Genomic DNA, 65,097 nt, shown 5'->3' on the forward strand with positions numbered 1-65,097 from the left:
CTCCCTCATATTTGCTTATCTGTGTGCATGCCATTGAATATAAGCTTCTTCTTCTTCTTTTAAATCCTTACTTTCCATCTTAGAATCAATACTATGTATTGGCTCTAAAGCAGAAGAGAGGTAAGGGCTAGGCAATGAGGGTTAAGTGACTCACCCAGGATCACACAGCTAGGAAGTGTCTGAAGCCACATTTGAACCCAGGACCTCCCGTCTCTAGGCCTGGCTCTCAATCCACTGAGCCACCCAGCTGCCCACTAAATGTAAACTTCTTGAGGTTAAATGCCATCCTTTGAGCACAATAGTATTCCATCACCAACAGATACCACAATTTGTGCAGCCATTCCCCAATCGAAGGGCATCCCCTCTTTTTCCAATTTTTTGCTACCACAAAGAGCACAGCTATAAATATTTTTGTACAATGATCTTTGACAGAGCACAGAAGTGTCTTCTCTGAGATTTATTCATGGTTCCTTTTCTCTCTTTTTCTTTTTTTTAAACCCTTAACTTCTGTGTATTGGCTCATAGGTGGAAGAGTGGTAAGGGTGGGCAATGGGGGTCAAGTGACTTGCCCAGGGTCACACAGCTGGGAAGTATCTGAGGCCAGATTTGAACCTAGGACCTCCCGTCTCTAGGCCTGACTTTTCTCACTAGGTCAGACTGACCCCAACATACTTCCACATAATAAACGAGTGGATGATTCAGTGGGGCAGAAGGGAGCTCCCGTTTGCCCCCTGTCCTTGCAAAGACCCCTGGAACAGGCCATGGAGCAAATTCTGTCCACAACTCCTTCTCTGACTCTGAAAAGAAGGAAACTGGAGAGGCTTTCAGCCATGAGATAACCTGGGAATCCCTTTATCCTTTTCTGCCCTTCCCATAGGTAATCCCCCTATCTTGGAACCTCCATGGACTCTGCCTTGCCTGAGAACTCAAGAGCCATGAATGAGAAGAACCTGGAGTTGGTAAGCTTGGTGGCTAGTCAGTCCTGGACATGTGGCCCAGCTGCCTGGCTCTCCCACTTCCCCACCCAATCCACCCCCATCAGCAAGGCTCACCCCCTCTGGCGTGGCAACCCTGGGAGAAGCATCGTGGCATAGGAGAGAGAGCTCTGGCCAGAGCCAGGGGACCTGGGCTCAAAATCCTGGCTCCATGGGGGCAGCTGGGTGGCTCAGTGGATTGAGAGCCAGGCCTAGAGATGGTGGCTTCAGACACTTCAAATGTGGCTTCAGACACTTCCCAGCTGTGTGACCCTGGGCAAGTCACTTGACCCCCATTGCCTACCCTTTTCACTCTTCTGCCTTGGAGCCAATACACAGTATTGACTCCAAGACAGAAGGTAAGGGTTTAAAAAAAAAACAAACAAAAACCCTGGCTCCTGTGCTTCCTGGCTATGTTACCCTGGGCAAGCCATTTCTCTGAGCCTTAGTTTCTTTCTCTATAAAAATAGAGATGACTTTCATCCTCCCTGAGTCCTGGTGAAGAAAGTGCTTTGTGAACAGCTTAAATAACTCTAGAAATGAGAGCTGTTACCGTTATTATTCTGTCAAGAACGAGGCTCCCTCTTCCTGAGAGAGGTTGGCACTGCCTGGGCATCTGTCCTAGACTGCCAGCAATTTGGCATCATGGAATGGTGGGAAGACTACCTATGTGACCTGGGGCAAATCACTTATCCCCTGGAGGCCTCAGTTTTCTTATCTGTCTCATGAGATGGGTGGGTTCAGATCAGCAACAGGGCCTTGATGGCCATCCCTAAATCTTTGCTCCAGTGACTGGCTGGGCTATCTATCATTGCCCTCTTCCTTCCCTGAGGTGTTCAGGAGACCAGAAATAGACTGGAGGATGGACAGGATGATTTGGGGGGGCTTTTTAGCTCTGGCAATTCACAATTATGAAGTTTTATTAACTATGCAAACTCATCAACTCAAAGGCCTTTGGTAATCAGTTAGTCCAACCACCCTCACTGTGCAGAAAGAAATTGAGCCCCAGAGAAGGGAAAAAGCCCACTGAGTCATGGGGAAGAGCCAGCACTAGACCCCAGGGGCTCCTCACAGCCCCTTTGTCTACACCACCCTCCCATCCTCTTTATGTCACTGAGTCAGGGCTATGTGATAACTACATTTTGGGGTCCCTTGAGGGGCTGCAAAGGCTTTTCCTCATCGTGGCAAGCAGTTCAAGCGTTATAACTCCCATTTTAGAGATGAGGAGCCTGAGGCCCAGAGAGGTGGACTGTTTTGGCCAAGGTCACACAGGAAACTTTCTAAGGGAAGCCGAGGAGCTGGGATCCCAATCCTTGTGTCCTGGCTCGGAGCTCTGCCCTCCTGGGGGATCCCCCAGCTGCAGACCTTCACGTTACATCCTGAGTGAAGCTGTGAGTAAAGGACCTACAGGATGAGATGAGTGTCATGAGCCGAATTTAAAGCAGCAAAGTATTAGCATTTGCTTTGGTTTGGTGGGAAATGAGCCTGTGGCCTCCCAAAGGTTTCTTGTCCCACCGTTTTCCTCTGCCACCCCGGCACCTGCCGACTCTGTGGCAGAGGCAGGTAATTACAATATTAGACGCGCAAAGAACTTTGAAGTTTACAAAGCTCTTTTATGTATTACCATATCAAATGAGATTAAATCTACACTGACCCTGTTAGGTGGGTCCTTTAGGTATTATTGGCAGTTAGGTGGCATCAGGGTCAGGAAAGCTCGTTTTCCTGAGTTCAAATCTGGCCTCAAATACTTCCTAGCGGTGTGACCTTGGGCAAGTCACCATTTGTCTCAGTTTCCTCAACTGTAAAATAATCTAGAGAAGGAAATGGCAGACCTCGTTAGTATCTTTGCCAAAAAAACCCAAATGGGGTCACAAAAAGAGTCAGACATGACCGAAATGACTGAACAACAACATAGGTATTATTATTCTCATTTTATGGATGAGGAAATGGAATACTTATGATCACACGATGATTAAACTCTCGAGATAGGATTTGAACCCAGGTCTCACCTGACTTTAGGTTTTGTACTTTCCACTATACCATACAACCTCTGCTGATTCCTGGCTTCAAGGAATTTCCTACAATCCAGTATCAGGAAGAGAGCCATTGTTATCATTTAGAATATATGGGAACTGAGGACTGGGGGAAATTTATTAAGTCCAGGCCTTTGACAGTGAAAACCCACACCGTCGTCCCCTTGATTCGTTCTTCCTGACCTACTCATTCATTTGATATTTCCTGGACCCTATTTTCTCACACTTTTTGAGATGTCTGCACACCTGTCAGAATCTTGTGCTATTTGTTGTTGTTCAATGGGTTCAGTCTTATTGAAGATAATAAAATGATATAAAAATATAAATAAAATAATAAAAAGAATATAAAAATATAAATAAAAGGATATAAATAATAACAGAATATAAATAATATTAAAATATAAATTAAAGAATATAAATAAAAGAATATAAAAATATAAATAAAATAATATAAATAATACAATAATATAAAAATATAAATAAAAAATAACTCTTTATAACTCCATTTGGGGTTTTCTTGGCAAAGAGATTAGTTTGCCATTTCCTTCTCCAGTTCATCTTGCAGATAAGGAAAATGAGGCAAACAGATTGAAGTAACTTACCCAGAGTCACCCAGCTTATTAGTGTTTGAGGCCAGATTTGAACTCAGGAAGATGAGTCCTCCTGACTCCAGACCAAGCGCTCTCTCCACTGTGCCACCTGGCTATGGGCAATATCCTTCTCCGTGAAAACAGCTGATATGTAGATTTGGTAGTAGTTTACCTAACTGAACCCATGAGAGCCGGTGATGTAGAGAGAGCAGAGGTCCAGGACTGCATCCCGCCTCTCTCCATTTTGGAAGATGGATGATGAGATGGATGAAGAAGCAGGGGAACCAGGAGTGATTCACACGATGAAAGCTGGGGGAGGAGGCAGTATAGAGCGTACGGTAGAGGGAGGTGATGAAGGATGTCAAAAGGAGGAGGGAGGCCAAGAATGATGAAGATGAGGGAATGCCTCTGGGTTTACCGGTTGAGATGAGCGGCATAACCATAACTATGGCTGGATTGTTAGGGCTTTTCCTCAATCTCTATCTACTTTATTCCCTCTTAGCAAATTTCCTGGCCTCCTACTTTCCTGAGGAAATAGTGGTCCTGACTTTGTGAGGAGCGGGGCAGAACCATATGAACTTCCACCCCTTTGTGGTCTCCAGATTGCCATTGACCTAATGGGTCGGCAGGTCCCTGCAGAGCTTAAGAAGGCAGGGATGTTCATCCATGTGGCTTGGGATGGGGGTGGGAAGAAACTTCATCAATGGGTGGATTGTCTTTCCAAGTGCTTGCCTCACCTGAATTTACTCTGGAATCCCTAATAATGGCTCTGACCATTGATACTCATAGAGAGAGGAGTTTCAGTAAAGCAGCAGGTCTGAAAGCCAGATTAAAATAAGGGGAAAGGAGATGGAGAAACAGAGGCAGTGAGAGAAGATGGCTTTTTCTAGAAGTTTGCTTATGAAAGGAGGTGATAGCTCAAGGGGATGGCAGAGTTAAGGGAAGGATTTTTATTTTTTAAGGATAGGGAAACCTTGAGCTTATTTGAAAATAGGAAGGGAAGGAGCCAGAAATTGGGAGAGGCTGAAAATGACACAAAGAAGAGATTATCAGAGGAGTTCATTTCCAGAGGAGATGGGACAGTCTGGGGTCAGGGGCACAGTTGGCCTTGGCAGGAACGAGGGTCACTTCTTCCTAAGAGATAGGGCAAAGAAAATAATATAGAAGAGTTTTGAGATATAGAAAAGAGAAGAGAAAGCTGCTGATGGAGGACCACTATTTTCTCAGGGAAATAGGAGGTCAGGAAATTTATTAAGAGGAAGTATGGAGACTGAGGAAAGCAGAGTTTCCAACAGCCACTGTGGGGAACAAGATAGAAAGTAAATTAGTAAAGTGAAAAGAGGTCAGTCTCTTGTAGTTGGGGGCAAGGGGCCAGAAGAAGCCTCTCTTTCTCTCTGAGGGTTTGCAGCCCTGCATGTGTGTGGAAGCCTGATGTCATGTAAAGAGAACTAGATTTGGTGGGAGAAAGCCATTCAAATCCTGGTTCTGCTAAAGCTTTGGGCTAACCAGTTCCCTCCTCTGGGTTTCAATGCTCTCATTTGTAAAATGAAAAGGGTTAGATGATCCCTTCAGCCCTTTCCAGTTCTAAATTTCTTTTTTAAAAATTATTATTATTAAAACCCTTACCTTCCATCTTAGAATCAATACTATGTATTGGTTCCAAAGCAGAAGAGCAGTAAAGGCTAGGCAATGGCGGTTAAGTGACTTGCCCAGGGTCACACAGCTAGGAAGTATCTGAGGCCAGATTTAAACCCAGGACCTCCCATCTCTGGGCCTGGCTCTCAATCCACTGAGTCATCCAGCTGCCCCTTCAGTTCTAAATTTCTGATCCCGATTGTGTGCTCTTGGGCAAATCACTTCATCAAGACTCATTTTCCACTTCTATAAGAAGGGAACAATAATGGGGCTAGAGATAGAGGGAGACCTACAGGAGGAGGGCTTTGTTGGGGAGTGTAGGAGCTAGAAATAATAGCTATTGTACCTACCTCACAGATTTCTTTGGAAGGAAAGAAACATTTATTAAGAACCAACTGTGTACCAGGCTCTGTGCTAAGCACTTTATAAATATTATCTCATTGGATCCTCCCAATAATCTTGGGAGGTAAGTGCTATCATTATCCTCATTTTTTTTTTCAATTGAGGAAATATGAGGCAAGCAAAAGTTAAGCAACTTGCCCAGAGTCACATAGCTAAATGTCAGATGTAGGATTTGAACTCTGATCGCCCTGTACCCAGTCAGTCCCATCTCTTTCTAGGAAGTGCTTTGTAAACCTCCACAGACTCCAGGCATGGGCTATGGCAGATGTAATTCAAGTTGGAGGGGACAGGGACATTCCCTGGAGCTGGAAGCCACTCATCCTAAAAGATGCCATTCCTTGGCTTTTGCCACATGTATGACTCCTGTGTGCCCATCATCCCGTCCAGGTGCAGCAGTGCCTGAAACAATTCCATGTGACAGAGGAGCAGTTGCGGCAGATCCAGGCTGGCATCCTGGGGGACATGGAGAAGGCCCTGAGCAGGCAGACGGACCCCTCTCCCACTGTCCGGATGCTGCCTACCTATGTTCGATCCACTCCACATGGCACTGGTGGGTTTCAGGGCTTTGGGCTTGGGTAGGGTCAGGCCCCAGAAACAGATGCCTCCCAAAGGGGAAGTCACCCCTGACCTCCCCTCTTTAAGCCAGGGTTCAGGGCCTCAGGTCCTGCTTACCTCCACGAAGGGTCAGAGGCTAGCCTCTATCTCTCTCATCTTTCTTCTCTAGCAACCGTGCCTCTGGCTTGCTATTCCATACTCGTATTGGGGGAAGCGGAGGTTCAGTGGACGTGGCAGGGAGGTGAGGGGCTGGAGATAGGGGGAAGGCCAAGTTGGGGATTGTAGGAGCTGGAAACAATCTTCCGGTCCCTATTCCTCTTGCATTCTCCTGTCCCTAACCCCAGAGCAGGGCAATTTCCTGGTGCTGGAGCTAGGAGCCTCAGGAGCCACTTTGCGGGTACTGTGGGTGACGCTCACGGGCACCAATGGTCCAAGAAAAGAACCAATAAGCCGGGAGTTCACTATCCCCACAGAAATCATGCTTGGCACTGGTCAACAGGTAAGCTATTGGGTCTGGAGCGGCAGGAACCAACATGTCTAAGAGATACACTCCTTGGGGTCAAGAACCTGATGTCCAGCAGCCCTCAGAGGCCTGGTTTCTGGCTGTGGGCCCAAGTGGTTTGGGAAGAATGGATTAGTATACAGAATTCATATTCCTAGAACCTAGACCTTGTCCAGTGGTATGGGATCACCACCATGGCAGGCTGAGCCTCCCACTGCAGTTTGGCCTGCCTTCTCCTCTTCCTTGCTCTACCCGTCCATCAGCAGCCTCACTTTCTGCTCCTACAGCTCTTTGACTTTGCTGCTAGCTGCTTGGTGGAATTCTTGAACCAGCTGAAGGTGGGATCTCAGCACATCCAGCTGGGGTTCAACTTCTCCTTCCCCTGTCACCAGACGGGCCTTGACCGGGTAAGATGGGGGAGCATTGGGAGCCTTCAGCCTATGGTGAGTTAGGAACTGGCTGCCAGCTTCCTCAACGAGCATCTCCTCGGGGAAGGAGGGAGTGTGTGTGTGTGGGAAACTGAGGAAGGATGGATTGAATTATTGTCATTTTTTTTCTCCCTCCCCAGAGCACACTTATTTCCTGGACCAAAGGCTTCCAGTGCAGTGGCGTGGAAGGCCAGGATGTGGTACAGCTGCTGAGAGAGGCCATCCAGAGGCAGGGGGTAAGAAGTGTGGGAGGGGAATTTGGATAAAGAAGATACACTGGAGCTGGGGGGACGATGAATTCTAGAGCCTCAGCGGGACAGCAAGGTTACTTGTGGGTGTGAATGCATGTAGGGTTCAAGTTCTGGTCTTGCTAATCTGTTAATGATGACCTGTGTGAACTTTTGGGCAAGTTAATTCTCTCTGAGTCATGGTTTCTTCCTCTGAAAAATGAGGGAGTCAGATGAGATCATCTTGAAGGTCCCTTTTAGCTCTAAACCCTTTGAACTCTTATGAATGTGTAGCTAATTGGTCAGGAGAGGTCTATTCAATGGAAAGAATCATGGATTTGGAGTCGTGAGATTTGTGATGCGCAGGGGAAGTAGGGAAAAGTGGGAAGTATCTTTGAGCTTGACTCTGGTTTAGTTAGGTCGTGATGGCATGAGATGAAGGTGGGACTGGACTGTGTGGGTAGCTTCACATGTCAGACTGAATAGTTTGGATGCTATTCTATAGGAAGTGGTGAGCCATGGAAGGTACGTGTCGAACATAGCGTCTTGGGAGGAGGAGGAGGAGGAGGAGGAGGACCAGAGGAAGGAAGAACAATTAAGAGACAATCATAGTCATTTGGGCAAAAAACAATGTGGGCTTGGCCCAAGGAAGTGGCTGTGGGAATAAGGGTTGGGCAGACAGAAGAGAAAAGATAAAGGAAGATTTGACAAGACATAGCAACTGCCAAGATGTGTGTATGGATCGGGGTGTAGGAGAGCAAAGTCAGAGATGCTCGAGATTTTTAGCCCAAGTGACTGGGAGAATGGGGGTGCCCTTAACAGAAGTAAGGAAGTTAAAGAGAAGGATGGGAGGCTCCCTTTTGGATATGCTGAATCTGAGGTGCCAGTGGGACATCCAAGCTGAGATTTTCTGTAGGCTGGAGTCCAGACAAAGGTTGAAGAGTATTAAGGAAGTTGGCTGGAGATAAGAGAGATAAGGAAGAAGCCATTTGAGATGGATGAGTTAGCAAAGGATGGGATGAGAAGGGAGAAGGAGCTTGACTTTATGGTACCATAAGCTACTATATGGTAGCTATTTACAGAGGAAGTTAGTTTAATGATTTAAGAAGCTGGTGTGTTTGCCAGATAATATAGCTAAAGAAAGGATGGGAGAGGCCACAGTAAAGGGAGTGAGAAGAGTGTTGAGAGAGATGGGAGGAAAACCAAGAGAGAATAATATCATGGAAAACAAGGCAGGGGGCACAATAGCTAGAGGGCCAGGTCTGGAATCAGGAGGGCCTGGATTCAAATCCGGGATCAGACATTTCCTAGTTGTGTCACTGTGGGCAAGTCACTTAACCCCAATTGCCTAGCCCTTATTGCTCTTCTGTCTTAGAGTTGTTATTAAGACAAGAAAATAAGGGTTTAAAAAAGAAAAAAGAAAGCCAGGCAGAAGAGGATCGTCAGCAGGGTCAACTGATACTGAAAGGGCAAGCAGAATGCAGAATATGGAACTGGAAACAATGGGTGAAAATGACAAAAAGATAAAATTTAGGCTTAATGTCAAGAAAGGCATCCTCACAACAAAGGCTGCCCCAAAGCAGAATGGGCTGCCTCAGGTGTTGACTAGGTCACTTCTCCACCATGAGTGGAGAGAAGGGAACAAATTAGAGAGATGCTGTTGAGACATGACCTAGGAGATTTGGCAGCTAATTGGAGATGGGAAGAAAGGGGGGAGAGGGCCAGGTGCTATATGTATGTGTGTGTGTGTGTGTTCCCAAATCCTTACCTTCCTGTCTTCCAGTTCACAAGACTGTGTATTGTTCCACGGCAGAAGATCAGGAGAACTGAGGATTAGGGGGTCACTAGTGACCATGGAGAGAAAGAAGGGTTTCTGTGGCCAGATGGAGACTAAAGCCAAGTAGCAGGAGGGATGCCTCCCTCGTGGGAAGTCAGACTCACAGGATGGAAAAGACCTCAGGGTGTATTTAAGGAGACAGAGAGGTAACCACTCCATGGAAAAGTGTGACAGTGCAAGAAAGGACAGAAATAGTGTTGCTCAAGGGGGATGGAGCAACATTTAGGGAAAAAAAACACTTTTTTTCAAAACAAGCAAGATCTCAGCATGTTTGAAGGCAAAGGAGATGGATCTGGTGCATCTCCTCCTTGGGGGTAGGGACGGTTGCCATAGCTTCCAGGGTGTATGAGAGATTAATCTGAGAATTGATAAAACTGATGTTTTGTCTATTGAGACAGCTAGCTAGAGAGGGTCTACTTAGCTTCCACAGATGTCCTAAATTTAGGAACGATGATGAGACTTGGGTGACTCAGAATCTCTTCTACTCTTACCCATCATATCCATTCCATTTAATTCAACAAACACATATTAAGGGCCTACGTATGCCGGCACTGGGTGGCCCTGTGGAGGTAAAGACCCAGATAATAACAAAGACCCCATCCCTTCAGGGATTTACAATCTGCAGGGGGAACAGAACACACACACACACACACACACACACACACACACACACACACATACAAATCAAAAGAAAGTAACGGAAGGATCCAGAACAAGAGAGATCAAGTGAATACCTTCCAGGCATGGGAGCTAGACCTGCGCAGAGGCTTGGAGACGGGAAATGGTCACCAATGGCACGACAATTTAGTTTGTTTCGTTTGGCTAGAATGTGGAATTTATAAAGAAGAGTGTTAGGAAATAGTACTTGAAAATTAAGTCCAAGCTGCATTCGAAATGCTTTAAATGCCAGACCAAGGTCTCCATATTTTATCTTACAGACCAATGGGGAACCACGGGAGGAACGTTTCTGAGCAGGTAGTCATTTGGCCAGTCCTGCATCTCAGGAATATTAATTTGGCTGTTATGTGGAGGATGGGTGGGAGAGCAAAGGAGCTGGAGACCAATTAGGAGGCTTGTGAAATAGTCCAGGTGAAAGGTGATAAGAGCCTGAAAGCCAGGAGCGCTGTGGGAGTGCTGTGGGAGAGGGGAATGGACAAGAAAGATGCTGAGGGAAGGAGGAAGAGCCCACAAGACTCTGTGCGTGATTAGGTATGAGTTTGAGGGAAAGTGCATTTTATTCCAGAGTATGGATCTGGAAACCATGGATGGAAATTACAAAAAGACAAAATTTAGGCTTAATGTCAAGAAAGGCATCCTCACAACAAAGGCTGCCCCAAAGCAGAATGGGCTGCCTCAGGTGTTGACTAGGTCACTTCTCCACTATGAGTGGAGAGAAGGGGACGAATTCAAGAGTTGCTATTGAGACATGACCCAGGAGATTTAGCAGCTGATTGGATATGGGAAGCAAGGGGGGAGAGGGCCAGGTGCTCTGTGTGTGTGTGTGTGTGTGTGTGTGTGTGTGTGTGTGTGTTTTCCCAAACTCTTACCTTCCTGTCTTCCAAAACACAATACTATGTATTGGATCCATGACAGAAGAGTGGTAAGGGCTAGGCAATGGAGGTTAAGTGACTTGCCCAGGGTCACACAGCTGGGAAGTGTCTGAGGTCAGATTTGAAACCAGTGTTAGGGATAAAATTAGATTTTGGGTAGGTTAAGTGACCTCTGGTTTCTAAGCCTGGCTCTCAATCTGCTGAGACAGACACTGTTAAGCACTTTATAAATATCTCATTTGATCCTTAACACAATGCTGGAAGGTAGATGCTTTTAAAAAATTCCCATTTTACAGTTAAGGAAACTGAGGCACACAGGAGTTAAATGACTTGTCTAGGGTTACACTGATGGGATGTGGGAGAGAAAAGATTAGAGGATGATACTGAATTTCTGAAACTGGATATCTGGAGGAAGAATGATGCCCTCACCAGGACAGGGGGAGGATGCTAAGGGTTGGGTTTTGAGTCAATATAATGAGTTCCAAATTGGATATGTTGACTTTTATTCCAGCATGCATTTGTCAATGTTGGACTGGAGTTCGGGAGAGATGTTAGAGCTGGACATTTAGATCCGAGGGTCATCTACATGGGGATAATGAGTGAATTCATGGGAGCTGATTGGATCACCAAGAGGACTTAGGCTAGATCTTTGGAGGACCCACACTTAATGAGCAGGGCACAGATGTTAACCCAGCCAAAGAGACTGGGAAAGTATGGCGAGCTAGGCACAGCAAACATCAAGGGAAGAAGGTGTCATGGAAGCAAAGGGATTTCTACCTGGCTCCTGTCAGAACTGGCTTCACCCAGCCATCTCTTTGTCTCAGCACCTAATTTTGTAAGGAGCTCCCTGCCCCCAGTCTCCTCCTCCAATCCATCCTTCCTGTTGCTGCCAGGATGATCCCTGCTTTTTAAACCCGTCACTCAATAGACATTTATTAAATGCCTGCCATTGCCTGGCACTGTGAGCGAAATGCAGGGGATACAAAGAGGAAAATGCCCTCATTCCAGCCTTTTATAATTTGGCGCTGGTCTGTCCACATGTCCAAGTTTATTCCATCACACACTTGACATTCCAATCACATTAGCTTATTATTCTCCGACCAGTGAAGTGGGGCACTTCATAAAGCGAGTCCGGACACCCAGAAGTTCAAATGAATGGAACGAATATTTATTTATTAATCTACTGATTAATAAATGTACCTCCTGGCCCGGACAGACTTTCCTAGTAAAAGCTGCCCCGAACTGAAGTTACAGACAGTTTTTATAGGGTTGATTACGTGCAAGAGGTTAAACAAGCTTATACAATGAAGAAACTGATATATTGCTTTAAATCATACCATGAGAGAGATAGAGTCTTAGCAACGGGGGCAGCATGACCAGGGCAAACAAGCCTTATTGTACAGAAGCCGGATGTGCCATTAGCAGGGGAGGACAGGACATTCCATGGTCTATCTTATCCTATACTGGATTTATCTCTTCCTTAAGGAGTCATCCTCTGGGGTGCATTAATCATATGATACTTCTGACTTTCCCCTGAGAAAGCACATTCCCAAAGCCTGCTTGCTACGAGGAAAAGTAGGCTTATTGATTTAGCCAACTGATCAGGGATCTAATTTTATTTCACTTCACCAGAACCTTCATCTCCCGTCTCCATGCCTTTGTGCAAGCTGTTGTCCGAGCCTGGGTTACAATCCTGCCTCACCTTTTGCTCTGAGAATTCTTAGCTTCTTTCCAAACAAAGGTCAAAGGCTATCTGAAGCTTACCTCAGTTCCTCCAGGGGCTAATCCCTCTCCCCATCCCCCCAAACTGCTTTTTATTTACTTTGTAAATATTTCAATTACTCTTCTGGGTATAGTTGGTTCACCCCAATAAAATGAAAGTTCTTAGAGGTCAGGGACTGTTTCATTTTTGCTTTGTATCCTCACACCTAGTATAGTGCCTGGCACATAAAAGGCCATAAATAATGATGGAATGTTGAATGAACTGATAGGAAGGGGCATGTCATTTACTGGAAAGAACCTTAGAGAAAATCTTGTCCAACCCCTTTATTTTACAGAGGAGGAAATGGGCCCAGAGAAGTTACTCAGGGTAACATAAGTCATAAACATCAGTCAGAATCTGAAAACAGGTTTCACTTCTACTGCCCAGAAATAGTCACATTGCTTTGCCTAGCATTCAAGGCCTTCCACAATCTGGCACCACTTCCTTTTTCCAGAAATCTCTTTCTCTCCTCCACAAACTCTTATTCTAGTCATATTGATTGACTCTTTGTTTCCCAATGGTGTCCCTCTGTCTTCTTCCTTTTGGCTTGTCAAATTAGAGCCCATCTTTTATTTATTTATATATTCATTCATTCATGTATTTATTTGTTTGTTTATTAGGGAAGGGTGTAGATTTTTTTCTTTTTCTTTTTCATTTCTTTATCATCATGCAAAATATACTTCTATATTGGCCATTGATGTAAGAGCAAATTCATACATAACCAAAACCCCCAAATAAAACCAAAGATACACTGATGGGAAAGACGACTCCCACAGTTCTTTTTCTGGAGGTGGATGGTATTCCCCATCATAAGTCCTTCAGGATTGTCCCAGATCATTGCATTGCTGAGAGGAGCCAAGATTTCACAGATAATCATCGTCCAATATTGCAGTTACTGTGTATGATCTGGTTCTGCTTGTTTTGCTCTGCATCAGTTCCTGAAGATCTTTCCAGCTTTTTCTAAAATCATCTTGCTTATTATTCCTTATACTATAATAGTATTCCATTACCAACATGTACTACAATTTTTGTTCAGCCATTCCCTAGGTGATGGGCATCCCTTCAGCTTCCAATTCTTTGCCACCACAAAAAGAGCTGCTATAAATATTTTTGTACAAGTAGGTCCTTTCTCCTTTTTTTTTTTTTTTTTTATTACAACTGAAAAGCTACCTCTTCCAGGAAACTCTTCTCAATCCTCTGGTCAGGAACAATCTTTTGCCAAAGGGCACACGGTTCTTTGTTTATGAATTTAGATTGTAATAGAGTGTTATTTGAGTTTGTGTGTGCTTCAAAGGCAGAACTAGGAGCGATGGCTAGAAGGTGTAGAGACAAGCTTCAGTCTGATGCTAGAAAAAGCTTCTGAATAATTTTTTGTGATTGTTTTAGTTGATTTTCAGTCCTGTCAGATTCTTTTTGTTTTTACATTTTTTTTAAACCCTTAACTTCTGTGTATTGGCTCCTAGGTGGAAGAGTGGTAAGGGTGGGCAATGGGGGTCAATTGACTTGCCCAGGGTCACACAGCTGGGAAGTGTCTGAGGCCAGATTGGAACCTAGGACCTCCTGTCTCCCTGTCTGATTCTTTGTGACCCATTTGGGGTTTTCTTGGCAAAGATCCTGGAGTGGTTTGCCATTTCCTTCTCCAGCACATTTTAAAGATGAGGAAATTGAGGCAATCAGGGTTAAATGACTTGCCCAGGGTCACACAACCATTAAGTGTCTGAGGCTGGATTTGAACACAGCTTTTCCTGACTCCAGGTCTGGTGCTTGCCAGAACTTGGGACTGAGTGGGTTTCTCATTCTTAGTAGCTTTTCAGGCCTCTGCTAGAGGGCAGTATTGTTAAAGGGACAGCTGTTCAGGTAAGCGCTGGACTGGGTCTTTTCTGATTCAGACTCTGAAAGATGCCCTACTGGACGTCATCATCTCATCTAAACATTGTGCCTCTCCTGATGCTTAGCCCAGGCCTTCGCGAACGGCAGGTGCTAAATAAAATGCTGAATTGATGGCGTGCTGAATTTCATTGACTCCAATAATGTGCATCAAAAGTGGATTCCAGCCACGATGTGGTGCCCAGAAATGAAAGCGAGGGGCAGCGGTGTTGGCCTCCTGCCTCCTCACTCCCCCTAATCAGGCTCTGGCCTCCCTGTCCCAGCCTCTCCTTCCCCAGGGCTACAGCATCGATGTGGTGGCTGTCGTGAACGACACGGTGGGCACCATGATGAGCTGTGATCCCAGGCCCCAGGCTTGCGAGATTGGGCTCGTTGTAGGTGAGGACGCTTCTGCTTGGGGGCGCTGGGGCCTGGGCACCGTGGGGGTGGCTCACCCGCAGAGCCCGTAACCAGTCCCTTCTGGCCACAGACACGGGCACCAACGCGTGCTACATGGAGGAGGCCAGGCACGTAGGAGAGCTGGGGGAAGACCAGGGCCGGGTCTGCGTCAACGTGCAGTGGGGTTCCTTTGGAGACAGCGGGGCCTTGGAACCTGTGCAGACGCCCTTTGACCTCCTGCTGGACCGCGAATCCTTGAACCCTGGGACTCAAAGGTGATGCTGGAGAAGATGCTCGAATTTGTGTGTGTGTGTTGAGACGCTGCTTTTCCGTCTCCTCGCCCACCCGCCTCTTCCTAATGCCCACACGCTCTTTTGAAGATGAGTACATGGATGTTAGTGCCAGGTCTCTTTGGGGCAGGGGCTGGGCTTGTGGGATCTCTTCTGTGCCCCCTCCCCAATCTCGGGGCTCGGTCCACTGTGCCCCTTCTGCTTCCCTGCCTGGGGAACAAGACTTGTCCTGCCGACGGCCCCTTTTCTGCTCTGGACCCCCAGGTTTGAGAAGATGGTTGGGGGTCTGTACCTGGGGGAACTCGTCCGCTTGGTGCTGACACACTTGGCCGGTCAGAGGGCCCTCTTCGATGGCGCCACGTCCCCCGCCCTGCTCACCCGTGGCTCTGTGCCCATAGAGCGTGTGATGGAGATGGAGGAGTGAGTTGGGGGACCAGTGGGAACTCCCCTGATTTGGGAAGGAGAAAGATTTGGATCTACCCGCCTGGGAAGGGGGACATAGGGGGAGCCCTTGGCCTGGAGGGATAGGTAGATGTTATTGGGGTGGGGGACAGGAATGAGGGATAGAAGGCAGCTTATCTATGGGGAATCCCATCTGATACTAACTCCTGGCCCCTCGGCAGCCCCCAGACCCTCGGCCACAGCTCAGTCCTCTCCCCCTTTAGTCCCTCCCAGGGCAGGGCTCGGGCCCAAGCTGTGCTACAGGGGCTGGGCCTGAACCCCAGCAGCCAGGACTGCCAGTGGGTACAGCAGGTGTGTGGGGCTGTGTGTGCCCGGGCTGCCCGCCTCTGTGCCGCTGCCCTCGTCGCCATCCTTGCCCGAGTGGAGCACAACCAGGAGAGATCCCAGCCGGGCATAGCCGTGGCGACAGGGGGCCACATTTATGAGCAGCATCCCAGGTATGTGGGCAATGGGGCATGGGGAGGCTTTATGGGCCCTAGAGCTGGGAGTGCCTTAGAAATGGCCTTATTTTACAGAGGAGAAAACTGAGCCCTAAAGAGGGGAAGGGATTTGTTCGAGGTCACATAGCTAGTAAGAATCAGGGCCAAGAATCGACCCCAGGGCTGTCGTGTGTTCCTCAGTTTCCCCACCCCTGAAATCTTAGTGAAAGCTTTGATTTGGGTGGGGGGGAGGGGGAGGGAAGAAGAGGTTTGCATTTATTAAGCACCAATTGCATGCTAGGCAATGAGCTAGTCTCTGGGAGTACAAAGACAAAAGCAGTCCTTGCCCTCAAAGAGCTTATAATTTAATCAGAGGAAACAACAAGTACACATGTAAGTAAAGACCAAAAATATGCAGTCGGTGCATGGCCACCTGGGGGTGACAAGTTTAACCACACTTGGCAACTGACTGGTTGCAGAGGGGGAGAGGGAAGAGTTGAGGATGACTTGGGTTGAAAACTTGGGTTTCTAGAATGATGGTGAGGGAGGGGGGAAGGAAGAAAGGAGAAGACAATGTGGATCATATAACTTTGGAAAACTTACATGGAAATGTGTTATTAAAGTAAAAAAGTAATAAAAAATAAAAGTACAATTCTGAAGGATGATGATACAGTGGACAGAAATAAAGCAGGTAGGAAGAGGTTTTAGGGGAAGGAGAAGAGAGTTCTATTTTTTGTTATAAGTATGATGCTTCCTGTGGAGCTCCCAGACAGAGGGGATGATCTCAAGATGAAGGATGGGGAAACTGAGGCAAACAGAAGATAAGTGTCTTGCCCAGGGTCACACAACTAGTGTCTGAAGCCATCCCCACAGTTTTTGTGGCAATTTGTCCTGCTTGATTGTGCCTATGTGTTCCAAGGGTTTCTTTTTGTTTTTATTTTTCCTTGGGGCGAGATGGGTCAGAAGAAAATGAATAGTTGGTCACTGAGAAAAACATTTTTAAAAAGAGATTTCCTGTGGAAAATGCCAGTAACTGGTTGGTGATGCAGGACTGGGGCTCAGGAGAGAGACTATATGTAGGGATGGAAATGGAGATTTGGGACTCTTTGGTGTAGAGATGATCGTTCAACCCAGGCAAGCTGATGAGGTCACCAAGTGAAGGTAAAGAAAAAGAGGCACAAGACAGAGCACTGGGGAGATCCACAGGAGATGTGGGGCATGACAAGGATAATGTCATCAAAGGAGACTGAGAAGGAGCCCACAGATATGTAGGAGAAGAACAAGAAGACAGAAGAGAGTGTCTGGGAGGAGATGGTAGTCAGCAGAGCCGAAAGGTGAAAGAAATGAGGTAGAAAGTCAAGAAGCCTAAGGAACAATTAGGGACTCTGGTGCAAGGGGGTTAGGAAATTGGGAGGTTGGAAGAATTTACCAAGCACCCACTGTGCTAATTGCTTTACAAATGGGATCTTATTTAATCCTCAGAACATCCCTAGGAGATGAGTCCTATGTCTTATTCCAGTTTTACAGTAGAGGAAACTGAGGCAGACAGGAGTTAGGTGGCTTGCTTAGGGTCACACAGCTAGTAACTGTCTGAGGTCAAATTTGCCCCCAGACAATTAGGTGGCTCAGTGGATAGAGAGCCAAGTTAGGAGACAGGAGGACCTGGGTTCAAATAAAGCCTTAGACTATTTCTAATGGCTTCTCCCTTACTGCTTGTCTGCCTTGGAATTAATACTTAGTATTGATTCTAAGACAGAAAGTAAAGATAAATAAAAAATTTAGAACCCAGGTGACCCAGTACTCTGTCCTTTGTGCTTAAATAGGGAAAGCAGGGCCATATGTGCTGAGGCCACAGTGAGTATGGGCCCAGCTGGCTCCTCTGCTCTGTGTTCCAAGGAAAGAACTCCCCAGCCCAAGGGGCTGCCGCATAGAGTAGACACGGTACAGAATTTAGATGCAGTGGACCAAGGCTCAGATATAGACAGTTGGTGGCAGTGGATAGTACACTGGAACTGGAGACAGGAAGATTTGGGTTCAAATTCAGCCTCAGACCCTAGTTGTGTGACCCTAGGGAAGGCACGTACCTGTTTGCCTCGGTTTCCCCATCTGTAAAATGGGGATAATAATTGCACCTGCTTCTGAGGGCAGTTATGAGACTCAAATGAGATAAAATTTATAAAAATGCTTAGCCTAATGCTGGACACACAGCTTCCCTTTCTCTCCCTGTGTTTCCTTGGACAAGTCACTTAACCATCTCCTTGGCTTTTAAATGAACAGGCGGGATTTACAAGGTCTCTATGTTTTCCTTTCCATCTGTAAGAAAGCAGAAATTCTTGGAGGGGGAGGGGAGGTGACGCCAAGCTGAGATCTTCCTCATCTTCTTGGCCAGGTTCAGCACCATCCTGCAGCAGACGGTGAAGCTCCTGGCTCCGGATTCTGACGTCACCTTTGTCCCCTCAGAGGATGGGAGGGGCTGGGGGGTGGCTGTGGTGACAGCCGTGGCCTCTCGCCTGGCATTACATCGGCGTCGGCTGGAGGAGACCCTGGCACCCTTCCGCCTCAACATTCAGCAGCTGAAGGCCGTGCAGGTCCAAATGCGAGAGGCCATGGTGCGGGGGCTCCGGGGAGAGGCCTCCTCCCTCCCCATGCTGCCCACCTATGTCTGCTCTACGCCCGATGGCACCGGTGAGTGTGCCCGTTGGCCCCCCACGATACAGGAGCCCAGGAAGGAGAAGCGGGCATTTCACATCTGGCCCCTACCCCCGAGACCCCTGAAATCCTATGGGGATGACAGGAGATGGTGAGATTTTTTTCATGGGGGGCCTACTTCTGGTTGGGGATCCAGTTTCTTTTAGACCCCAGTGCTTAGGTGTTTGACAAGTTTATACCAGGAGAAGGTTGGCAAAATTCCCCCTGATACCTTAAGGCCATGTTGGTGAAGCTATGGTACGTGTGCTGGAGGGGGCTGCTCCCCTCCCCCTCTCCCTGTGCATCTGAGGACATTTCTCACATGCCCCACCCCTCTGCCTAGCAGCCAATGGGAGCGCTTCCTCTCTCCCCTGTCTGGGGCAAGGGGGCGGCTCACATGTGGCATGAAGATGCAGTTTGGGCACTCAGTCTCTAAAAGGTTTGCCAGCGCTGCTAAGGCTTCCTAAATATATAACTCTTCTCTGTCCAGAATAAGAATAAAAAGTTGTCATCTTAAAAAAAAAGACTTCTAGACTTCTGCTGTGGGGGGGGGGGTGTCTAGTTTCTTTTGGACCCCAACACTTAGGCAGAGCTTAAAGTTCTCCTCCCCCAGGTAAGAAGGCAGGCTCCAGAAGCTGTGGCTTGATTTGCTTTGCAGAAAGGGGAGACTTCCTGGCTCTGGACCTTGGGGGCACTAACTTCCGGGTACTCTTGGTGAAGGTGGGCAGTAAAAGCGAAGGAGGCGTCAAGATCACCAACCAGGTCTTCTCCATCCCCGAGAGTGTGACCCAGGGGACTGGGCAGCAGGTACCTACCAGCTCTGCCCCCCAGCCATCTCCTTTACTAATGGTTTGGGGCATTCTTTCCCCTGGGCTGGAGGCTTGGGTAGAGCTGGAGGAGTGATGAAGGGGGAGGGAAGGGAGAGAAAGACTGTGGCTCAGTCCCCTGAATCTTCCCTTTTTTCTCTTATTCCTGAAGCTCTTTGACCACATTGTAGATTGCATAGTGGACTTCCAGAAGGAGCATGGCCTGAGTGGGCGGATTCTGCCCCTGGGTTTCACCTTCTCCTTCCCCTGCAAACAGCTTGGCTTGGATCAGGTGAAGAGACTTGGGAACGTGGAGCGAGGTGGTTAGGGAAGACCAGCAGGAACAGGAATAAGGACAGACTGGGAAAGGCTGGGGAGGGGGACCTAGTGGGGAGAGGAGATTAGACTTGTGGGTGGGTTATAGGCCTCCTACTTACTTCTTTGTTACTAATTAAGCCATTTAAACTTAGTTTCTTGCATTGTTCTGCCACCTATGTGACTCAGTTTCTTTTTCTGTAAAATTAAGAGTCTGGACTTGAATGGCCTTGTGAGGTTTCTTCTAGTTATAAACTCGATATCACTGATTTCTCCTTCCTCTTCCCTGTTTCCCTCTAATAGTTTTGAACAACTTTTGGGGAAAAAAAGAGGCTTGGTTCTGTGTCTACCCTAGTTTGTTCCCAATTCATTCATTCTGGACTGCATGGACTAGGCCTGGCTACTAAAAGGGCCAAGTTGTTATCTTTTCTAACTTTTTAAAAACCTTTCAGCTAATGAAAATCAAGGGGTGTTCCCCCAACTGTATAGTGAAGTGGGAGAAGGCTGTAAATTAGTGATTCCCAAAGTGGGCGCTACCGCCCCCTGGTGGGTGCTGCAGCGATACAGGGAAGCAGTGATGGCCACACTTTTTTTGTATTACATTCTATTCTGAGTTCAATAAATAGTTTCATAATTTCCAGGGGGCGCTAAGTAATATTTTTTTCTGGAAAGGGGGCGGTAGGCCAAAAAAGTTTGGGAACCACTGCTGTAAATGTAATTTAGAGGAGAGAGATCTTGGAGGGTTGGAGGGTGGCTAGGTCACTCTTCAAGGAGGGTCTTGGGACAGTAGAAGGGAGGAGTCTTTGAGAGATCTGCTCCAGGATCCACCCTGAGCACCCCTTTCTTATATGTCGGGCTTTCAGGGTATCCTCTTGAACTGGACCAAGGGCTTTAAGGCATCAGACTGTGAGGGCCAGGATGTCGTGGCCCTGCTTCGAGCTGCCATCAGACGCAGAAAAGTAGAGCCTCTTTGGGAAGGGGGGGTTTGGGTGAGGGCCCCAGGAATCCTTCTGTGGAGGAAGATAAGGGTGGGGGGCCCTCGCTGTGGGGATTGTAGGGGAAATCTACCTCAGGCTAATGAAGGATCTGCTCTGGCTGGATAGAAAACCTTAGCTGGGGGGTGATTCAGGGCTTCCCAAGGGACTGTGGAAGGGTGGGTTTGGGGAAGGGGTAGGGTGTAATCTACCATCCCGAGAGCCCTTGTTCCCCTTAGCGGGGACCCAGGTTTCCCTGAAGGAGAAGACATTACTCCTTGCTTCTGGGGAGGGTCCTCTTTGCCAGAGGCTGAGGGCCCAGCCTGGGTTGCCATGATGATTGTTGCCTGGCAACTGGTGGCCTTTTGTGCACAGGGAGTGGAGCTGAATGTGGTGGCCATTGTCAACGACACAGTGGGGACCATGATGTCCTGTGGGTACGAGGACCCCCGCTGCGAGGTCGGCCTCATTGTAGGTACGTAAGTGAGCATCCTTTCCTCATCCCATCTGCCCCTGGTAGGCGGCTTGTGGTCCTGATGATGCCAGTCATTCATTCATACTGCCAGCCTCTTCCTAACACCTTCTTGGTGCTCCCTGGAGGAGTATAAAACACCTGCCCCTGAGAACACTCTCACATACCTGCAAGAATAGTGGAAGAGCTGGCTGGAAAGCTTCATGGTCCTTGGTTCTTAAAAAAAAAAAGTACAGAGAAAGGAAGGCTTCATGGAGGAGGAAGGCTTTTGCTCAAACATAAAATCTTAGAATCTGAGAGCTGGAAAGGGAGCCCAGGAGTTATTTAGTTAGCTCAGTCTCTCATCCAGGGCAGAAATCTTGAGACAGAGAGAGACAGATTCAGGCCCTGCCCAAGCACTTCTGGTGATGGAGTAAGCAGCCTATTCCATTTTGGACAGCTCACATCCTTGGAAAGTTCTTCTTTATGTTGAGCTGAACAAAGAAGTCATGATTGCTTTTGTCTTCTCTGCTTGCAGCTGTCCATCCTACTTCTGCCCCCTCTAGCCTCACAGAAGCAGCCTCCTCTGGCTGGATGACCTTTGGGCTCTTTGGAAACAGTGGCCTAAATCTATCCTTTTCTTGGCAAAACAGCACCAAACTTTAGCCAATTCTCCTGGGATGGGTTTTCCACTCCCTGCTGGCCTTTCTCCCTATGTACTCCAGCTTGTTAATCTTTTCCCCCAAAATGTGGTGTCCAGAACTGAACAAACGAATCGCTCTTTCTCTCAGTTCTGGGCATTCTTTCTGGCTTGCCTTCCTCATCTCTGCCTCCTGGCTTCCTTCAAGTCCCAGCTAAAATCCTACCTTCTGTAAGGAAGCCTTTTCCAATCCTTCTTAATTCTGGTGCCTTCTGTCTCGCTCTCTTTTTAATCTTTACCTTCCATCTTAGAATTGATACTAAGTATTGGTTGCAAGGCAGAAGAGCAGTAAGGGCTAGAAAATGGGGGTTAAGTGACTTGCCCAGGGGTCACACAGTCTGAATCCAGCTTTGAATCCAGGACTTCCTTTTTCCAGGATTGCCTATCTATTGAGCCACTCAGGTGTTTGATGCCTTCTACTAATGATTTACTTTTTATCTTGTACATAGTTTGCTTATACATATTTTTTTGTTTCCCATTAGATTGTAAACTCCTTGAGGGCAGGGACTGTCTTTTGCCTCTTTTTGTATCTTTAGCACTTAGCATGGTGCCTGGCACATGGTAGATGATTAGTAAGTGTTCATATACTGGCTGCCAGAACTGAATCCAGTACTCTAGGTATGCTCTGACACAAGGCAGAGGACAACAGGACTAATGCTTTTCTTTTTCTTTTATCAGAGCTTTCTTAAAAATATATCTTAAAGTAACATTCCCTTTTTTTTTTTACTTTCATGTTATACAGCTGACTCATCCTGCATCTAAGTAGTCCACTAAGACTCCCTAAAAAGGTCTTTTTAACACAAACTTATCTAGCCACATCCTATTTTTGGGCAGGAGATAAAAAAAACCATTTGGCCCATCATTCCATCTTAATATAAACACACATACACACACACACACACACACACTCACACTCACACTCACACTCACACTCACACAAACATCTTTATCTTTTGTCTTAGAATTGATGTTAAGTATTGGGTCCAAAGCAGAAGGGTGTTAAGGGCTAAGCAATGGGTGTCAAGTGACTTGCCCAGGATCACACAGCAAAGAAGTATCTGAGGCCAGATTTAAACCCAGGACCTCCTGACTCCAGACCTGGCTCTCTATTCATTGAGCCACCAGCTGTCCCTCAGCTTATAAATAAAAAAAAATTCTGATTCAGTCATTAAACATGGTAACTATTCTTTGCTTCTGCAGATTCGATAAGCATGCCATCCTTACCTTCAACCAAGTGTTTGGACAGAATGAAAATGCTAGTCAAGATAAGGCCAAGGACAGAGAGTCCCATGGCACCCTACAAAGGACTTGCCCCCTTAGAGAGGTTGCCATCAATCTCCTAATTAACTCTTGAGTCCTGTTGTCCAACCAGCTGTGAGTTCCCCTAATTGTACTATCAGTTAGCTCTTATCTTTTCTCATCCAGAGATATCTTGCTGAAGCATAGATTCACTAGGTCTGAAGAGGCCTTCTCCTGATCTCCCGAAGTCAAGTAACTGTTCAAAAGGCAAATGAAATGATTCTGGCATCATTTGTTTTCAATGAGCCCAACCTGGCTCCTGGTGACATTTTGGAGTGCTGACCTACCTATCATCCACTGAGTGACTAATCCATTCTAGAATTCTGCTAGGATGTTGACTTTCAAGGTCAATGGCCTGTAGTTTCTAGAACCCGCCTTTTTGAGAGAAAAAAAAAAGCTACATTATTTATCCATCTTCAGGCCTGTGGACCCTCCTGTTTTTTCATTATTCCTAAAAGATAACTGGCAACGGTTCAGCACTTACATTTTCAAGCTCTTTCAGTACTCTGGGGTGTAATTTTTTCAGTCTAGGAGACAAACCCATTTAGAGCAACTAGGTGTTCCCTTACATTTATTTCACCAAGATCTTAGCCATTTTTTATTTTATATTTCCCAGTCTGAAGGTCATTCTCCTTGACAGAGAAAACAGATACCAAATGGTAGTTAATTAGTTTTGCTTCCTCTCTGTTATCTGCTATCATCTGCCTGTCTACTAGTTCCATCCCATCCCATTCCATCCTAGTTCTTCTTGCCCCCGACAAAGCTCTTAAAATGACCTTTTGTCATTGCCATCATTCATGGAAAGTATGAGCTTGCCCTAGTCCAGGACACATGTTCCTGTATCACAGACCTCCGTGGCAGTCTGGTGAAGCTCATGTATCTTTTCTCGGAATGATGTTTTTAGGTAATTGAAGGGAATGCTAAAATTCAATTAGAGATTAGTGAAAATAAAGGTATAATTTTTTTCCCATCCAAGGACATAAACCTCCTTCAATCTATCCATGGATCCCTAGCCTGGTTCATGGTCCCAAGGTTAAGAATCCCCTTTTCAGCCTTTGACCTTTTTGATACTATTTCTATGAGCCCCTGCTGCACTTCTGTATCTGTCCTCAGTTATATACCTTTGCACCATCTTCTTTTTTTATTTAAGAACACATTTGAGCTTATAAGATAACCTCCCCATGTAGTCATAAAGAAACCTCCAAAGCCTTTATAGAAGCTTCCTTCCCTCTTTTCTCTTTGGGATAAAAGAAAGTTGCACTGTCAGAATTTCATCCTTGAACCTCTCATTTCTCTTGAACTAGCTTCTCTTTAGGATCTAAGGCCAAGGAATCATGCTTTTCCATTTTTTGAACTCTTTAAAATTCATTCATCTAAAGTCTAAATCATAGATTTAGAACTAGAAAGTATCTCAGAAATCATCTATGCTCGAAGTGTCAAACACACACTGCAAGATTCCCCAGTGAGGTCCAAAGCAGATTAGAATATCATTGGTAAATATTTAGCGAAATAAAAAAAAATACAATAGGATGTAGATAATGTTAATATGTGGTCTTCTAAGCCAACACGTGGCCCACAGGGATCCTTATGTGCCATTTATTGCCCCCCATTCTATTTTAGTTTGACACCACTGATCCGAGCAACCTTCTCATTTTGTAGAAGAGGAAACAGGCCCAGAGAGGATTTTGCCTAATGTCATATAGCACAGTCAGAAGTAGAACTAAAAGTGTGGTGAAGTAGATGGAGTCCTGGACCTGAAGTTAAGAAGATACAGGCTCAAGTCTTCCCCCAAGCCTTACTAGCTGGGTGACCCATGGCTGTGGCTGGCCAGTCCCTGTTCTAGGTGTTGGCATATAGATCAGTGTTAATTGTTTTATGGGACCTGTCTTTAGCCTTCTTTGCTGGGGGATCCAAACTAATAGATTTGCTGTCTGCTTGGCAGAAGAGACAAAACCTCCCTTAACTGTACAAAGCAATAAAGGACTTCTCTTTGGGGGATGGTGATTTTGTGGGGCTAAAGAAACATAGCCATGGAGTGTCCCAGGGAATTCTGGCATGGGAGAAAGCCACCTTTCTTTCAAACTACCTTTAAGATGATTCTCTAAGCCAGATTCTTGAGCTCCACTCAAGAACATAGCAGTGGGGCATATTACAAAATAGGACAATTACAGAGTAGAGTTAATTCTGAAATGATAAGGAATCACTCTAATTTCTTCACCTCTAGAAAATCATGGGATGCCTCCTCCGAAGTTGTGATTCTTCCTGTGTCATCCCTAATGTCCTTCATTTTCCAACTTAATGGGTAGGATTTAGCAGCTAAATGGTATGGATGGATAGAGTATTAGACTTAAAATCAGGAATACCCCAGTTCAAATCCTGCCCCAGGCACTTATTAGCTACGGGCTGGACAAGTCATCAAGCCTCTCTCTGCCTCATATTATTCACCTATAAAATGGAAATAATAATGGCACCAGGGAGTGGTAGTGTGATATGGTCACACCTGTACATTAGGAAGATGATGTGATCAATGGATGTAGGAAGGATTGGAGAGAAGAGAGGCTGGAGACAGAGGCAGTTTTTTATGGTGGTCCAGATGAGGGTAGATAAGGACCTGAAGTAAGCTGAGGCTGTGAGTATGTAGCAGAAGGCACTAATCAAGTGGACATTAAAAAGGGATGCATTGGGGGCAGATCAGTGGATTAAGAGCCAGGCCTAGAGGCAAGAGATAATGGGTTCAAATCTGGTCTCAGACACTTGCTAGCTGTGTGACCCTGGGCAAGTCACTTAACCCCCATTTTCTAGCCCTTACTGCTCTTCTACCTTGGAACCAATACACAGTATTGATTCTAAGAGGAAAGATAAGAATTTTGAAAAAAAAAAAAAGGGGGGTGAGGGGGGATGAATTTTCCTAATTCCTTGCCCTTGAAATTCATTTTCCTCCTCTTTTAGTCTTATCTCCTACTCTTTCTCTATGCAGAACCCAACCTCTAGCCAGACCAGAAGCTCTTCATTGTTATCTGAACATGCTCTCTGGCCTCTCTTTTTCATGGCATTTATTAAGCACTTACATGTAAAGCGCTGTGCTATACTCTGGGAGAACAAAACAGAAAAGTGAGACAATTCCTGCTCACGGAGACCTCACGTTATAATTAGGGAAGCTGCCATGTAGAAGAGAATACCACAGCAGAGCAGATGGAAAGATTTAGCTTTTCTTAGGCTACAGTGGCAGGGAAGATGGGAAGGTCCAGTGCCAGGGCAGAGGGGAAGGCCTTCTTGTCTCCAGTTTTACTGGGAGGACTGTAGTTAGCCAGCTCAAACTGACTCCTGAGAACTAATTGTTAAATTTCCATTGTGGACATTTTAAATCTTGGGAATCAGTAAATGCTATAAATTAGGACTTTGTTGTTTTATTAATTGTTTAGGAATTGTTAGGAAATAGATGGAAGAGGGATCAGCTAGGTAGATCAGTAGATAGTAGAGCCTGGAGATGGGAGGCTCTGAGTTCAAATCTAGCCTTAGACACTTTCTAGCTGTATGATCCTGGGCAAGCCATTTAATCCCCATTGCCTAGCCTTTACCACTTTTCTGCCCAAGAGCCAATGGACAGTATTGATTTTAAGACAGGAGGTTTTAAAAAAAAAGTTTAAGAAAAAAAAAGGAAGAAAAGATAAATCCTAGCCACCTCCCTAGTCCCAGACGCCATCGCTTTCTTAACATAGCCTAAAATCACATTAGCTTTTTGGGCTACTCTTTCTTAATATTGTCTCATGTTTACTTTGTAGTCCACTAAAAGTCCTGGATAATTTCCCCACAAACTACTATCATGGTTATACTGTCCCCATTTTACTTGTGAAATTGAATTTTTGAATCCAAGAGTAAGCCTCTATGTTTAGTCCTATTAAATTTCATCTCATTAGATCTGGCTTTTAATGTTCTAGATGCTGAGATCTTTTTGTATCCTGAACTTACCCCCCAAAGTCATCTCTCTTCTCTCCCAGCTTTGTGCTGGCTGCAAATTTGAGAAGCTTGCCTTTATTCATGTCAAAATATTAAATCTCACAGGTCCTTAGTAGGCAGATTTCTATGGCACTCCATTACAGACCTGCCTCCATGTTGACATCAAGCTATTAATGGCAACTCATTGGATCTGTTCTGAATCACCAAACCGTTCTATTTCTGATCTAGCCCGTGCCCTTCTACCTTGATCATAAGGATAGGATGAAAGACTTCAGTGCTGAATTATAAACCAGCCTAACCCTAATGGCATTGTAATGAATGAGACTCTCTGAAGGCTACATTTTTAGTTTAAAAATATTAATTTCTTAATCTGTTGCTCAAGAAAATCTAACTAGCCAGTGGATTCCCTCAGGGTCCAAACAAAATTCAAATGGGGCAGAAGGTGGCGGGGCCCAAGAGAGAGCCCGACAAGAACATGAGCAGCCAAGCAGCCAGGTGGCTACAGAGAAAGCAGAGACTTAAGTGTGAGCTAGGAGGAAAACTGGGCCAGAAAGGGGGACCAAAGTAAGCAGATAAGCCTCTAGGAAGAGGAGCTGCCTGAGCCCCAAAAAAGGATGATTTCCATATGCCAAGAGGCCCTCTTCCTCCCTGCCACACAGTTGCCAGAATGGCTGACCAAAGCCATGTTTTCCAACATGGCAGCTATCTAGTTGATTTCATCACCTAACCATTTTCTTGTTTATAGATAAATAAGGGGCAGGTCTCCAACCTACCTGGAACAAAAACAGCCCAGTGAGAAGTCTTTAACCCTGTTGGACTCAGCCCAATTTTATAGCCTGGGGGAGAGACAGTTTTGCACTTTAAAAATGAAACTGTTCTTAAGGGTCAAAGGGGGAATTGTTTCTCAAAAAATATTCCAATACAATATTAATTTTCCACAGTGTAAAAACGGGAAATGAGGTGAATGTAATTCTTCAATTGGTCTTTTTCTGATCACCACTTCCTTTTTTATGTGGCTCACTAAATATTTCAGTTTTTCAGAAGAAAATTCTTTTTGCCAGAATCAAAGACAATGCATGCTTTCCTATAGTCTACAGATTCTACTATCTTCCCTCTCTTTCAAAATTGGGCTAACTTTTGTCTTTCTGAGTCTTGTGGTACCTTTTCCATTGTCTGTCATTTTTCAGAGTTCATTGATGGTGGTTCAGTCATCATGCCTGCTAGTTCTTTTAGCATCCTGGGGTGTAGCTCTGGGCTGGGTAGACTAAGGGTTCTCTTCTTCTTCTCTTCTGTTTCTTTGGTTTTCAAATTCCTATTAGCCATTTTTGTTCACTCCCCCTAGTCCAAAGATCATTCTTCTTGGTAACAAAAGAAAGACAACAGTAGTTCTGTCCTCAGGTGGTAGGCCTTTCCTTCTTTAACTTTCTTAACCAAAAAAAAATCTCTTTGTAGTGTTTGGCTCCTCACCAACCTTACTTATTTTTCCCCCTTCATTTTGGGTTATTATTACTCTGGATGCTATCATTTTCTTCTATCTTTTCAGTCTCCTTCCATTTCTGGCTGCTCGCTGGGGGACACTGATTTCTGTTTGATCTATTTTCAGAGATCCCATTACTTAGGCAAAGTTTTTCATTTTCGGTTCTAAGCTATTTATTTTCCTACCAATTCTTTCCATCAGAACTTTTATTTTATTTTTCTCTCTTGATTCATTTCTTCTAGATATTCATATAATTCTTGGGGAATATTCTTTTTTTCCCCTTTTGAATCTTGCCTTGCAATTGTGCAGTTCTTCTCTATCTCTGGATCTATTACATTTCTTCAGAGTAGTCTGTCTCTTTGTGTGTTCACTCAGCTCTCCAACTTTAGTTCCTGAATGTGGACTTTGTGCAAGGGTCAATCTTGGCCTTCTGGAATACTTGGAGGTAGGGTGGTTGGCCAGCTTAGTCTTTACTTGGAGTCACCTGGTTTCCTTCCCAAAGTTAGGCCCTCCTGGATCTTTGAGATTCAGAGCACTAGATTCTTAAGGCCCACTATGACACCTCAGGTCAGAACACTAGGGACACTGGAGCCCTTGGATTTTGGAAGCCCTGGTCTGAGTTATGCCTAGGGTGGTAGTTAACGCTCTCAATAACTTCCAAGGCCCTCACTGTGGGTTTCCATCCATTTGGGGACTTTTCCCAGGGAGCCTCTCTTTCTGCTGCCTTGGGTTACAGAGCCTTGTAGGCTCCAGGTATTTCTGGTTACACTGAGAGGCTGGGCTTGTTTGCCTAAGCAGAGGGAGTGACTTTCATGGAAGGCCCCCCTTTGCTATATCCCTGTGGACTTCTGGATGACTTTTTGTGCAGTTTAGGGGGTGGGGGAAAGAAATTATTTCTTATAGTTTTTTTTTTAATTTTAAACCCTTAACTTCTGTGTGTATTGACTTATAGGTGGAAGACTGGTAAGGGTAGGCAATGGGGGTCAAGTGACTTGTCCAGGGTCACATAGCTGGGAAGTGTCTGAGGCTGGATTTGAACCTAGGACCAGGATCCTATCTCTAGGCCTGGCTCTCAATCCACTGAGCTACCCAGCTGCCTCCGCTTATAGTTTTTCATTAGATTTCTTGATCTTCATTTATGAAGTTTGGAGTGATTTTTAGGTTTTTGCTACTCTCTACTCAAGCAGCCTTTTTGACCAGAACCTCCTTCCTTTCTTTCTCCTAATGTTCACAAGGACACCTTGTCATCCCATTACATCCACATGCCATAGTATTTTCATCCAGTTCCCAAATGATGAGCACTGAGTACTCCCTTTGCTTTCAGTTCTTTTAACCACAAAGATGGCTGCTATGACTATTTTGGTGTCTGTTGGGCCATTGTTTCTGTCTGTCAGAACTGAGAACTTCCCATTTTTCCTGGGGCAGACTTCCCCTACAGAATGTTACATCATAGGATACTCTCAGTTCTTTCTTGAAAACCCTTTAAGTTTGCTTCCTCCAAATCTTGTGCATGTCAGATGATGCCTGTTCTCCTCTCCTCTAACAGGAATTCTACAGTGGGATACTTTGCCCTGAGATTCCCACCATTTCTACTTCAGAGACCAGTTTTTCCTTATTGGTCCAGAAAAATCAGGTCTTTTTGTCATTTCCTCCTCCTTTGGAAGGATGAGATTATCATTTGGGCAAGTTAAAAAAAAATTTACTAGTTGCACAGCTAGAGAGAAAAGAGACACAGAGACACAGAGACAGAGACAGAGAGATAGACCAATATGAAAGAAAGACAGAAAGAGAAACAGGGACTAAGAAATAGAGACAGAGACAAGAGAGACAGAGACAAAAGAGATCCAAAATAGTTCTAGATCCTGCCTCTGATGCTTCCTACTTATGTACCCTTTGGCAAATCATCCTACCTTCCCTGGCCTTGGTTTCTTCAGTTGTAAAATTAAGGGATTGGGTTAGATGATATTTGAAACCCCTTTCAAGCTCCAGCCTTTCTCTTCAGCAGATCTGAAGTATAAACCCTTGATCATATCGCTTGTTTCTCTTCTTCTTCTTTGCTTTATTTATCTCTACTCAAATGCTCTCACCCATATGTGTCCCTGGCTGCCCCCCACTCCAATCAGGTTCCTGGATTTCCTCCCAAGAGTGTCTTCTTAATATAAAATGCTCCTCTGTCCCTCCTTTAACTTTTCTGTCCATTTTGTTCCTAATAAGGTATGTCCTTCCAGAACCATGGATTCAAGCCTCAGTGATACTTCTGAGATATGCTTCTTTGTGTGAGGATCCCTAGTTTTTTGGTTTTTTTTGACATGTTACCCATACTTTACCTATTTACATTTCTAGAGGCAGCAAGGTATTATAGAGCACAAAGCCTGGTGTTAGGAAGACCTGAGTTCAAATTCAACCTCAGACACATAATAGCTATATGACCCTGGGCAAATCACTTAACCTCTGTCTGCCTCAGCTTCCTCATCTGCAAAATGGGGATAATACTAGCCCTTGCCTTCTAGGGTTATTGTGAGGACCAAGTGAAATAAGGAGCTTAGGGGGTAGCTGGGTGGCTCAGTGGTTGAGAGCCAGGCTCAGAGACAGGAGGTCCTGGGTTCAAATTTGACCTCAGACACTTCTAGATGTGTGACACTGGACAAGTCATTTAACCCCCATTGCCTAGCCTTTACTGTTCTTCTGCCTTGGAAGCAATACACAGTACTGATTCTAAGATGTGAGGGGAAAGAAAGAAAGGAAGGAAAGAAGGAAGGAAAGAAAGAAGGAAGGAAGGAAGGAGGGAGGGGAAAAGAGTTTAGCACAGTGCTTCTTGGCACAAAGCAGGCATTTAATAACTCCTTTCTTCCTCTATCTTTCCCTCCTTCCTTCCTTCCTTCCCACCCACATATGGGTATAACCCCAGATTTTATTTCTGGCTTCTTTTATGAATTTCTCTGCTATTTTTCTTCTTCCTTCACTGGGGTTATTTTCTATGGTGTCTAGCTTGATAGCCATCTGTAGCCAAATTTTTTCCCTTTTTTCTTCTCCCTTTTCAGTTGAAAGCCCTTTTAATTAGATTTGAAAGATTTCACAAATAGATGTTTTTGCCAGCCCTTATCAAGTGTACTCCATCCTTAGCCAAAAGCCCATCATTTCTGTACTTTAAGCTGTCATTAAGAAATCCAAATTCTGTTCTTCAAGGCTGGCTCAGGCATTACCAATCACTATGTACCCTTCTTCCCTTGCTGCTTCCAGGACAATCTCTCTCTTGATGATATCTGTGGAATCATATAATCATTCCTGGAAGGTAACTGTTTCCTTCACAAAAGCTTCCTACTGAATGGAAAGGATCTCAGATCATTATTTACCTCTGCGTGCTCAGTGGTCTTCTCTCTTCTCCTTGTAGGGCTCATTCTTCTCTCTCCAGCTTTTCCCTTCTCGAACCTCCTGACACAGGTCAGGGCCAAGACTATCTCCTGATTCTTTAGGTTCTCCTATTTGAGGCCCCTTTTTCATATTTTCTTTTTGGGAACACTCCATTCTCCCAGATAACCAGGAGGGTAGAAAGTCATTATTGGAGCCCCTCTACTTCTCTTATGTGAGGGAGACCAGCCTGTACTGTGAGCCAGCTATTTATTATGTGGCTCGGCAGAAAAGCAAACATAATGCATTCTGTGGAGATCAATGTTGCATTCTCTGTGCCATCTGTACTAGTTGGAAGGGAGATTCTCAGGCCTTGGTCCTTAATGATGCCTCAGTTAGGAAAGCCCCATTCTTTACTTGTGGGGTTCCTCTCCCGCTTTAAAGGCCCCATTTGAGTGCCATATCTTGAACCGGATATCTTGTAAATATACCAAACTCAACACATCCAAATCTGAACTCATTATCTATGCCCCCTCCCAACTTTCTCCTTTTCCCACTTCTATTTCTGTCAAAGGCTCCACCTCCCAGACTCCATGGCTTGCATCCTAGGAGTTATCATCAATTCTTTACTCTCTCTCACCCTTCATATCCAATCTGTTGCCAAGGCCCATCAATGCCACCTTTGTAGTAGCTCTCAAATCCGCTCCTTTTTCTCCTCTGACACCGCCACCACTCTGGAGCAGGCTCTCGTCATCCCACATCTGGACTATTGCAACAGCCTGCTGGAGTCTCCCTGCCCTTATTCTCTCCCCACTCAGATTCCAAAGTGACCTTCCTAAAAAAGTAAGTCCACCATGTCCCCTTCTGTCCTCCTCAGTGCCCTGTAGTAGCTTCTTGTTCCCTCCAGGATCAAACAGAAAACCTTCTATGCAGCCCCATCTGGCCCTTTCCTGTCTCTACACTTTGCTCCCCTTCCCATATCTGCGATCCAACCACACTAGCCTGGTGGTCCTGGAATGCTCTCCCTCCTCATCGCTGCCCCCTGGCTTCCTTCAAGACTCAGCTCAAATCTTCCCTTCTGCAAGAAGTGTTTCTGGTTCCCCCTCCCCTCTTCCTCTGATATCACCTCATATTTATCCTCTAGCTATCTTGTAGGTACAGAGTAGTTTTCATGTTGTCTCCCCCCGTTAACCTGTGAGCTTCTTGAAGGCAAGGACCCTTTCTTTGCATCCTCAGTACTTAAGGGACCCAACAAATATTTTAAGCACCTAGTACATGCCAGGAACTGGGTTAAGTGCCAGAGATGCATGCAAAGAAAGGCAAGAGACTATCCTTGCCCTCAATGAGCTCACTGCCTAATGGGGGGAACCGGAGGGAAACACCTGTGTACAAACAAGCTGTGGATAGAGACCGAAGAGGGAAGGTTCCAGAACAAGGAGGCCTGGGAAAGCCTTTCTGGAGAAGGAGGATGGTTTGAGCTGGGACTTTGATTCAATGTATGGTAGGCATTGAATTCCCCTATTCTTGTGGCCTGGTCATCATAGTCACTTGTCCATATGAGAAGTCACATGGCTAATGGAATTGCAGTCTGGATTAAAACCCAACTTCTCAGGGCAGCTGGGTAGCTCAGTGAATTGAGAGTCAGGCCTAGAGACAGGAGGTCCTGGGTTCAAATCCGGCCTCAGACACTTCCCAGCTGTGTGACCCTGGGCAAGTCACTTGACCCCCACTGCCTACCCTTACCACTCTTCCACCTATAAGTCAATACACAGAAGTTAAGGGTTTAAAAAAAAACAACTAAAAAAACAAACAAAAAAAAAATCCCAACTTCTCAGATGCCAAATCTAGTCACGTGCTGCCTTCAGAGCCTGGCACAGAAGTGTTCCCTTTCCTTTTATTAAAGAATTTCTGTCATAGAATGGATACTAAATATTGGTTCTAAGGCAGAAGAGCAGAAAGGGCTAGGCAGTGGGGGTTAAGGCCAGGATCACACAGTTGGGGAATATCCAAGGTCAAATTTGAACTCAGGACCTCTGGCCTGGTTCTCTATCCATTGGGCCACCCAGCTGCCCTCAGGAATGTTTTCTTAGTTGAAGAAGAATGGACTAGACTTGGCGATTGGGGGAGGGTGAGGCCCTGGGGGGATGTGGGTCTCGGTGACCCATCTCTGCTGCTCTTAGGAACTGGGACCAATGCCTGTTACATGGAGGAGGTGTGCAACGTGTCTTCGGTGCCTGGGGACCAAGGCCGCATGTGTATCAACATGGAGTGGGGTGCCTTCGGGGAGGAAGGCTTGCTGAAAGAGCTCTGTACACCCTTCGACATTAACGTGGATAAATCCACCATCAACCCGGGCAAGCAGAGGTGTGGGGCAGCCAGGAGCCTGGGGGTGGGGTGGAGTTTGTGTGCTGGGGCCCGGCCATGGAGAAGGGCTGGCTTTTCTGAGCTAACCTCCTTTCATGCCTCTCCAATTCCATGCCGCTGTGGGCCAGGTTTGAAAAGCTGATAAGTGGCATGTATCTGGGGGAGATCGTGCGCCAGGTCCTCTTGCAGCTGACCCACCTCGGGGTCCTGTTCGGTGGCGAGGTGTCCCAGTGCCTTCAGACCAAGGATATTTTCAAGACCAAGTTCCTGTCTGAGATCGAAAGGTGCCTGGCCTGCTACCGCACTGCATTGACCAGGGGTCACCGAGGGGGAGGGGAGTTCCACCCCCCCACCTCCCCTCCCCGGGTGGACAAGGGCTGGTAGGGGCAGGGGAGGGCTGGGCTGTTGAAACGAGCCCCTTGGTTTTATTAGCGACGGCCTGGAGAGGCGGCAGGTCCGGGCTATCCTGGGCACGCTGGGGCTGCGGGTGAACTGTGACGACGCCCTGATGGTCCGGGAGGTGTGTCAGGCCGTGTCCCAGCGGGCCGCGGGGCTCTGCGGGGCTGGCGTGGCTGCTGTGGTGGAGAAGATTCGGGAGAACCGAGGTCTGGAGGAGCTGAGTGTGGCAGTGGGGGTGGACGGCACCCTCTACAAGCTGCACCCCCAGTAAGGGCGGCTCTGGGGGGGGGGACGCGGGGGGGAGGATGGGAGATGGCCGGCCCCTACTCAAGGCCACACTGCTCCTGTCACCCCACAGCTTCTCAGAGCAGGTGAAAGACACAGTGCAACGCCTGGCACCGCGGTGTTCCGTCACATTCCTGCAGTCGGAGGACGGTTCTGGGAAAGGGGCCGCCCTGGTCACCGCAGTTGCTTGCCGTCTGGCGGGAGCCCCTTAGGCTTGCTGAGGGGATCCGCCCACAGGTCCTACCCCCCTGGAGACTCCTCCCCTCCCCACTGGTGGGCCTTGCCCCACGGAGGAGAGACCTTTTAGCAATATATATCATTTATTTACATTATTCACGTCCGCTAAAATCCCTACACGCCCAGCCGGGCAAGGCTGTATGTACATAAGGCCAAGTGTAAGTACTTGAATGCACTTTGAATACAGAATTAGAAAAAAGAAACGGTCTTTACACAACACGCCCTGGGGGTGGGGCGGGACAGGGGAGGGCTGGGCCTGCCCCGGCTCCAGGGACTGACACACTACAGCACAGACACTCGCCAATGTACAACGCATGACTCCCTTTGCATATACACCCGCCCCGCAGGGCCTGAGGAGGGGGAGGGGCGGGGCACCAGGGCGGGGCTGGGGCCGGAGTGGGGGAGGGGAAGGAGCAAGCCTGTGTCCCTGTGGGGGTGGAGCGGCAGCACTGCCGCCTGTGTGTGTGAGGCACGTGTGTGACACGTGGGGGGCGTGACACGATGCGTGTGTGAGCGATGGGTGAGGTACGTGAGACTGGATCTGTCAGGAGTGCCAGGGGAGCGATGCACTTATGGGAGAGCACAGCCCCGGTCTGGGCCGTTGCGCTTTGGCCCCTGCAGCCACCAACGCCTTTTGGGGTCCAGGGCCCCCCTCAGACCTGCTTTCCCACCCCCACAGGCACAGAAATGTTTGCATAAGGCCCAGCTCCGGGTGGGCGAGGTGCCCCATTCCCTGACCCCCGTGTTTGTGTCCGTGTGTATGTGTGACCCCAGGGGAGGAGGGGAGAGGTAGCATATGACACCCACACACGCAGACACGTGCCATCTGCCTCCAGACCTGCCTATTCCCCTCTCCCAGCAACTCTCTTCCTTTCCTTTCTTCCGGCTGGCTCAGCCACGCATCTCCGGCTGCCCATCCCCCCAAGCTGGAGGCCCAACCCAGGGCAGCAGGGGGCCAGGGAAGGAGCACTTCTCAAAGGGCAGGGGGAGTTAACTTGGCCCAGTCATGGCTGTGAGAAGGGGCTCCCTGGGCACAAAGCAAGAAAGAAGAGAGAGGTGGGCACTGTTCCCAGGGTGCCACCAGCATAAGTCCACCCTCTTTGCCCACCTTGCCTCTGGCCCATGCCCAAGTCCTATCCAATGATGCTGGTGCACGTGCAGGGAGCCGGTCCTGGCCTCAGGCTCAGCACTCCGCCTCAGACACCATGAAGAGGGCAGTGTCCTGCTTGCCCAGGTCAGCCACTGCTGCGGCCAGCTGGCTGAGGTTGCCGTGGGGGAAGTGCCGGGCCTCCCAGAGGTTGAGGATCATGGCGGTGGGGCTGGCCTTGGAGGCAAAGAAGCCAAGATGGCTGCAGAGGGAGAGGGGTCCATCAGTAGGCCCTGCCCTTGTCCTCCCCATCCCGGTGTCCCAAGGGACCCCCTCCCCTCTGTCCTCCAGCTCCCTCATTTCCCAAGCTGCCCCAGGCACAGGAAGGCCAGCGGCCATTAGCCAACCTCTTATATAAGGGAGATGCTGAGACCCCTGGGAGAGCAAGTAGGAGATATGAGAAAGGAACCCAGGGACCTTGAGGACCCTGGTCTAAGATCGGCCTGAAACTGCCAACTGCAGGCTTCCCCATCTCTCAGTGCTGCCCACCTGTCCAGGTGTAGTTTCTGAGCCAGAGTTCGCCAATCAGCGCCCCGGCCACAGGGGGGGTCGAGGCTGCTGATGATCTTCTGACGGATGAGGAAGGGGATCTTAAAGGCACTGGGGCCCACCAGGGCTGGGACCCCCCCTTCATTGTCTGGAGCCAACAACTCAGCAAATCTCGTGTCCTGTGATGGAATGAATCCTGTTATCTCGAAAAGCTATTCAGCCATCTGAGTGCCCCCCAACGTATGTGGCATTCACCAGCCCAGGGACCATCCAAGAGCCTGAAAGGGAGGTTAGAGGTGGGAGAGTTCCCTGTGGGAGGATACCCACCCAACATGGGCCTTCAAGGATTATCATGCTCCCCTGACAAATGAGGGCTAGACTAGGAGGATCTCCCTCCAGCTCTCGCCTGGTTCTGTCTAGCTAAGGATGAGGCCTGGGGTGGGTGATGCTGGGGGCAGTGACAGTGGGGGGCCCCCACCCTCCTCCTTGCTTCTACCTTGTTGATGTTGAAGTTGACGTTGAAGCTCTGCCCATCACCCTCCACCTGCCAGATCCAGATTTTACAGGCCAGGTCAGTGGTGCTGGGGCTAAAGCGTTCCAGGGTGAAGGTACAATGAAGGAATTGCTGGGCACCACCATTCCAGATGTGATAGAATGGGATCTCCTGTGGGGGGTGGTGAGAGCTTTAGAACCGCTGGTCCCAGGGGGGACACAATGATTGATCCCTGCACCAGGCCAATAACTTTATTCATGCCCAAGGGATGGCAAGTTTGGGGCTGATAACTTTATTCATGCCCAAGGGATGGCAAGTTTGGGGCTGGCACTTGTCCAAGTGGTCTCTAGGCCTGGTGAGGGCACAAAGCCATGTGCCCAGTTCTGGATCACTTTAAAAGTCAAAAAAGTGCTTTCTAACAAAGCATCATCATTTTCATTTCTCAGAGAGAACCTAGGAAACAGAGGGCAGGGTGACTGGCTTCTAATTTGGAAATGTTTTGTTTTTTTTTTCCCCACCCCTGGGTAAGCTTTGACATTTACCCTTATTAAATTTCAAATTCTTAGTTTCAGCCCAATGTTCTAGCCTGTTGGGATCTCTTTGAAAACAATTATGTCAGTGATTGTGCCAGTTTTCCCAGACTGCTTTGTGCTGCATGCTGAGTTGATAAGTATGCCTTTATCCAAGTAATTAACAGAAATGTTAAATAGCCTAGGCCCAACCACAGATCCTTGGGGCACTCCACTGGAGACCTCTTTCCAGGGTTTCTTCTCATCAATAACAATCACCTGGCATCACAGAGACAAATATGGCTGTATAGAGAGCTCATCGACTGGCTGAGATTTGTAAAAAAACCATGTTTAAAAGCTCAAAGTGAGAGAAACACAACCAACGAGTGTAAGGAATCCTAAGGTTCACAAGGAGCTGAAGCCAGGGGCGAATGCTAAGGACAGAAGGGGTGCAGCTGTTTTCAAATCTATGTTGGGGGCCAATTCTTCCCATGATGGATGACTGTGAGTGTGGAATACCACAGCTTCCGAGGAAGTAGAGTTGAGGATCACTCAATGGAAATGGAAAGGAATATGGTGGGTCTTGGTGCCTTGCAACCGATTACAAATGAGAGATTCTAAAAGAAGCTTGGTTAAGGGATGTCCCTGGAACTTAGGCCTGGAAGAAATGATGAGCTGTCAGTTAAAGATAACAAATGGCCAGCTTCTGTGCTCTACAGGCATCCACTTAATATCAGCAGCACAAGAAGAATGAATAAAAAAAAAAACACTTAAGTGTTTGCTATGTACCAAGCATGAGGGATACAAATACAAAAGTGAGACCTAGTCCCCACCCTCAAGGAGCTTACATTCTAACAGGAAGAGACAACTCATAGAAGAGGGGAGGAGGCTCTCAACCCACCAGGTGAATCACCCATGTTGGATCTGTGGTAGAGTCTGGACAAGAAGTGCATTGATGGGGGGTGCAGTGGGGTGGGTGGGAGGGTGGGAGTCACTAGAGGAAGGGCCCAACCAATGAGATCACAAGATCCCTGAAGCTCTAATGTTGGAAGCAGTAGGAAGGCCAAAGGATGAATGGAACCACTGTTTATGGTGGATGGGGTAATGATAACAGACTGTGGAAGACAGAACTGCTGAGCTCTTGCAGTAGTTCCCTCTTCAAGAAAGTGATCTTCAGATTGGGAAGGATTTAATAAAATTGTTAAAGGGGAATTAAAACTGAAGACATCCAGGAAATCATATGAGAATAACTTTTGGAGTGTTCACAGTACCTTGGCCACTCAAAGAAGGCATTGACATGATTGCTGGGTTGTTATTGATCTCTGAAAGACTAGGGAGATTTGAAAGATTGCTAAAGGACTGGAGAAAGGTAATTGTGCTGATTAAAAAAAAAAAAAGGAAGAAGGGTAGAGTTTAGTTATAAGCTGGTGAAAAAGACTTCTATTCCTGGAAAAATTCTGTATTAAAAAGTATAGTTTGGGGGCAGGTAGGTGGCTCAATGGATAGAGAGCCACGCCTAGAGATGGGAGGTCCTGGGTTCAAATCTGGTTTTAAACACTTTCTAGCTGTGTGATCCTGGGCAAGTCACTTAATCTCAATTGCCTAACACTTGCCCTTCTGTCTTAGAGATATTACTAAGACAGAAAGTAAGGTTTGGAAAAAAAAAAAAAGTATGGTCTGTGGACTTTTAGAAAAGGAGGCAATGGCCACTTGTAATTATCAAAGAACCAGAAACAAAGTAGATGCCCATAAATTAGGGAGTAGTTAAACAAGGTATGGTATATGAATGTAACGGACAATTATTGGGCTACAAGAAATGAAGAAAGTAAAGAACTCTGACAGTTGAAGACTTATAGGAACTGATACAAAGTGAAGTAAGCAGAACCAAGGAAACATGTATGACAACAAAGAATGGCTGCCCCAAAGAAGAGATATGAGATGATGTCTCCTATACCTCTTTGCAGAGGAGGAGGAATGGGGTCATGAACACAATAGATGTCTTACTTTTTAAATTCTTTGTATTATGGGATTGCTTTCTGATGAAAAAAGTAGTTGATGTAAAAACAAAATAAGGAAAAAAAATTTTTTTAAGAAGGAGGTAATGATCACTAATCCATTGGAGAAAGATGGCAAATCAATCCAGTATCTTTGCCAAGGAAACTCCAGAGACAGTATTATCCATGAGGTCACAAAGAGACGGGCACAGGGGGCAGCTAGGTGGCTCAATGGATAGAGAGCCAGGCCTGGAGATGAGAGGTTCTGGGTTCAAATTTAAGCTCAGATATTTCCCAGATGTGTGAGCCTGGGCAAGTCACTTAATCCCAATTGTCTAGCCTTTGCTACTCTTCTGTCTTAGAATTGATATCAAGACACAAAGTAAGGGGAGAAAAGAAAAGAAAAGAAACTATCTGGGGCTTCTCTTGGGGTATGATTTCTTGGAGCCTGCATGTGAAAGATAGGGGACCAGATGAAGAGCCCACTTCTTGCAAATCCCCCAGGAAGTTTCTCTAGGGGGTAAGTCCTGGATGGGCAAGGCCCCAGGTGCTTCTCTGGAGGTGGGCATCCCTTGATCTTGGTGGCATACCCTCAGATGATGTCCTTTGGGAGACTAATACTCAAATGCCCCATGGGAGGTGGGCCACAGTTGAGGTTCAGGTGTTCCTGACAGGGTCACATCTCCATCCCTCACCTGGTAGCTGACAAGCAGTTTGCTCTTCCACAGGGAGCTGGGTACGTCATGGATAGAGAGGCGCAGGTTATGGTAACTGTCCTTGAAGTGGAGCACCCGGGGCTCCTCGATCAGCTGTCCCCCCATCTGCTTCTCCAGCTGGATCACCTCCTGCCCCACAGACAAGCCAGGCCAGTTGTCATGCCCAGGGCACAGACACAAGAGCTAGAAGGGTCCTCAGAGACCCCAAACTCTTCAAGTCATGACTCTTTTCCCTCCAGGGCCACACCAACTCCCCCTGCACAGGGCAGCCCCCAGGGCTCGTGCTGCCATGGGCAGGAGAGACACACAACTGTGCCTGGGGGTGGGAGAATGGAGCTTCCCAGGCTTGGAGGGCTGGGCCAGGTACCTTCAGGGCGTCATGCGTGTCATGGAGACAGTAGACGCGGATGGTGTATTCCAAGGAGGTGCAGGCCGTTGGGGCAAACAGCAGAAGTTTGAGGCGCTTAGCGGCAGCTGAGCTGAGGGCCTCCCCCACTAGGGCGAAGCGCCCCAACTGCTCCGTGAAGACGTGGCAGGCGCGGGCCTCCAGCTGGCAGTAGTACAGGTGGGCAGGGGACTCCTCACCCAGGTGCAGCACATCCTGGGGGAGAGAGGTGAGGCCCAGAGGTGCTAACTCAGGCCCCACAGGGTGGGTTCTGGGGCCCGAGGGCCTTTATGTCAAGGTTATTAGAACCCGGGCTCCCCTCCCACTCTCAGATGACTTCCACCCCCCTCCTCCTCTTCTTATAGCCCCTGCTGCCTTTCTGGTCACTTGGGGTCTCTGAACCTTTGAAGGGCCTCTAGCTCAGGAGCACCCCCCACAGCCTCTCACCTCCCAGGTGCCCTCACAAGACTGCTTCTTGAGCCGAAGGCTCCAGTTCTCGGGGCTGGGCTCCCCACAGTGGTCCATGGACAGGATGACTGGCCGGGTGAGGAGGACTCCAGGAGGCCCGCAGCTAATGATGGGGCTCAGCAGGGTCTGGCAGCCAGCTAGGGGCAGCCTCAAGTAGGAAAGTATGGGACAGGGGAGGGGAGGAAAGGCATCAGTGGGAGAAGGCAAGGCCTTGAGGAGCAATGATGTCATTCCAAGATGATGCTGGCCTTCCCACAGCTCCCTGGGCAGACAATGAGCCCCCGGCTGGTGGGCTTGGCCCAGCTGGTGACAAAAGAGCCCTGGCCCACCGAGGCATGCCAGGCTCGGAGTCAGGCGGGGCTGAGAAGGACCCCAGCTAAGCCTCCCTCTCCCTTAGGGGTTGCAGGGCTGGGGCAAACCTCCCCACTCCCACTCCAGCAGGGCCCAGGTCCTGTTCACACCTCACATCTTCCTGCTTGTGCAGTGTGAGGTAGATCTCATAGATCTTTCCCCGGGGAATGGCATCTGGAGGGATGAGGAGGCTGATTCCTGCAAGAAATGATGTTGGCAAGGCAGCCTTAGTGAGTGGTTATCTCCCAAGTGCAAACACTTTACCCCAGCCTCCTAGCACCCCCTGCCCTGCCCCTCCAAGCACTCCTGTGTCATAACCCCATAACGACAAGGAAACATTTCCTCTTTCCATGGGTGGAATTCATGGGTTATTTTTACTGTGCAAAGTCTGGTTCTCCTATAGATCCAGAGTGAAAATCATAGTATTTTAGATTTAGTATTACATAATATTATGGTGTTATACAGTAGAGATTTAGAGGGGGAAAGAACTTCAGAGCCACCCCTTCTTGTTTTACAAATGAGGAAACTGAGGCACAGACTTGCCTTGAGTCACCCTGCTGGTAAATGTCTGAGGCAGGATGCTGATTCCAAGGCTGACGCTTCACCTCTACCTGCGTTGCCTCTCTAAGCTGCTCCTGTCAAATCCCACCCAGCTCTGCTCCTTCCTACCTGGGTGGCCTCCGGTCTTTTCTGAACCAGCCCCAGTGATTTTCTGCAAACTAGGGTCTCTTCTGTCCCCTTCTCCCTCTCATTCTATTAGCCCCAGCTTCTGGAGGGGTAGGGCAGGGAGGGAGAAGAGAACTGGAATAAGTCCACAGAAAACCTGGGCAAGCAGGTGGACAGGTGCTGGCCCTGTGCCTGCTGCTGTCCTACCCCTCTCCTCCAGACTCCTAGAAAGGGTTGTCTACACACCCTGTCCCCACTTCTTCCCTGCGCAGTGGCTCTCTGACCCCACTACTCAGCTGAAACGGCTCCTCCGCCTCACCTGCCCCGTAACATGGATGGCCGTACGTCCTTAAAAAAACCCTCACCGCCTTCCCTCCTAGAATCAATACTGAGGATCGGTTCTAAAGCAAAAGAGCGGTAAGGGCTAGGCAATGAGGGTCCAGTGACTCGCCCAGGGACACAGAGTCTATCTCCTCAGCCACCTAGCTGCCCCTTACTTCCTTAACTTCTGAAGTCCAGGACTTTCCTTTCTCTTGGCGGGTCTTTCCCTCTCCTCCTCGGTCTCCTTCGCTGGATGTTGTCATCCCTCTCCTGTCTCCTCCTAAGTGTGGGTGCTGCCCCAGGCTCCCCCCTCCCTCCACAAAGGCTTCTTTCTGCACCTGGTGATCTCATCAGCTGCTATGGGCTCACCTATCATCTCTGTGTGGACAAATTCCCCAAACTAAATATTTAGCTTGTCTGTTTCCTGAATGTGGGTCTCGCATCAACGGCCGCCCGCAGGCCATCTCCACACAGACTTCTCTTCAGGATTCAAATTCAATGTGTGCAGACATACAATGTCCCCAACCCAGAGCTTTCACCTCCAGTCACCCCGCTGGTGATCTCAGGGTGGCCCACCACCTTCTCCTTTCCTTTGCTGCTTGGGAGCTGGTCAGCCTCCGAGTCCCAGTGGTTGTCCCTGTATGATATCTTTTGTCCCCACCCCCTCTTCGGATTCACGCGGGTTCCACATTTCCAAAGAGTCATTCAGGCTCTTTGTCTTTCACCTGGATCATGATAATGATCCCCCAACTGGGCTCCCTGACCTGCAGTCTCTCCTCCTTCCAACAGCCGCCAATAATCTTCCCAAGGTACCTGCCTGACCAATTTCTCTTCAAAAACCACCAGGATCCCCATATTGCCTTTAGAATATACAAGGATTTTATGAGCTCCCCACAATCTGACAGTTCAGTTGTGTCCAAAGCTCTCTGGGACCCCATTTGGTTTTCTTGGCAGAGATACTGGAGTGGTTTGCCATTTCCTTCTCCAACTCATTTGACAGATGAGGAAACTGAGGCAAGCAGGGAAAAGTGATTTGCCCAGGGTCATATGGCTAGCAAGTGTCTGAGGGCTGGATTTGAACTCAGGTCTTCTTTACACCAGGCCAAGAGCTTTAGCCACTTAGCTGCCCCAATGAATATGCTTCAGAAGATTGGTCAGACCAGAAGGCAAGAAACAGCGGAGCCCAGTTGAAACAGCACTGGAGTTAGGGTCAGAGCTTATGGATCCCAATTCTGACTCAGCCACTTTCTACTTGTATGGCCCAGGGCAAGTCAACCTCTCAAGCCTGAGTTTCCTCATTAGTAAAAATGAGGGGGGTGGACCTGATGATCCCTAAGTTCCATTCCAACTCTAAAATTCTGTTATTTCCATGAGTTTGGAAAGCTTCCTGGTGACTGTTCCATGGAGAATGCCTGGAAGGAAGCAAAGAGGGCCAATATCTTGGGGCACAGCTAGTAAGTGTTTGAGGTCAGATTTGAACTTGGGAAGATGAGTTTTCCTGACTCAGGGCCTGGCCCTGTCCCCTACAACATGGAGCTGCCCCAGTATTTACCAGACACTTTACATATATACTGCCTTACATCATCAGAGCCTCAAATACTTACTAGCTGTATGACCCTAGACAAGTCACTCATCTACATTTACAAATGAACTGGAGAAGGAAATGGCAAATCACTTCATCTTTGCCAAGGAGACCCCCAAATGAGATCAGGAAGAGTTAGATACAACTGAAACACCCCAACAACAACAAAATAGAAATATTAGGTATTATTATTATCAAGGGGCAGAACTATCATCTGGGACCAGAGATAGACTCAGCTCCGTGTCTGGAAAGAAATAATTCAGTTGTTGGGAGATGAGGAGGCCTGGGGGATCCCCTGAGATCCAGCACTGTGAAAGCTTGGTCTGGGAGAGACTAGTATAGTAAGGGACAGAATTGAGATTCGAACCCAGGCTGGAAAAATGCAAATTCAATACTGTTTTCCATTGTATCGTGCTGTCTTCTTTGACCCTTGGAAACCCTGGCTGGCAGGTGAGCCAGCTATATGACTGTTACCTACCCTTTTTAGCTCTAAATCTGTGATCCCATGTTGTCTGGGCCTACTACAGGTAAGTGGCACGGTGGATAGAGTTCTGGGTCTGGAGTCAGAAAGACCTGAGTTCAAATCATCATCAGATACATACTATGTGATCCTGGGCAAGACATTTAACCTCTGCCTCAGTTTCTTCATCTGTAAAATGGAGATTACAATAGCACAACTTGTTGGGTGGTTGTGTGTGGCTCAATAATTTAAACAATTTAGATAATTAAATAATTTAGATAATTTAAAAGCACTTGGCACAGTGCCTGGGACATAGTAAATGTGACAGAAATGTTAAGGTATTGTTATTGTTGAACATGACCTCCAATGTGGTCCAGACATCACTGAAGCCTGTTTAACAAGGTGCTGACCACATGTACATAGGAGAGTAACTCCCATTCCTATCTAGAATGCCTTAGAATTCAACAACACCTTCCTCATAACAGCCCTGTGAGTACTGAGTGCAAGGATTATTATCCTCATTTTATAGATGAGGAACTTCAGAGAGGTTAAGAGATTTGCTCAAGGTCACCCAGTTGCTAAGAGACCAGGACTGGACTTTTGGCACTATATCATGCTGAAAACAGGGCATGGGATAGTAATACAATGGGACTGGAGGCTTTAAAGACGTTTATAATCTGGTGACTTGGCCCTTTGGTTTGTTACATCAGACTTGTCTAAGACACCTTAAGAAAATAGAAGTCTGGATCAGCTAGGTAGCATAGTGGATGGAGTGCCAAGCCTGGGGTCAGGAGGACTTGGGTTCAGATATGACCTCAGACACTTTTTAGTTGTGTGACTCTGGGCAAGTCACTTAATTTTGACTGCTTAGCCCTTGTGGCTCTTCTTTCTTAGAAATCATGTTAAGAAGGTAAGGAGAGAGAGGAAGGGAGACAGAGAGAGAGATGAAAAAAAAAAAAGGGAGAGAGACAGAGAGAAGGTGAGAGAGGGAAAAAGGGGAGAGGGGGAGAGAGAGACAGACAGACAGACAGATAGAGAAAGGAGAGGGACAGAGAAAGGGGGAGAGAGAGAGACGGGGAGAAAGACAGAGAGAGAAAAAGAGATAGAGACAAGAGAGGGAGGGACAGAGAGAGGGAAGAGAGGGAGAGAGAGAAGGAGAAGGAGAAAGCGCTGCATGGGCTTGTCTTAAAAATAGCATTGAAGCCTACACTATGATCCAGAGGAAGGAGAAGACATCCAGGTGGAGGAGGCTGCAGGGGGTCAAGAAAGCCAAGCTTGGGGGCTCCCAGCTTCCTCAGCTGTAAAAAAGGCAACATGTCCTATCTCCCAGGGTTGATGAAGGAAACATCTGCAAAGCACCTTGAGAACACAACAGGACTCCCTAAATGCTAGCTACCCAGCAGAGGGAGGTACGGTATGGCACCACTGGTCTACCCTGAGCCTGGGGAGCACCAAGACCCCCCCTTCCTCCCCCCCCCCCGCCCCCCAGGTTCTTTTTTCACCCAGGCTGGTGCTCAGCCATGTCTCGGCACCATTCTCTACTTGAGGAATGGATTTTCGAAACTCAGTTGCGGGGCTTTACATTGACTCTTGTGGGATCTGGCCCCACATTCAAGCCTTTCATCATCTTTTTGGATCCAGATCCTGTCCTCCAGGGGCTAGTTATTGCAGTTTCCCCTCAAGGATGCCACACATGCCCGTAGAGGCCACTAGGTGGCGCGGTGGATAGAGCACTGGGCCTGGAGACCTCAATTCAAATCTGATCTTAGATCCCAATTCCAAGTCTCTGGCAAGTCAATTAACCTCTGTATGCCTCAGTTTCCTCATTCGTAAAATGAGGCTAATAATAGCACCTATCATCTATAGTTGTTGAGGGGATTAAATGCAAATCTGTAGCACAGTACCTGGCACATAGTAGATGTCTAATAATTCCTTCTTTCTTTCCTTTCTCCTTTCATCTTTCCCTCCTTACTTCTTTCCTTCTATCTTTCCATCCCTCTCTCTCTTCCTTCCCTCCCTACATCTCTTCCCTTCCTTCTTTTCTTCCATCTTTCTCTCCTTCCTCCCTCCCTCCCTCTTGTCCTCTCATCCCCCTTCTCCTCTCCCTTCCATCCATTCTTCCCTCTCTGTCTCCCTTCCTTTCCTCCTGTCCCTGGCAAAAACAGTGAACAGAAGAAAGCCCTGTTCATTACAGACCACCCCCTCCAGACTGAAATTCATCAAGGAAACAAGTCAGGTGTGACTTTCTTAGTGAACCCATGCTAGCTCTAAGTGATCACTGCTTCCTGTCTAAATGCTCACAAATGCTCTTGTGGCCTCAGCACTGAGCACAGGGCTACCCAGGTACATCCCCAGGAACTGATGGCAGGGCTTGGGTTCCATCAAAGCAGACATGTGGCAGGGCAGCAGCTATGAGTTCCCTCTCCCCTGCAGCGATCTCTGGGTGCTAGCCATCTCAGCCTGCCCTGAGAGGTCCCAGCACCCACCTCAGGCTCACTAAACCATAACCTTCTGCCCCAAGTTGTATTATACACTTCTGACTTTGCTCCGGCCCTATCCCCAGCTGCCCCAGCTTTTCTCAAAATTCTTCCACTGGAGTTGAGCAAGGGCTTTGGCTAAGATGGCTTTAAAGGCCCATCAGCAGGTACTTGCTTATTTTCCTCAAATTCATATGACTCATAATAGAGATACAGACCCTAGTGGTCTCTCTCCCTCCAACCCCAGGTCCCTGTCACCCTAAATCCTTTTAGACCCATTTAATTAGCTATGATGGTAATAACTCACCTATAACACCTTAAGGTTTATAAAGCATTTTCCACACAACAGCTCTGTGTGGGAGTTAGGGCAAGCATCATCGCCCCCATTTTATAGATGAGTAAACTGAGGATCAAGGGGAAGTAACTTGAACAAGGTTACGAAGACAGTAAAGTCAAGGTTAAGATTTGAGCTCAGCTGGGAGAGGGAAGGAAGGGAGACAATTTGGATCATATACCTTTGGACAACTTATGTGGAAATTTGTTATTATACGTAACTGGTAAAAAATTAAAAAAATTAATTAAAAACCAAAAAAGATTTGAGCTCAGGTGTCCAAGTCTAGAAGTCTTTCCACAATAGTACCTCTTACTCTCCCATATCTATTCCCTTCTCTTTTGTTCTTCCCTTTCCTGAAGGAAGCTGTCATGGCCTCATGTCAAAGTCTCCCCATCACACAACAAGCCATACCTGTATTGGGAATCATTAGCCGTCCCCCCAGGAAGTTGAAGGTCCCGTAAGCCATGTTGCTGGCTCCCCGGGGGAGGGAACGGAAGTAGTTCTGGGTGGACAGACGGGCAACAAAGTCCTCAGCCTCTGAGGCGGGGGAGCTGTGGTGCAAGGTGTGCCGACCACTACCCAGGGGGCTAAGGAGGTGCCCATTGGTAAGCTGGAACTTGGGACCAGAACTTTCCTGCCGAGGGCACAGGGTGCCCTGGTATGTAGTAGTTGTGGTGCTGAGGTCTGGCTGGATGGTCAACAGGTGGGAATTGTCTGTTAGGGAAGGAAAAGAGAAAAAGGGGGAAGAATTAGAGAACAAGAATAAGAAGTTAAGCCATCCATCTTTCTCATGGAGACCTCCAGGGATGGAGAACTTACTATCTCCCAAGGAGGCCACTTCACTCTTGGACAGCTCCAGCTGTCGGGAAGTTTTCTCCTTACACAGAGCTGAGGGCTGCTTCTCTGCAAATCCCCTCAGGATCTTCGTGCTTCCCCTTGGGGACTGAAGGGAACCACCTGAAACCCCCTTCCCTAGGAGGGCTGAGCTATCAACTTGCCCCCCTTTTCTGAAGAAGTCTTCTCTTCTTCTGACAAATATTTCCATTGCCCTCCATGGGACATGTTTTCCAGTATTCTCGCCATTCTGGTTGCCATTCTTGAGTCAAAAACTCCAGCTTACCAGTTGCTCAATCAGTCCACATGCATGTAAGCACTGGTGGGCCCTGTGCTAAGCCCTGGGGATATCTAGAATTAATTCTCCCTCTCCCTCCTCCACCAAAGAAATCCCCTAAAACGACAAACATCCAGGAGGACATCCCTAGCCCTCAAGGAGCACACATTATATGGGAGGAGCCAACCTCCAAGCCCCAAGGGGCATCACCTGGAAGGAGAAGGCTCTGGTAAAACACAGCCCTAGGATGGAAGGTGGCATTCCAAAGGCGGCCTGACAGAGGCTGAGCCAGGAGAGTGGGAGGGTCACTCCTGTCTCAGAGCTTTCTAGGAGACCATGAAATCCAAGAGACACATTAAGCTCCTGTGTGTGGAAACCCTGCCATCCTTGCTATTACAGCCCCCTGTGGACAATTCCCGCTTGGCCCTTACAGCCAATAACTAGACCCAGTAGCTGTTCCTGGGCGCTGCTAACTGGCTTCTTCCTTCTAAGATGCAAACCACAATGAGACAGGATGTGCAGGGAAATGAATTCCGGCGAATTCAATTTACTAGGTAGCTAACAGAGGGTTGAAAGGGTACCCAGGAAGCTCAGTGGATAGGATGCAGGGCCTGGAGTCAAGAAGACCTGGGTTCAAGTTAGGCCCGAGAAACTACCTGTGTACACAAACCCTGGGCAAATTAAATCCTGTGAGCTTCAGTTTCCTCATCTATCAAATGAGCTGGAGAAGGAAACGGCAAACCACCCCAGTATCTTTGCCAAGATAACCCCAAATGGGGTCACGAAGAGTCAATCACGACTGAAAAGATTCAACAGTAACAAACTGATGGTTAGCCCTCGAACCCTTCTTGGAAGGCTGAAGGTTAGACTGGAAAGGGCACCAGCCCTGGGAGCAAAGGCTCTAGTCTGAGTTAATCAAGGATAATTGTTACAGCACATTAAGGCTTATAAAATGATTTCCTCAGACACCACAGTGAGTCTGGTGGTAGAAGCTATTATAGTCCCTATTTTACAGACAACCAAATTAAGGCTCAGAGAAATTAAATGATCTACCTGGGGTCACAGATCTACTTAAGTGGCAGGACTGGGATTTGAACTCAGGTACACTGTCTAGTTGCTTTTCTAGTCACCTGGGCTAGGAAAGCCAATGGGAGACCCCAAGGTCCAATTTCAGGCCAAGGCCATTGACACATGGAGATCCAAGTGCTCCTACCTGATGGTGCCTTTGTGAAGCCCATCTTGTCAGTAAGAGAGATGGTCTACCTTGTCTGGGGGCCTCAGCAGCCACCTGGGGTTCTGGAGAAGCCTTGGCCAGGGGACGCCTGTCACGTGTGGCCAGAGCAGGGTGACCTCACCTGCCTTGGTGGGCTTGATGCTGACGGGCTGGAAGCCTGAAGTCAGGATGGACGAGTCAGCCACGTCGGAGTCCAGGCCCTCTTTTTTCCGGCAATAAACCAGGATGAGGACGAGCAGGAGCAGGACCAGGCACACAGCCACGGCAATGAGCCCTACATACAGGGCCACATCTTCTGGGCCTGAGGCAGCTGTGAGAGGCGTCACAGAAAAAGGTGATGAAGCTGCCCAGCTGGGATCTAGTCACCCAGCCCCCACAGAGCAAGTGTCTGAAAAGTTCACACTCTGTGGGGCACCTATATTTGATGCCGGGTGTCTAAGTTAGCAGCAGGGAGTCAGTCTGCAGTCACTGGGGTGCTGACTGGCTGAGAATAGCAACGTGGTCTTGGGGAGTTGGGAGCCTTGGGTTCTTTGTCTCAGATCAGTCACTAACTTGCATGACTTTGGACAAGGGCCCCTCTTCACCCAATTATCTAAGCTGGACCAGAGAATTCCCTCCATCCTTTCTGGTTCTGTGTTCTAGGGTCCTTTGAGCTCTGACAGTCTACGTTTGAAGGTGCTTTCCTGCTCTAAGTGGGATTCTATGATTTGGACGTCTCTGTAGCTAAGAAGAGGGAGGGAGGCAAACCCATGTTTTCCCAGGACTAGTCTCTGAAGACCAGTTACTGTGGCCTGTGAAAGCCTAGTCCCCTTATGAAGGTCTGGGCCCAAAATGGGGGTCTGGGGGTGTCTGCGGGGCTCAGAGGACAAGAACCTCTGTCTACTCTCTGCTTCTCACATTTTATTTCTTTCAGAAACTTTGTGCTTGGCCATCCTTGCTTGACCCAGAGACTGCTGGGTATGTGTGGAAATAGCTCCTGGAAGTGTGCTGGGGTGGTGGTGGTGGGGCAAGATGGGATTTTGAGATGTTGATTGGGGATGGGGGTGGGGAGTGGTGGAGCAGAATAGGAAGGACAAGGGGCCCTGGTGAGGAGACAGGGGATTAGCTGTCTAGAGGAATCAATATTGATTTTAGTGGGAATCTGCATAATGGAAGGAAGGTCCATCAGGAAGGAATTGACACAGATAATTAGGTTTTTAATTGAAAGAGAAGGTGGGGGTGGGGGGGAGAAGGTTATTTCAGGGAAGCATCACAGCCTCTAGGTTTGTGTGTATGACATTGGCTGAGAGCTTTCACCCCCCCCCCCCCAAGTGTTCTACATGAAGGGGGGATCCTGGTCTCCCAGGACCACAGATTTTGAGCTAGAAAGGGCATTTAGAACAAATCAATGTCCCAAGTGAGGAAACTCGTATCTTCAGAGCTTATATGACTTTGCCAAGGTCACAGAGTGGTCAAGGCTGGATCTGAACCTAGCCCCTCTGTACCATGCAGGGCCACGGAATGAGAAACAAGGGTCCCTCGGGCTCCTAAGTCCACACTGCCCAGGCTCAGGCTGCGATCTGGGAGCCGGGTCCACCACTGGCCGGGAGAGCTGAGCTGGGTGGGCTGGGGGAAGGAGACCCTTTGCTGGGTGCACAGGTAGGACTCAAGGTTGGGGTGGAGGGAGAGCTCAGTCACCACAAGTGTGGGAGAGGCGGCATCCATGTGGGCGGGGTTACCAGGGCGGTCCCCGGAAGTTTCCTGGTAAGGGGTCATGGCGGAAGGACTCGCTGTAAGCCCCTGGGTATAGTTCTGGCCAGCTTCCCTGTGGGGGAGGGGCGGGTGAACGGGTGTTATGGGGGACTCACTGTGGATGCAGAGGTCACTGGTGCAGTTGCGGGTGTCCAGATCGGCTCCTTGACATTCTTCCCCGCCGTTCCGGGGTGGGGGCTCGGAGCACTCCCGGCTCCTCCAGCGGGTGCAGTCCAGCGCGCAGGCCGACCATTTGCTCCACTCGGTCCAACCTCCGTCTACTGCACACGTGAGACGGGACACCAGACAGAGGCAAAGAAGAAACCGTCAATTCCTTAGCCGCAGGGGCAGGGCACACTTCCTTCCCCCATTCCACCTCATGCTTCGGGGGAAAAGACAAGGGAGGTCCGAGAGGAGAGGCCTCGGAGGGGCTGGCAACGCCAGGCCAGGCCCTCTGAGCCACGGAGGGTGGAGCGGGGAGGGTCGGCGGACAGGATGGCGGCGGCAACGAGTGATGGCGGCGGCTGCGGGGGCGAGGGCTGATGGAAGTGGCAGGTGGTATGATGCCAGGGCTGGGGAGGGCAGAGCCTGGGCTAGGTGTGGTGCTAAGGGCGGTATCCAGCAGCGAGGATCATGGGATGCCCAGGAGCATCGCTGAATGAATAGGCAGCTCCTGGCTGGCCCTAGTTGGGCTCTAGAACTGAGGATCTCTGCCACGTACTCCACTTAATCCTCCATTGGAGACTGGGAGTTCCACTGTCTGGCTCCACGCTAAGTCCTGATCCTGGAATCATGAATTAAGGCCTGAGCTCAAACCCTGCCTCAGAAGGCCTCTGTGAGGATCTGGGATCCTTTTGGCTGAAATCCCCTGGTTTTCCAGGCCAAGACTACAAGACCCAAGGCCTCCCGGAGCTGGTGCTTCCTTGCCTTAGCAACCCTTTTTCTCCTCAATGATGCAACTGGGGAAATCTGCTTTTATAAGGTCAGCTGCAAACATTTCTTCCCTCCAGGAACAGTTCTGTCCTTGGCCTTCTCTCTCCCATAATCTTATGGGCTCCTCTGGCTTTAATTATTGCTTCAACATGGAGGGATCCCAAAGCCACATCTCTAGCCTAAACCTCTCCCTCAGGGTCCAGTCTTGGATTTCCAAATGCATGATAAACTTTTCTACCTGTATAATAAACGTAATTGCCATTTACCTTGGGCCTCATCCTTACAACAACCCTGGGAGGGAAGGAAGCCTCTAAGTATTATTAGTTCCATTTTGCTAAAGAAAGAATGGAGGCTGAGAGAGCTGCCTAGGGGAACAGATCTAATAAATCTGAGTCACATAATTTGAACCCAGGTCTTCCTGGCTGCAAGTCTTAATTCCATTCAATCATATGGCTCCTCAAACGGCACCAGCACTTTAGGCTGAACTTCCTAGCTTCTCTCCAGAACCTCCCCCTTTCCCTCTAATGACTGCCAGTGGTACCACCTTCATTTTAGACCTCAAGCTTGAGACTACCCAGTCACAGGCTCTTCCATCTCCTTTACCCCCTATTCCTGTGCATTTAATGTGCTGCCAAGTCTGGCCTATTCCCTCCTCAAGCCTAGTCTCAAGGTCCTTAGTCTGGCTTTTGAGGCCCTCCATAACCTGGTTCCAGCCTTATCTCATGCTTGCTTCTGGGGGAAACCCTGGCCTCCATACTCATTTCGAGCATCGCCTCTGGTCTCAACAGGAGAAGGGCTGGGTGTCACTTCCTAGGATCTGAGATTTAGAGTTGCCGGGGGCCTCAGGTGTGCGCTGATTTGGCCAAACTGGACTAGGCTGGGGCCTTATTCTTGTTCAGCTCTTCTGTCTTATGCTTGGAGCTGACCTACCTGCCTTTTCTCCACCTCTGGCCTGGCTCAGGGGCCATCTTTTTTCTTACCTTCTGTTTTAGTATCAGTTCTAAGAAGACTGATAAAGGCTAAGCAACTGGGGTAAAGTGACTTGCCCTGGGTCATACAGCTGACCCCAGGCCTGGTACTCTATCCACTGTGCCACCTCGCTGCCCCAGGTTGAGTTTTTTTTTTTTTTTTTAAATCCTTACTTTCTTAGAATCAATACTGTTTATTGGTTCCAGGGCAGAGGAGTAGTTAAGGGCCAGGCAACAGGAGTTAAGTGACTTGCCCAAAGTCACATGGCTATCTCCCATCTCCAAATCTGATGTTCTCATCCATTGTGTTAGCTAGCTGTCCCAAGGTGCCATCTTTTCTTTCCTCGCCCCCAGGTGAAAGTGATTTCTCCTTCCTGAATCTCTCCAAGGTTCACAGTGTGGAGTTCTGCACTACCCTTACTTATCCCATTCTGTTACTGCATCACTGTTTTGGTATTTGCTCTCCCCACACCCCCATTATATTATAAACAGCTCATTATGAAGGCCCGTGTTCACTGTCATCTTTAAACCTCTAGCCCAGTACAGTGACTTATACACTTAATAAATGTTTGCAGCATTTGTAACCCAGACTGTCCTGGCCCAGGGTGGCTATGGCTGGGAAAAGAGAAGCTGGAGGTTCCCGCTCTGGTGGAAATAGCAGACTCCAGTTCTGTAAGGACTACCCTAAGGACTACCAAGTGCTTGAATACAACCAGAAGGTCAGCGCAGGAAATGGTACTGTGTCCATTTTACAGATGAGCAAACATTCTCAGAGGGAGAATGTTGGCTTACCCAAGTTCCTTGAGAGGGTGGATTGTTTCACCCTTGATATCTGAATCCCCAGCACCCACTAGCTCAGTGATAGGGGCTTGCTGACTGAAAATAAATGACAAGGTCAAGATTTGAACCCAGGCTCTCTGCCCTGGAGCCATACCTTTTTCTGCACTGTTTCTACCACCGATAACAAAGTTTTGGGCAACATGGAGTGGCTTCAGCAGTGTCAAGGTTTCCTGCCATCTCAGATGTGGAAGACCCCAGGGGCCAGGAACAAAGTTCATGTCACATCCTCCCCAAGAGAGACCCTGAGAACTAAGAGCAGGTGCTGCCATTCGTCCCCCCTTAGTCAACGTGGGCTAAATTGGGGAAATAGGTCTTGATCAGCTCTCCGGATCGGCTCTAGGCCAGACTTAGGTTTGCTTTAATTGGTTCCCTATTGACTGAATGAAACATAAATTTCTGTTTGGCACATAAAGGTCCTAACCGACTTCCCAGCCTTCTTACATATTATTCTCCATCACATACTCTATGGCTCTTACACGTTAACCTTCCTCTTCTTCCTCACACCTCATACCTTTGTTCTAGCTGTTCCCCGTGCCAGGAATGGACTCTTTCCCCAAGTTATCCTTTTTTTCCCTCCTTAACCCTTACCTTCTGCCTAAGAATTGACAAGTATCAGTTCTAAGTGAGAAGAGCTTTTAAGGGCTAGGTAATTGGGGTTAAGTGACTTGCCCAGAGTCATACAGCTACAAGAGACTGAGACCAGATTTGAACCCAGGTTCTTCTGACTTCTGGCTCAGAGCTGTGTCCACTGAGCCGCTTAGCTGCCCCTTCCCCAATAATCTTTTATTTCCTTCAAAACTCAGTTGAAGTGCTACCCTATACACAAAGCTTTTCCTAGTCTCTCCTGGCCCTCCAGCTGCTAGGACCTCCCCCCATCATATACCCTGGTATTTAGTTTGTATAAACTGCCCACTCCTTGAGGGCAGGGCTGTTTTATATTGCCAGCACCCAGCACCTGGCACAGAGCAGGCGCTTTATAATGTCTGCTGACTGACTGAGTAATCCTGCTGTTTTATAACACGGGTGCTGAGACAGAGATTGTGCTGGGCTGGGTGTGTCTCTCCACGAGAGCTGGGTTCTGTGGTGCTCATTCTCTCTAATCAGATGATGGTCTGTGCCCAGCTGTGCCCTAGAACACTGTCTGGGGCTGACAAACAACAGCCCTAAGCTGGCAGTGGCAGACCTCAACCCGATTCTCTTGTGCAGCCACAATCCACCCACATTTACCACATGTAGCCTGGCCCTACGGCAACCCTAGCATGCCAGCACTGGGCATGCTTCTCCACCCTTTGCCCATTGTGGGCTCCTTTTATTTCCCCTCATCATTCTCCCTGACCACCTGGTGCCTTCCGCAACCACATACTAACTCCCCAACTCATGGCAGCCCACCAAAGAGCTGGACAGGCCGAGCTGAGGCCCCAGGGACACGGGGATGTATCATTGGGACTCTGGGATCAATGTTCACACAGAGAAATCAATTCACAAAGGACAGGCCAGAGCCTGAGGGCATTGGGCCCAGAGCCCAGAGCCCAACTCTGATGCTCAGACACTGGGTACTTAATAGACACAAAGAACGTAGAATGTTACAAGTGGAAGGAACCTCAGCTCATGGAATATTAGACCTTGAAGAGGCCTTAGAACACAATACCAGAGCTAGAAGGGAGCTTAGAACACAGAATATCAGAGCTGGGAGGGAGCTTAGAACACAATGTCAGAGCTAGGAGGGAGATTAGAACACAGAATATCAGCTAGAAGGGAACTTAGCACATAGACTGTCAGAGCTGGGAGGGAGATGTCAGGTGTGGAGAGGAATCTTAAAACAAAGGATGTTCAAGCTGGAAAGGGCACAGAGAATGCCAGAGAAAATCAAACCATCATTTTACAAGGAGAATGAGATCCAAAGAGGGTCGCACAGAAGATTAGTGGGGAGGCCAAGACCAGAACCCGAATTCCTAGCACCCTCTCCACTGACTCCTGCCACTTCCTAACCTGTCTCTTCTGTCAGAAGATGCTACTTCTCTGGTCTCGGTGCCAAGGAAACTTCCAAAGGACTCCCCTCTGGAGCCAACCTTTCTCATGGACGAGGTACAAAGGGAAGAAGCCCAGTTTGGGGAGAAACAGATGTGATACTGAGGGGGAGTAGCCAAGTCTCATTCTCAGCAGATGGAGCCCACCATGCAGATCTGAAAAACTAGTCTCCCTCTGCATCCAGTATTGTTTCTGGGGAAACGCCATCTCAGATGCTCATTCATACCTGGTGCTACGGAGGACATGTGTTTCCATCGGCAAGAGCTGCTGAGAAAGGGCCAAAGTGGAACCCAGGGGAAAGAAGCGCTAATGGGGGGAATTTCAGACACTTCAACGGGAATTTTTTTCATGGAATCTTAGAATGCCAGAAGTATAAGGAACCCAAATTCATCTAGTCCAACAATATCATCTCCCCAGTATCCCCAATATCTAAGTTTCCACTGATGGGAAACTCACACTTACTAAGGCAGAAGAGTCCATTCCAACTCCTGGACACTTCGAATGGCTACAGAGTAGTTCTGTATGTCCAGCCTAAATCTATATCTCCACCACTCCCCTCTGATTCTTAGTTGTGCCCTCTGGTGCTGGGAAGAACAAATATAAGTCCTCTTCTCCAAGACAGAGAGTGTTTCAAATTCTTACTCATAGTTGTTAATGAGGCTGGCAAAATGTTTAACTTAATTACTTCATTTTATCATCACAAAAACCCTCAGAAGTAAGTGCTATTATTCTCATTTTACAAATGAGGAAACTGAGACAGGGTCACACTGTTGAGGCCAGATGGAATTCAGATTTTTTTTTTTTTTATTACAGGCCCAGTGCTCTACCCATGGCATCACTTGGTTGCCTTGAAGGCAGTTCTCAGGCACCCCACACCCTCCTGAGTCTTCTCTTTTCCAAGCTAACATGCCTGGCTCCTTCAGTCAGTCTTCACACAGCGCATTCTCCAGTCCCCTCACCATCCTGGTTGTTCTCCCCTGGACATGTCCAGTTTGTCAATGTCCTTTTAAAAGTACACCTGGCTGGGACTTGACCAGAGTCGCGGCTAGCAGCCCCATCACCCAGAGCTAAAGTGGCCTCTGGCCCATGTGCCTGGCCTGAATGGTGGGACTGGTGCGATGGAGGCGGCTGAGTGACCGATGCAGGGTGGCCATGGTAGTGGAGGCGAGGGGCCAGTACCTGGGCACAGGGTGGCACAGGCGGTTTTCTGGCCGCTCTGGCCCTCACAGAAGGAGCCCCCGTTGAGAGGTGCCGGGTTGGTACAGCTCCTGCTGCGTTTCTGCCAGCCTCGCCCACAGGTGGCACTGCAGGCTGACCACTCCGTCCAGGTCGACCACCCACCGTTCACTGGTGTGGGACAGAGAAGGGACCAAGGTCAGCGAGGCCTGAGGCCTGGCATGGAGCACCTCCCCAGGGCGGGCTTGGAGGCCCGAGAGCGGCGGCAAAGGACCCTGCAGAGGCAGCATCCAAAGCTGCAGCCAGCCCCTGGGCACTGGTGGCTACCCGCGGAGGTGCCCAAGGCAGAGACGAAAGAGGAGGTGAAGGCAGGGGAGGCCAGACTCTGGCCAGCTCCTCTTTTCTAGGCTTTCCTCCCAGGCCAATGTGCACCGACACCCAGACAGAAATCTGCACGCACCTGGGGTCCCCTCACCCCGCCTGATCTAGGAGAAGCGTTGCCGCCCACCTCATGCCACGTTCTCCACGGCTTTCGGCGGCCCCTGGCCCTGGGCTCTCCCGTTCCTGTAGTGCAGCTTCCTTTTGTAGACTTCTCTGCCTGGTCACCCGTCTCCTAGAGTGCCCTCAGGCTCTGTGCCACCCCCCTGCCCCCAGCTTCCTTAGATCTTGGCACCTCTTAGCCTGGAGCGCCCACAGCCCAGCTCACACCACGAGCTCCGTGGGCCCTCCCTCTGGTGGCGGCCGGGCCATAAGAGATGACGGCGGGGGGTGGAGGAGGACGTGGAGGCTCACCATAGACGGTGACCGCGGCAGAGCTGCTGCGGCGCCGAGCCACGATGTTCTTGGCCACACACGTGTAGTTGGCCGTGTCGGCCAGGCGGGCCTGGCGCACCACCAGGCTGTGTTCCCGGGTCACATAGACGTTGGGATCCAGGGAGGGGTCAACCAGGTCCTCATTCCGGAGCCACTCCACCTGTGAGGACAGGAGATGCCGGAGGAGCCGCTGGCACTACCGAGGAGGGGACGGCCGGGGGCACTGCCCGGGCCGGCCTGGCCTGTTCCTCTGGGCCTTCCGAGAGGGGTGCTGCCTGCATGGCTCCCGCCCCTCAGACCCTGGGTAGGGTCTCAGTCTGAGTTGGGGGAGAGTGAAAAAGATTCTAACATGGAGAGGATGCAGACTGGCAGTGTGGGGAACCCCTCAAGCTCGGGGACTTGAGGAGGGCAAACCTGTTCTAGGACAAGCATGCTGGAATACTGCCAGAGCCAGGCCTAAGACGGAGGGGGCAGAGATCCGATTAGGATGCCCTTTGGGCTCGGGTTTGGGCTGATCTTGCCTCTGCCCAGGGGACCAGACTGGACTTTGAAGAATCTCTGAATGCCAGGGCTGGTGGGCACTTTGGGACTCATCTGAGTACACCCCTCTTATTATTCATTGAGGAGACTGGGATGAAGAGGGGTTAATTCTTGTGACTTGTCTAGGGTCACAAAAGTACTAACTAATATAGTCTGAATTTGAACCCAGGCCTTTTTTATTACAAACATAAGGCTCTTTCTAGTACTGCTGTGGGCACTGCATAGATGCCAAAGGGCACACTGATAGGCAGCCAAAGGGCAGTCTGCTCACACAGGACATTGGACCCCACTAAAACCAGATAAACCAAAAATACCACCAGCCTGTTGAGGAGGAGCAAGCCCATGCTGAATGGGCCTGAGCTCACCTTCCCCGGAGAGCCCCTTCCCACTTGGCCCCATGGCATGAGACTGTGGTGGGCCCCCAGGGGGAGACAGGCCGCATGGTGGGCTGTGCTGCCTCCGCTGTTCAAGGCCCCATCTATCACATCTGGATTACAGGCTCAGAGGAATTTGTAGGCTCCTCAGAAACTGCCTAGACCAACCCCCTCATTTTTATAGGAAAGGAAATGGAGGTCCAGAGAATAGAAGTGCCTCACCCAGAGTTATACCCTGAGCTGACTGAAAGGGTCCAGCTGGAGTGGGGAAATAGGAAGGAAGCTGAGCACAGTGTCTCCAAAAATTAGAGAGAATGGGGTAGGGGCTGGACGCCACCCCAGAGACCCAGGCCGGCCTCTTACCTCAGCAGGAGGGATGCCCTCAGGGGGGCGGCAGGGCAGGATGATGCCCTGCTCCAAGGATACTTCCTTGGCCAGAGGCTCCTGTTCAAAGTTCTTGCGCAAATCTAGGAAGAAAAACGAAAGGGTTCGGAGCTTCCTGGGTTTGGCAGAGACGTTGCTGGGCACTAAGAGGAGTTTTTCCTGGGCCCTGGTACAAAACCCAGCCTCTGTGGTCAGGGGCATCTAGAAGATGGTTGCTCCTCACCCCCAGGAGGTGGGAGGAACAGGGTCTGGGCTTAGAGGGGAACAGATAAGAGAGATTCCACAATCAGGCTTGTTCTGGAGCCTGGAAATGTGGGGTTAGTTGCTGGTCTTTTCTCTGGCCAGATTCAGGGCTGGAAGTGGACTCTAAGTGTGACTGCCCCAGACGTGTTCTCTGTCCTGGGATTGGAGGAGGGAGGGCAGTCTGAACTGGACCTGTTGTCCAACCTCCTCAGAGTTGAGGCTAGGCTCCCAGCAGAGGGAGGGCCTTGGAGTGCCCCCTATCCAGAGAAGTCCATTCTGGCTCTCTGATCCTGTCCCTCTGCTCAAGGAAGGGCATGAAAGCTCACTTCCTGGTCTGGGACGAGCTTATGACCCCACTTTCCTCCCAGTTACCCCAAGAGTACTCACAAGCAATGCGGACGTAGGCCTTCTGGCTCTTGGTGGTGCCTGAGGAGCTCCAGGCCACACACTGGCACCAATACTCCTCTAGACCGAAGACTTTTTCCACCTGTTGCCTGGAGATATTGATGCGGACCTCCATCATGGGCAGCCCTGGGTACAGAGGAGAAGCACTGTGAGGGCTATGAGATGGGGCCTATGTTATCTAGAGAACTTGGGGGGAAGTGGGTGGATATTAGCCTCAGGGAGCCAGCAGCATTTGGGCTGCTGGGGTGTGGAACCCAGGAATTCAAAGAGGTTTGTGGCAGAGAAGAGGGCTGTTATTGTGGGTTGTTTTGGAGTTTAGGTCATTCAAGGCTTCCAATATTTTCCACAGGGAATCTGGGCGTGCTTGTGTACTGGGTAGGGAGAAAAGGGAGTCACATGAAAGTTGGGAAAGAACCAAGAACACAGAATATCACAACTTAAAGAGACCTCGGAACCCTGAAGGGAGATTCTCAGAGCTGGAAGGGGCCTCTGAGATCATGTAGTCCAAGAAGACTACTACCTCCTCCCAGTTCAGTTTTACAGATCAGAAACCTGAGGCTCAGAAAGATAAATATGAGGGCCTGAAAAATGTGCATGTGCTGGGCCAGGGGTAGGTGAGTGTTGTCTGACCTGACTATGCTCCGGCCTGGCCATTCTGGAGCATGATTTGGAGAAGGGTGTGTGTGTGTGTGTGTGTGTGTGTGTGTGTGTGTGTGTGTGTGTGTGTGTGTGTGTGTGTGTGTGTGTTCGTTCTTCAGGAGGGCTAGAGGCACTGGGCCCACTGAGGTCAGAGACAGCACCAGCTGGGACTCAGGTTCAGTTCTACTGCATGGCAAGACACTGTGTGAGGGGCTAGAGATCCAGGTGATTGGCAGAAGTGAGCCCAGTGGTTTGGATGCCAACGCTTCAATTCTAATCTCAGGCAGTCTTCTTCCTCCCCAATAGGGCACGGAAGACAGGACCCTTCACTGGTCCAGAGGGAAGGGCTGAGTCTGTCTGATGGTAACTACCTCTTTCTTTCTTTCCTTCCTTCCTTCCTTCCTTCCTTCCTTCCTTCCTTCCTTCCTTCCTTCCTTCCTTCCTTCTCTCTGTCTCTCATCCCTTACTCTCTTAGAATCTATACGGTATATTGCTTCTAAGACAGAAGAGTGGTAAAGGCTAAGCAACTGGGGTAAAGTGACTTGCTCAAGGAAGGTCACATAATAGAAGTGTCTGAGGCCACATTTGGACCCAGGACTTCCCATCTGTAGGCTGGATGCGCTATCCATTAAGCCACCTAGCTGCTCCAAGGCCAAGTTTTCTTAGCTTTACTTCCCAGTCATCCTCTAGCCACCAGAGAGCCAGGTGCAAAACAGAATGTCGTGGGAGGTTCTGGGTGGAAGTCTTTATGATAAAACATCAGGGAAGGTTTCCTGAAGGAAGCTGCACTCGAGCTGGACTTTAAAGGACAAATAGGAATTAAAGCAGAGAATATTCCTGCCAGCCACAGTCTCTTTGACCACCTATCTGTCCTGCTCGCTGGCTACCATTCTGCCCCTTTGGCCACCTCGAGGTCTCTCTGCCTCCAGTTTTTCCTTCCACTTGTCTGAACCCCTCCCCATCTATCTGTCCTTCCCAACACCTGTGAGTCTGGCCACCAAAGGCAGGGTGGGTGCCCAGGAGAGAGCAAAAACTGTTTGTTTCCAATTTCTCCTCCTCCTGACCCCAATTTCCCTCGGGTCACCGGCTTATCTGAAAGAGGGAGTGAGGCAGGGACGGGAATGTGTTTCTATTGTTAACAGAGAAATTCAATTAGGGCTGCAGTGCAGGGAGTCAGGGCTGAGCCTGGTGGATAGAGACAAACTTAGCTCAGCTGTTTGGATGGGCAGCTGGAGGCCGGCCTTTCCATTTGGCAACCTGACCTTCTAGAGTCTCCTGCCTTTTCTTCCAAGCCCCACAAAGGACTAATAGCTAGTCCCCTTCTGGTCCTGGATCCTTTTTGGGCATTTAGCATGGTATAGTTAAAACAACTCTGGATTAGGAGTTAGGAGGCCAGGATGGGGTCCTGAGTGCGAATTCCTGGCCCAGTTTCCTTCTCTGGTACTCCCTAGCTGTGTGACCTTGGACAAGTAAGTCATTTACCTCTTTGATGCTCCCTTATAAGATGAGGGGATTGGGTTAGGGCCTCTCAGCTCTGATATTCCACGTTCTTGGTCCCATTCACCTCTGACATTCCAGTTGTTTCGGTCATTGGACTTCTCTGGTCCCGGCTGTCCCATCACTTAAATGGGGATGATCCTACTTCCCTGGACCAGATCCCTTCTGAGGACCCTTCAGAGATGTGGCCCCTGGCTAAACTGTTTTCCCACCTAACCTGAGATTTCACTGGTCCAAGGGGAGAAACTCTTTTCTATCCAAGCAGACCTGCAAAGTCCAGTCTTTTCCTGGAGATACTGAGAGGCTTGCCTGAGTCACCCCATTAGTATGTGTCAAGAAACCTAAAGGCCATCTCTTTGCTGACCTTGCCAAGGTAACTCTGCTAAGGTGTTGGCTGGTAATAAAGGCACAGACCCTCTCTGGGACACTTTTTCTCATTCCATGATTTCTATTTATGGCAACATCTTTTGTACCTACTACCCCTTTTTGACTACTTTTAGAGCCTCATAAAAGATCTTCACATCTTGATTCCCTAGATTTTATTTTTTTTAAACCCTCACCTTCCGTCTTAGAATTGATACTGTGCATTGGTTCCAAGGCAGAAGAGCAGTAAGGGCTAGGCAATAGGGGTTAAGTGACTTCCCCAGGGTCACACAGCTGAGAAGTGTCCAGATTTGAGGCCAGATTTGAACCCAGGACCTCTCATCTCTTGGCCTGGCTCTCAATCCAGTGAGCCACCCAGCTGCCCCCTAGATTTTATTCTTGACATCACTATCAAACTAATCTTTCTCATATGCAGATCCAATTGTCACTTTTCTGCTCCAAAGTCCTTAATGACTCCCTATTACTCACTGAGCCAAAGTAAAAAACTCCTGATTGGTCAAGGCCCACCATACTCTGGTACTGCCCCATTTTTCCTGCTTTATTTTGTATATTCCTCTTTTCTTCTTTAAACTCTGTATTTCAGCCAAACCAGCCTACTCTCTATCACCCAAGTCTATTCTGTGCTCTCCTTAGCTTTCCAAGCTTTTTCTCACACTGTTCCCAATCCCTGGAATGTCTTCCTCCTCCTTACTGCCTTAATTTCCTACTAGTTATTTAAAATCCAACTCAAATGCAAAGCATTTCCTCCAGGAAGCCTTCCCTGATGTCTTATCATAAAGACTTTCCCCTTTCAGATCTTCACTCGGCACTCTGTTTTTTATCTTTCTAACAGCACAGTTCTTGGGTAATACTGAGTATCATGGCTACCTGTTCTCATGCCTTATCCCCCTACTACACAGGACCTGGCCCTCTCTAAGCTTTGAATTCAACTAAACAGGAAGGTACCCCTGGCAAACTTCACCCTATCCTGCTTCCCCTGGTTTCCATGGCAGTCTGACTCTCTTTCTTGTTATTAAGTCATGTCTGACTCTGTGACCCCATCTGGAATTTTCTTGGCAAAGATACTGAACTGGTTTGCCATTTCCTTTACCAACTCAATTTACAGATGAGGAAATTGAGGCAAACAGGATTAAGTGACTTGCCCAGGGTCACACAGCTAGTATTTGAGGCCAGATTTGAACTCAGGAAGATGAATCTTCCTAATTTCAGGCCCAGTGCTCTATCTACTGCTTTACCTAGCTGTCCCCTGACTCCCTTAGTCTCCCTCCTTTCTGAGAGTCTGAAAAGAGGAGCACAGACTGGAACCTGCACCATCTAATGGGAAACAACTCCTCCATCTCCTGTATTATTTTTCCCATTCCACTTCTTTCCTCCCTTCCTTTCTTCTCTTCTCTCCCCCCTACCCTCTCTTCTCTTCCCTTCTCTTGAGCTCCAACCTCAGTGAACAAAGTGTGTGTCTTCATTCAGTTTTAGGTCCCTCACCCAGCACAGCAAGATATAAAATATACACATGGGTGAAGGAGGTAGGGTGGATGGTTTGAGGGAGCTTAGAACTCAACTGCCCTGGAGCCGCTGGGCTTAGCTGTGTGGGCTGGACCCAGCCTCCACCCTTCTCCTGTCCTTTCTTTTTCTCTTCAGAGCCTAGATTCTGGCCTTCCAAGTTCAAGGCCCATGCCAGGAATCAGAGACAATTGGGGCGGTGGCAGCTGCAGCTTCAGGGGACAGGTGTGTGTACGGGAGCAGATGTAACCTTGGCTGGCCTGGTCCTTTCTGGGGATGCAGCAATTAAGATGTGTTCCGCGCCCCCCCCCCCCCCCCGCTCATACACACACAGAAGGGGAGAGACAGACAGAGGGAGACAGAGACAAGACAAACAGAGAGGGGAGAGAGAGGGAGGAAGAGAGAGAGGGAGAGAAGGAGGGGGAGAGAGAAGAGAGGATATGGAGGGGGAGAGACAGAAGAAAGAGAGAGGGAGGAAGAGAGAGGAGAGAGAGAGAGAGAAGGACAGAGAAAGGGAGAGAGAGAGAAGAAGAAGAGACAGAGACAGAGAGGGAGAGAGAGACAGAGTCAGAGACAAAGACAGAGACAGACAGAGAGGGGAGAGAGAGGGAGGAAGGGGGGAGAGCAGGAGAGGGAGAGAGAGAAGAGAGGATATGGAGAGGGAGAGACAGAGA

At 48.4% G+C, this 65,097-nt stretch overlaps 2 protein-coding genes across 2 annotated transcripts; one reads left to right on the forward strand and one right to left on the reverse strand.

Moving 5' to 3' along the window:
- Positions 1-6,081: 6,081 nt before the first annotated feature.
- HK3 (hexokinase 3) lies at positions 6,082-35,600 on the forward strand. The gene is made up of 17 exons (XM_044661633.1): positions 6,082-6,184; positions 6,534-6,688; positions 6,979-7,098; positions 7,260-7,355; positions 14,661-14,760; positions 14,852-15,035; positions 15,315-15,470; positions 15,716-15,949; positions 18,321-18,616; positions 19,278-19,426; positions 19,598-19,717; positions 20,604-20,699; positions 21,090-21,189; positions 34,127-34,310; positions 34,439-34,594; positions 34,743-34,976; positions 35,068-35,600. The coding sequence occupies exons 1-17, from the start codon at positions 6,097-6,099 to the stop codon at positions 35,204-35,206; spliced, it is 2,607 nt and encodes an 868-aa protein (XP_044517568.1). The 5' UTR covers positions 6,082-6,096; the 3' UTR covers positions 35,207-35,600.
- Positions 35,601-36,414: 814 nt separating this feature from the next.
- UNC5A (unc-5 netrin receptor A) lies at positions 36,415-60,529 on the reverse strand. The gene is made up of 14 exons (XM_044661632.1): positions 60,386-60,529; positions 59,735-59,838; positions 58,437-58,617; positions 57,648-57,815; positions 51,816-51,980; positions 50,090-50,278; positions 48,035-48,337; positions 41,894-41,981; positions 41,412-41,580; positions 40,947-41,180; positions 40,559-40,708; positions 37,364-37,531; positions 36,868-37,046; positions 36,415-36,580 (listed from the first exon to the last, which is right to left on the reverse strand). Exons 1-14 carry the CDS (start codon positions 60,519-60,521, stop codon positions 36,415-36,417), a joined length of 2,400 nt encoding a protein of 799 aa, XP_044517567.1. The 5' UTR covers positions 60,522-60,529.
- Positions 60,530-65,097: the final 4,568 nt, after the last annotated feature.

Source organism: Gracilinanus agilis, chromosome 2, assembly GCF_016433145.1.
Source record: "Gracilinanus agilis isolate LMUSP501 chromosome 2, AgileGrace, whole genome shotgun sequence".
Classification (NCBI taxonomy): Eukaryota; Metazoa; Chordata; class Mammalia; order Didelphimorphia; family Didelphidae; genus Gracilinanus; species Gracilinanus agilis.

What these genes read in the sequence shown, in the direction of transcription:
- HK3 (XM_044661633.1), top strand. Translation starts at nt 6,097, where the DNA reads ATGGAGAAGGCCCTGAGCAGGCAGACGGACCCCTCTCCCACTGTCCGG. An exon ending in CGAGGTCGGCCTCATTGTAG is followed by an intron (nt 21,190 to 34,126) that starts GTACGTAAGTGA and finishes TGCTGCTCTTAG; the next exon opens with GAACTGGGACCAATGCCTGT. An exon ending in TTCCTGTCTGAGATCGAAAG is followed by an intron (nt 34,595 to 34,742) that starts GTGCCTGGCCTG and finishes TGGTTTTATTAG; the next exon opens with CGACGGCCTGGAGAGGCGGC.
- UNC5A (XM_044661632.1), bottom strand. Translation starts at nt 60,521, where the DNA reads ATGATGGAGGTCCGCATCAATATCTCCAGGCAACAGGTGGAAAAAGTC. An exon ending in GCTAATGATTCCCAATACAG is followed by an intron (nt 41,982 to 48,034) that starts GTATGGCTTGTT and finishes CATTTCTTGCAG; the next exon opens with GAATCAGCCTCCTCATCCCT. An exon ending in AACTGCTTGTCAGCTACCAG is followed by an intron (nt 37,532 to 40,558) that starts GTGAGGGATGGA and finishes CACCCCCCACAG; the next exon opens with GAGATCCCATTCTATCACAT.